Source organism: Harpegnathos saltator, unplaced genomic scaffold, assembly GCF_003227715.2.
Source record: "Harpegnathos saltator strain DR-91 unplaced genomic scaffold, Hsal_v8.6 scaffold77, whole genome shotgun sequence".
NCBI classification, from domain to species: Eukaryota; Metazoa; Arthropoda; class Insecta; order Hymenoptera; family Formicidae; genus Harpegnathos; species Harpegnathos saltator.
The window spans coordinates 94,018-163,952 of record NW_020230615.1 but is presented as its reverse complement, the minus strand read 5'-3'; the positions used below and the strand labels follow the sequence as shown (position 1 = coordinate 163,952).

Sequence of the window (69,935 nt, the reverse complement as noted above, 5' to 3'; positions counted from 1 at the left end):
CACGTAAGTAAATCTTCAAATTTTCAAATTTAATTAATCAAATATGAATTCTTTATCAAGATAGAAGCGCCTGCTGCGGTGCAGCGACGCTATTGTTTACATAAGCTCGCGCTAATAAATTTTTCATCCTGCTTGAAACAAAAGAGAAAAGAGGATACCCTATAATAAATGCCAGGGTGCGCCAGACAAGCGAGGAGGAATCGCGAGGAAGCAATAAGAGGGAGAGCAAGATGGGGAACGGGAATGAGAAAGGGGGCCCGAGCTGTAGACCCAATTATACCAAGAAAATACAGCCCATAAAGCCAGCCTTAACTGCTGCCAAACATCGGGATATGATAATGAGAACGTGGCTGCTGCTGCTGCTGCTGCTGCTCCTCCCCGCCTTCCCTCTAATTTCACCGTTGAATCTTGCGTATGTGAGGAAGACCTATCGAAGAAACTCACTTTTCATAGAGAATGTCAAATGTCAGGCTTGTTATACATCTCGCGCGTTTAATATGTATTTAGTTACGCTGAATCAACATCGTCTCTCCGCGGTGGTTTGTTTGGAGAAATAACAGTTTCTTCGCTTCGTTTGTAATGCATACGTCGGGTCGCGTTTACGTTTTCTTTAAGCGCATGGCTCTCTCTCTCTAGTCGTAAATTAATTATAGATTCGCTATTTAAAAACTGATCCAACGAGCATAGCATAGCATAGCAAATACAGGAGTTGAGTCGATCGAGCCGATCGGCGACACGAGGGGCACACACATACATGCGTATACACGCGCGCGCGCGCGCGAACGAGCACGAGACTAAAATCCTGAAGGGAAGGGAGAGGCCAGAATGCCTCTCCACGAAGAAGCGAACAAGAAGAGGGGGGATAAACAGACATCGTGCTGGGGCGCGATCAGGCGTTCAGAGTTTAGTCGCACGGAAACTTCAGTCGGCGGCGGAGCTCGCGCGTTCAGTTTGACCAGACCCATTAATTTTCGTTCGCGATGATCTTGTACGGTGCGATCGTCATGGTACACATGACAGTTTACCGCGATTGGACAATGCAGTGGCGGGCATGCGACATATCCGTGTAAAACCGCGAGTGATTATGCGGTCGTCTTTGTGATCGGATCTGTTGCTCTCCGCACGGTGGAGATCCGGACCTTGTGCTCCCGCGCTTATTTCGAACGTGAGCGCGCGTGTCACGTGCTTGTCTGTATATATCGCGGTTAATTTCGTTATTTCAATCACCGGTGCGTGCATGCATTGCGTACGTGCGTACGTGCGTGCCTGCGCGTGCGTGCGTTCGCGCAAATTCTCCGCAAACTGCACCTCTTGTATACGCGTGAACTTGCGAGAGAAATAACGTTTGATTCTTTTTCTGAGATTCTCTCTGGATGAGAAATTGAAATTGAACGTTGGATAAAAACAGAAAAAGGACGGAGAAAAGTTCGTGTTCTCAAGAGAATCTCTCTGATCTCTAGATAAGAGAAGAAGAAGAACAAAAGGACAAATCCTTCTGTGCAAAGACAACGAAATTTGGATTTATTGAAACAAAGTTTATCGTTCAATAGAATTATTTACCTAACCGAGTTGGTAGCTTCAGAGAAGTCGACGTATTATGTGCAATTTGTATTGTGTAAACAAGAGAGTGGAATTAAGTTATTGCGTCAATCTGTCTTTCGATCGTTGTATCTCGATTAAGTTAAAACCAAGCGGTCGCGGCTGCACCGGACACGAAGAAGCCAATTAAATTAATCTCGTTTAATGCACAAACGAGTTAATTAAAGTACTTCTTGAGTCGAGATCGGATTTGACGGCTCGTTAAATGAAGCCGCGACGGGACCGTAATTAAGAGAAGGAAGAAGTTCCGGTTTAATGAAAGGCAGAGTTAGATCTTCATTAATTTAAGAGGCATGTCTTTACACAATTCTCAATCGAATTTTGAATTTTTCAATTAACTCTGAGTTTTCTTTGATACATCGCTGTATTTTCGCACATACATGTTCTCCCTCTGCTGGATTTACAATTAAATTTAAATCACTTAAATGAATTTAGTAAAATATAAAATCATAATTTTAGATTTATATCTTATATATATATATTTGTATCTTTTTCTATACTTTGTTATTTTTTTCAGAGTTTTGAATTGAAGTCCCGCATAATGCGTGATCGATATCTCGATGATATGTCGATTCATCGATCGACCTGTAGGAATACACAGTACAAATTATGAAAATAGAGCGATAAAAACGATTTTGTAAAAGTCTTTTATGCGGAAAATATGTATTGGATTTTGTTATTGATGTTGGTGCGTACGATATGGTGCGCTCACGGTGCTTGCGAACCAATCAGGATCGAAATGTGCCGCGGTCTCGGCTACAACGTCACCGCTATGCCAAATCTAGTTGGCCACGAGATCCAAGGCGATGCTGATTTTACTTTGCAGACGTTCAGTCCACTCATTCAATACGGATGCAGGTAAATCATTCTTTTCTCATATTATTGTAAATAGTAATTATAATATTTCTACCTTATCACAAATAGATTTAACAATACAAAGTTCTTACGTGTACGCAACGTCAGAATTGTTTGGTTTATGTTTTTATTATGACGGGCTTTTAATGATGTGTGGCGCCAACTTCAGTTTGTATTTACTCAATTCGAGGTGTTCGGCTACATTTTATTGCTCTTAAAGATGAGAGTAAAAGCACGTTGTTTTATAACTTTCTGTTATAATGATCATGTGTTTTGTTTCCTAATTATTCATATTCTCACTGGATTAAATGGTAATATTGATCAATTATGGTGAAATTAGATTATTGTATATTTCAGTTACATGCTATGACATTTTGAGGTTAACTGTTTGCCCACTTTTCTAAAATCTCTAAAAATGAAAACTCCATGAGCAAAGTTAAAATTTTATATTTAAGATTCTTTCATGATCTAAGACAATTTATTAATTTTTACAACAAATTTAAGTAATAAATATTTTAAATGACTATAGATTATTTTTTAAGCATGTAATATGATTTGTAAGGCACAAAATATACTATTTCATTAAATATTTTCATCAATAAAATATTTGGTGAGAAACAAATTTGATATATCATACTTCTTTACTGATTTATATTTCCATTATGATTATTCAAAACAAAATTACACTGCTTTTAACGCTTATTGTTACCAATATTTCTAACTTATTGTAGTGCACAATTACATCTATTCCTGTGCTCGGTATATGCACCAATGTGTACCGACAAGGTTACTTCACCCATCGGACCTTGCAGAGGCCTATGCGAGCAAGTGAGAGTCCGATGCTTTCCAGTTCTTCAAGGATTTGGTTTTCCCTGGCCAGCTGCATTAAACTGTTCCAAGTTTCCACCAGAAAACAATCATCATCATATGTGCATGGAAGGACCTGGTGAACCTGGACCAGTTAGTCCTATTCAGGTACATAGTTTGTAATAATTAAATTAAATTAAATGATCTTTATAAATATATATAGTCTATGCAATTGATTTATTGACTAAATAAAATGTAGTTATTTTGTTTTGTTATTTTGTATTGACTAAATAAAATGTAGTTATTTTGTTTTGAATTATTACAAAATTTATTAAATGTTGAATTTTTGTTGAGCAATAAATCTTAACTCAGCTACCGAACGATAAAGCTAAACAGAATCAAAATAACTCAAGATAGATATACAAGTCACTTCTGATGTTAAGTCCATGAAGGAATTTTAAGGCTTCACTGAAATATCACATTCTTTTCCTCAAATCCGAATCCGCTGTTTTCAGGCAATAGGCGCAAGCAATGGACCTTGGGGTTGTTCATGGTATGCCAAGTCTGGGTTGTACATTTTCCTAAATCGTTCTGGAAGATGCGCTGCCGCTTGCGACGCTGATATCCTATGGTCCAAAAAGGACAAGAAACACACAGAGGCCTGGATGACTGTATTCACCACAGCATGCCTCGCCTCCGTCGCGGTTGCTATCCTGACTGTTTTGAAGCCGCGCAAACAACCGGTATTAACCACTACCGCAGGTGAGAATCTCTTTGCAAGGTAGAAACATCCTCACAAACAACATAAAAAAAAAATACTCTCTACTTGGGTCACGAGTTTTTGAGTTCTAATATTTTCTAGATTACTTTCGAGTATTATTATTCTTTCGATTCTTTGAGTGTCGTCTAGTGATTTTCTAAATATATCAAATCCAAGTTTTCGAGAATTTTATGTTAAATAATAAAGATAATCGTTTGTTCGCAGAACGTGCAATAATCTTCTTGACAATTTGCCATGCGGCGGTCGCCATCGGTTATGTGATTCGATTAGCGGCTGGCCGTTTGAATGTCGCCTGCACATCCGCAATTTCGCTACATTCACAAGATCAAGTAGCCTTGGCCCAACAACAGCAACAACAATATCTTACGCAAGATGGTCTGGCTAATCCTTACTGTGCTGTCGTGTTTCTGTTGCTCTATTACTTCGGAAATGCTGCGATTGTCTGGTAAGTTTTTATTTATCTCGTTCATTTGACATGAGCAATCATGAATTGTAAAGTATCGTTCGGATACTTTACTACTCTAAAGTCTTTCAGCTTATTGCACATGTATAAAAAATACAAGAGATTCTTTGCTCGCTGTTAATCTCGAATGGCCGTGAGAAATTTCAAGAGTTTTTCATGTTACTTTATTGTTTGACTTTAATTACATATGAGACGCGAGAACCGAAGGATACTCGCATGATGTTCGAAGTTGTCGGTTGTTGCAGAGCGCCTGGTTGCGCTCGCCTCGCTGTAGCGAGACTGCATCGTCGGAGGTAGGGATAACAATCTGGCAACAGTGTTGACTCCCCTCGTGCCGCTAACGAGCCTCTGACTCCCATCTCGTCCCATCCCATCCCATCCCGTTTATGCTGAGAAGCTCATCTTAACGCGTCTAACGGGTGGCATAAGCAAAAAATTGCCCGTTTGCGCGTTCGATGATACTACTACCGTATGATGTAAAATTGCCTTATGGCGTGTCGGATTTACGCCGACAAAGTAATCTTGGAATGTATTTTATGGGAAACTGTCTTCTTGATGCGATAGCAACACGTATCTCTAGATCGCAAATTACAGGAATCTAGAAGAATATTACAATTTCAAGTGTTCATGTTGCAGGAAGGAAGACTTATTGAGGATTGTTTTCTTTTTTTTTTTGATTTTTATGTCTCCATCGAACCATTGCTTTTTGCAAACTTATTTTGAGAAGTTTAAAGTCTCTCGCTATCTAGTTTCTTTGACATCTTTGATATTTTCAAACTCTGACCTTCGCAAATTTTAAATCTTAAACTCTTTTTCAACCTTCAGATCTTTACATCCACAGACCTTTTGATCCCTGATTAAACGAAGGTCACCCAGTATATGAGGTGGGTCGAGAGGAACCTTGTTGCCAGATATGCATGGAGTCAATGGCATTCCATCTTAGAGAAAGCAAACTGCTTCGTGAAGGAGGGAGAAAGGGCGAGAAAAGCAGAACGAGAGAGAGAGGCAAGGAGAAGGGAGATGAACACGGCGCTTCGGACCAAGTAAAGAACAAGATGATTCACAATGCATGGGCGCAATTTGCAATTGCAATTTTGCAAATAAATTTTGCAAATTTTTCAAACTTTGCCAATTCAGTGATCTCCGCGCCGTAGATCCTCAGATCTGCAAATAATTTAAATATAAGTCCAACTGTATAAGAATTCGGTAAGCTTGAAATTTGATTTCGCATTTTTCTTCACCTTCTTGATCGTCTCTCTCAATCTCAAGCCCGCATAATTTCGTGTTTATGCCCGCTTCGAGAAATCTGTTATACATCTCCCAATTCGCGTCTTTTATATGTAGAAGGACGGGAATTCGATACGCTATCCTCAGTTTAAGGCCAATTGCGAGGATCCGGCCCTGGAACTTCAGGTCCCAGGTACTTTTGCGCGTCGCGGTGTAGCGAACTGTGTGTAGCGTATGGCCATAATTTACATCGAAAGAGCCGATAAACATCGCGCCCTGCGGACACGAAGTCATGCACCATGGACCCATAGGGCCCTTACAGCCCTCGTCGTGCATTGTCCTGTCTCGCTTTTTACCACTCTCCTCCCTCTCTGGATCCCCTTCTAACGTATGGCAAGTTTACACGAAAAGATCCGACTGTAAACTCGCGATCTCTGCTCAGATAAAAGAAATCGCGCTCTTGGACTCTTTTTCGTGAACCCTGCTTTGGTCTCATTATCTGTGCAAATTAACACTGGCGAACTCTTCTCATCCGTATGTATCCTACCTTCTTTTGACTATAGATATACTCTTATATCTCGTGTATACATTTGTGCAAGAATTTGGAGAATAAGAGCAATTGGTGTATCAATAGATTTAAAAAATCCACAGATTCGACGAGGTTTAACGCGCCGAATTTTGAAATGTGGAGCACGACTGATAGGCCCTTCGTTAAATTCTCCCATGTCTAGAGAAACACGAATCGATAATCGGCGATGCTACGCCATTGACAGAGAGGATCGTACACAGGGCCCCATAGTGGTAGGTAGTCCGGCAGTTTCGCGTTTCCGTTTCTCTCTTTTTCTCTCCTTCCTTCGCTCCTACCTCCTGCCCTTCTTCTTCCGAAGAGTTTGACGGCCGTCTCAGGAACGAGGGAAAAAGGATAAGTTGAAAAAAGGGGCTCGAGGAAAGAGCTGATCCATCATTTCTCTCGCGGTGCCCAGCCAGGGCCTTAAGCTTAAGGACCCGGATCCGAGAATTTCTCGATAATTTATCCGAGATAAGAGCTCCACCGTCGATTGCGCGCCAGTGCAGAACAGGGAACCGGGGTCCTGTCAAGGCCGTCGGGGCCCCGATAACAAGCCGTCGGCATTATCCGAAGCATCCTGCCCTCCGTCTGCTCTTCCGAAGAAAACGGAAGATCGTTCGTCTCGTCACTCACGTACATCGTACATCGTTGTGCCTATATATTGTGCAATAAGATCAATCACGAGATCTCCGTATGAATCGAAGGACTCATGTGTGATCTCCTTTCTTCGCAGATACGTTTTGAGAAGCACACGGTACGTGGTTGAAGGGCCTCGTAATCTTAACAACTAGTCAGACTTGTTTGCGTCGTGCGTCCACGCAAGCTAGAGAACGGTGAAGTTCGGTATCGCCAATATACCAGCCAGAGAAACCTAAAATTTTTTGCACTCGCTTACATGAGTCGGTCCTGCCGATTGGGGCGAGGATTATTCGGCAGGAATAGGCTTGCGTGCATAATTTTAGCTTCTACCAGAAGCGAGAATGGTCGCATCCGCTGTGGCTTGTCAGCTTTTCCGAATTCGTCACGAAAGAGACAAGGACGGAGAAAGAGAGACAGGGACGAGCCGAAGTGTAGTCTGAACGGGAGGAGAAATGCGAGGAGGAGGCAACGTCGTGTATAGGGGGCCGCGGGGTATATAATCAGCGAGATGAGATGAGAGAGGCACTAGCTACCTCTTGTTTGTTTTGTTAGTTAGCGAGTCGTTAGGTAGTGTCTCCCTCTCTCCCTCTCTGCTCCCTCCGCATCGTCCGAGTTGCACGGAAACTGCAAGTGCTCCGATCACCGACCACCCAACTGTACCAGCGGTTATGGGAAGAGGGAGAGAAATCTCGTGTCATCACGAGAGACTAATCGGCCTTATTACGCATACTTCAGTGAGATTAAGCTTCTCGCAGTCGCATTTAAACCGTGCCGTGTCCGTGCCGCGATCGATTTTGCTAAGTGAGAAAACGTCGAACAATTTTACCTCTTCTCTTCTTTATACATATATGCATCTTCCCTCTTTCTTCTTCTCCTCCCAATCATAATTCTTGTCAAAACTCTTGACTTTCCTTCAATCCGGTGTTCTTGACTTACGAAGCGATCAGCAGCATCCCATGAAGTGTTAACATGTCCCTTTAAGAGTTTTTCTCTTCTCCCTTCTTTTTTCTTATCGGCGTTCCACCGGCGCAAAAAGTCAATCGCGCATCGTGCGTCACGCGTGCACCGCGTCACTCCATTCATCACACCGCAGGACCAGAATTCGTCGAGCAAGTTTTTGCTTTTCCAAAGGGACAACGCGAGAAGTAGAAGTGGAATTAGCGAACCGGCTGAATCTCTCTCGATTGCGTTAATCCCCCCCCCCCGTTTCCTCCTCTACGTCCCATAATTTCAAGCTTCTTTGTTGTTCCTTTCAATAAGGAATCCCTTAATAAAGACATGAAGCTCAAGGCTCCTGAAGTATTGTCCATTTGGTTTTTACAAGAAAAGAAGAGAGAGAGAGAGAGGAAATATACAACGGTATCTCCCAACATGGTACTTAAAAATATGTTTATAAAAAAAAGCAAGTAATCCTCGCTTTTTTCATTACGTTCTCAGATGCGTCACGGCGAACGTGTGAGAACTACATGTCGGTAGATCCGTAGACCGTGTAGATTCGCGCCGAGAGACATGGCTACCGTCGTCCACTCAGTAAATACCAGCGGCGGCAAACATTCGAAGAGGTTGGCTACCTCGTGTGTGAGACTGGTTTTCAGAAGTCCACAGTGAAGTCCGAAGTAAAGTCAATTTTGCATTATATTCAATTTATATATCACTGTATTAGAATAATATCAATCATCAGAAATTACTATCTACTATCGAAATTATCATAGAACCATCAGAAATAATATAAATTTAAATTTGCACATAGCACTCTGTATGTGTCTTTATCTTTTTATATCTCCAACTATATACAAAAAATATACTGTCATATTAATTGTTTGTTTATATCGATTTCTAGGTACTGTTTATCTTATTTGATTCCATAAAATGGACGCGTAAATACGAATTTATAATAAAAATCACTTCAAAGAGAGAGAAAGAGAGAAAGGGAGGGACGACGAATCGAAATTGGTCGATACGCTGAGAACCGTTTCATCTCGAAACTTGAACGAACAATGGTCCAAGAACGTGCGTGCACGTGTGCGTACGCTGCTGTGCGTATGCATTTGTGTGTTGGCCGCGTGAGAGACAGAACGCGTCTTCGCACCAGCATGCGTCGTTGCACACGCACGTGCAACTGCACACCGCAATAGCTCCCTGCCGACTATAATCCGTCCCCCCAGTGGGCAACCAGTCTGTCGAGAAAGCGAGTTGCAGTGAAAAGCCGACTAATTAATCACGCGAGTCTTCGACAAGATCGAAAAGCAGCGAACAGGTCAAACGAGGCGCAAACACTCTCGACCGCCTCGTCGTGTCATTCCGTCTCACTCTCATGCACGTTCTTACCACGTGTAGTCACCTTCGCTCCTCTCTACGCCCTTCCTTTCTTCTTTTATTCGAGCTGTGAGCTCTCGCAGGGCCGTATAACCGATTTAAAGAGTCTATTGTTGAGATTATGATTAAGGAGAAGAATTCGGACGGATGCCACGACGGCGTATTGAACTTTTTCATCTTTTCCTACATTTCAATTATTACATCCTCCTTGAAGTTCACTTCAACACTACTTATATTTTCGCTGCCAGGATGTATAGAGTAATCGACCGAATCGCTGCTGCGAATAACTTAAGAGTTTCTCCATGTTATTCGATACGATTTGCGATCGCAGGTGGGTCGTGATATGCGCGTGGTGGTGCATAATGGCCAGAAAATGGACGAGGACGGCCAGCAACTGCAAGGAGGATGGTTTCGGACCGCAACAGGGATTCTCAACCATAGCTGCGGTTGCGGCTTGGGGTCTGCCAGCCGCTCATACTATCGCCGTATTGGTCACGAGGGACGTCGACGCTGACGAGTTGACCGGTAGGTTATCCTGTCCAGATCCTTTGACTCCGGAGAGACGGAAAGAGGATCCTATCAAATCATAAGTCAGCTGCGGTCTTCTTTCTTTCTTTCTTTCTTTTTCTCTACGCTGCGTCTACATTTCTGATGCCCTCCAACCTCGCTCACGGATATTAATTCTTCGGCTGATGAATTCTTAGATTTTTGAGCTCGCTTGAGACCCAACATTTGCCCGAGCCAATAGCGCGCGCGCGCGATCTTAGAACTCGCGTTGGTCAGCCTCTAAAAAGAGTGCCCGGAGGGCTTTACGACTACGCCTCGTTATACCGTTTGTTTTATGAGGTTGCTCCATTGGCGTAGTTGGATCCGCGGAACTTGGTTGATTCGCAACGGATCTCTTCTTCTGATAATTGTTTTCTTTTTTATCTCCATTCACCCACATCGATCTGTTTGTCTATCTATATATCTACGTCTTTCTGTGTTCTCCTGCCTCCTTCTCTCCATCTATCTTAATTCGAGCGGTCCTGCTGAGGCTACTTTATGCTAATACCCGCCGCTCTCTCCGTGTTTATGTTCCCGATAAATTATGCTCGAAGGCAACCAGCCGAGATTAGCATCTTTGAATTAAACAACTGGCAACGGCGGCAAACGGCGGTAAGAGTAACCTTCGGTTACTCTTACAACCACTATACTTACTCCCGAGTGGGAGACGTAAGTAAATACAGTACGGTACAATGTAATGTTAATTATCGTTTTTTCGGGAATATTATTTCTAGCTTGTCAAATTATTATCTCATTATTGGTTATTAGAATTACATTGCGCAATTGCTTCCTGCATCAGCTCCACTCTGAGTTATCGCACGTTTATACACGCACGCACGTGCACGATGCACTGCGTCAGCGCCGCGGTGTCTCTCAGCAGCAGGCAACGAAAGAAGAAAATAAAATTGGGTCGATTAGCTTGATTCGTGGATCGCGAAGGGAATGTCAGCGATGCCTTCCACCGACAGCACATTGGATCTACCGCATTCTTTCTCTCACTCGTCGGCTGAAAATTCTCACAACGTAGCGGAGAAGCAAAAACGCGAAATTCTCTCACGCACGTGCTCCTCCGATATATGTGTAGCGCGCGTTGTTATCCGGATATTCATATTGTAAATGATACCGTAAATTATTTTCACGAGATACAGTTATTCGGACGTTTAAGCGTTCTTGCGGCGATAACACGAAGTGGACGCGCAATATCCGTAAACGTCCAAGGGTCGCATCGCGCGCGGTACTCGCCGATGCAGAATTTGCATATTCTCGTACATGCAATCGAGTCAATTTGCTGGCGGCATTTCGAGAAGTTACGAAGCCATCCGCTCGCGAGCGTGTAGTAAGGGAACAAACCCGGTTAGTCGAGATCCTTTCTCTGTCTCTCTAGCGGGAAAGGCGACATTCAATGCAAATACCTTCAAACTTGCCCCGCAACTTGTCACTGTCCGCCGATAGGACCACAACCAGCCGGAGCTTTAAGGCTCGGACCTTCGCACAAGGGCTTTTTAGTCGGATTCGTTTAATGTTACAAGAATTCTGCATCCTGTACTTTGTACGATTTTATCAAGCAGACGACGGAATCCCGAATAATATTCTCCCACGCAATATCGCATCTCTGTTTATTCTTCTCATTAATGCTACATGCTTACATATTCATGGACACATAAATACGTATCTCAAAACTTATTTCGTGCTAACGTATGTTTTCTTTTTTTTCTATTACAGCTAGTTGCTTCGTCGGCCAGCAGAATACACATTCCCTGCTCGTGTTGGTGTTGGCGCCTCAATTCGTCTACTTGTCGTTTGGCACGACATTTCTGTTGGTCGGTCTGGCGTCGTTGCTGTTACCGCGACGTCCGGCAGTGACGCCTACCACGACATCGACGTCGTCGTCATCCTCCTCTTCGTCGGCAGCGGCGGCTCTGACCGCATTAGCAGCGTCTCACGCGAATCCGCTGATGCGTACGCATCAGCGCGAGATGTCCGGTAAATCGTCCCCAGCAGAGATTCACCGACGTCAAAAGCAACTATTGACGCGTGTCGGTATATTCGGCTGGCTCTACGCCGCCCTGATGATCTGTCTGGCCAGTACGAGTTTTTACGAATGGTGGGGAAGGGAGACGTGGCTGCGAGCGCCAGAACCATCAACGGCGCCGCGTATACCCTCCCGGCCTCTGCTGCAGGTTTTCGTACTGCGATTAGTGGTAACCCTCGGCGCTGGCGTCATGACCGCCGCGTGGATTTGGTGGCCCGAGGCGACGAGCTTGTGTCGCAGGATATCGCACTGCAAGCAACCGCCGCGCAAGTGCCATCCAGTGCCGGTCGTGCATTGTTACAACGCCGGAACCGCCGCCACTCCCGTGTCGCATCAGATTCATCATCTGACTCATCTGACGCCGCCGCAGCAGCATCCTCTGCTGCATCAGCACGCGATCACGAATCCGCAAATACCGCATAGAAATTACAAGAAGCATCGAAAACATAGGAAGCATCATTCCGGCAGCGAGACGCAAGTTTAAGCGAACGATACGCGCGCGAACGTACACGTCAACATTATATATATACACACAGCTCCTCGCTGTTCGACGAGTGCCTTACACGTTATCATATTATTATGTTCTACGATGTGGCACGGCAAACGATATGAACATCGTATCGTACGTATCCTTTGCCTCATACCGACCTCTCAAGCGCATGAAAGTTACTCAATGTAATTTAAGTTATTTAACATCTTTATCACATTGTTGAGTAATTTTTAATCGGATAAATTTCTTTTCGTTCGATGGTAGCTAATATAATATCTAAATTTGATGGAACTGCCTTTTTATGTAAGACAAAATCAAGTATTGAGAATTCAACACACACACACACACACACACATCCCCTCATTGCTGTGTATCGTGTTAGTTGACAGCGAGTGAAATTAATATTTCCCTTGTATTTTTATAAAGTCTAAAAAATTCACATATTTTACAATGTCATAATGATACGAATCGACGCCGTTGAATTTACCCACAGAAACGTTCATGTAAACGAGAGAACGGCGAATGCTAAATTTAAACGTCGAAGAATAATGGAACAACACGATCGGAAGGAAAGAGCGCACTCATTTCGGTCTCAACCTTATTTGTGCAGCAACGTTGTTATATAAATGCATGTGCCTACATAGTTGTAGAATAGTTATCGCATTGCAGTTCTGTGATGTGTAACATCCGGCAATGCGATTTTTGTTCAACTTTATCCACTGCCAGGAAATAATTTCTAATTCGTATACCGTGCCAATTCTATTCTCTACTGTATCAACGTATTCTCTTTTTTCGCCTTATTTTCGCAAAGAAATTTTGCGTGAAGTATTTTAAGTAGCCAATCATATGTGAATCAATATTGCCTTTCTTAACGACTTATCTCGTTGCTTTATTTTATTTTATTTTTATTATGGATTAGCCAAATAAAATCTGTTTGTTACATATAGTGACAATTAATCTAATTTTATTTCGATGTGTATACGAGAAAAGTGTAAGAAATATATACACAATTTGATGTGATAACAATGGAATTAAGTTATTTAGTGGTCGCTATAATGTACAATGTATAATATAAATATTTTATATATAGAATTGTATATATTTTTTAGTAAAATATAATTAATCCCCTCTATATATATATATATATATAGAGATATATCAATAGTTTCTTTTTGATTCCTTTCCTCCCTGACAAGGTTAGATTAGGTTAGTATTAGGTTATGTCGCCATAGATATTCCAGAAAGAGAGGGAGTAAGTATGTTTCGTAAAAGCAGATGCTAAATGTAACAAGAATATATATATAGATGAGTAATATCTAACACAATTTTGACAAACTTTAATTCTGTTATGTAAATAATTCTCTTAAAATACAGTATAATATATAAGCATTTATCGAAGCAGAAACATTGATTTTAACATCTTCTGAGATTTGAGGTTACGTTATGAAATAAATCTAAGATAAGAAAATGTATAATACTTAGAGAGAATTTCCATTAATGTATATTATCCACAGGAAGATATCGTTTTACAGAGATACATTTGTAAAAGCGACAACATGAGTGTTGATTTGGAAGAACTTTCAAATGACACAAACTTAATTAATAAATTGCAACAATTCAGTGATGCTGCTTTTAAAATACAGGATATGGTGGAATTAGTTAATAATCCAGCATTATATGACAAGCTTTCGAGACCAGATAAAATTAAATATAATTTGTTGCTATCCTTCAGCCTTAACAGTTTATTCTGGATGTATCTACGTGCTGAAGGTAAATATATAAGAATTAAAATTTTTAAATCTTCTAAAGAAGTTTCAAATCATTTGCATTCATTGTTAAATGACTTTCATTTATTCTAGGAATTGATCCATCAAAGCATCCAATTAAATTACAAAACGAGCGACTGAAGAAAGCGATGCTACGAGCAAAACAAATTGAAGATAGAAATACACTTATGCCACATATAAACAAAGAAGCTGCTAAGAGATTTGTTAGGAGTGGCCTATGGGAACCAAAACAGAAGAGGCTCAAAAAAAATGATGAGAAGCAACCTGAACAGTCGTAGAATTACTTACATAAGTTGCTACGTATATAAATAAGTTCTAGTTGCTACCTATGTAAATAAGTTCTGTTATATATTTTTGCATTTATGGAATAAAGAATTTAGGTGTTTTCTACATCTATTTTATAACTTCTGTTATATACAAATTCTATAACTATATATATAGAAGAATATAATTTTTGTTTTTATAATATGTATCAGTTTTGTAGTTTAAAAGATACAACCAAATATTTGGGTATCACTTTGAAATTATCTATTTAATAGTACTTTTAAAGTGAATGCAAGCAAGATTTATTCAAAATTTGGGATTAGCTTACCAAATTATATATACACATATAGTTTTGTACGCATTGGCGTACAATATACATGTATACATAATATATATGTTTGGGATCTTTTGGAAACAAAAAATTGTGACAATCAAATCAAACTGAGAATAAAATTCATATATCATTTTGCAAAAATCATAATATTATTATTAAGTTATTATTAAGTTATTAATGATTGAAAATGACTACATCTGAAAGTTCTTTTAAGTGATAATTTGAAAATTTGCATACTTATTTGCAAAATGGTAAAGAACTTTTTTTGTTCAAGATGACCTAGTCTACAATTATATGATTTTGTATCTAGCGATAGATTCAGGGTTCAAAGTTCAATATACTTATATCTATCGCTAGGCACAATAGCTGTCATATAATTGTAAATTAGGTCATTCTGAACAAAAAAGTCCTTTACCATTTTGCAAATAAGTATACAAATTTTCAAGTTATCAATTAAAAGAGCCTCTAGATGTAGTCATTTTCAATCATTAATAACTTAATAACTATTGCAATTTTTGCAAAATGATATATGACTTTCTTTTCAAATTGATCTGATTAATTTTCACAATTTTTCGTTTCCAAAAGATCTCGGACACCCTATATATCTTTTAGATGCGCGTATACTTTAGTAATTTTATTATTAGCTATTAAAAACAACATGAAACGGTATTAATGCACAATCTATGTTGCTTGTCTAAGCGTTCTTGAGCCGAATTGCGAAAGGTCTTCATAAATTTGTATAATTGCGCCAAACGTAACACCACAGCATAGTGCCGTGACGTGGCGCTCACAACAGCGCGACGCCGCAATCACGACGAAAAGAGGGAGCGTCCGTGCCGTCAATGTTGTAGACCCCTATTACGATCCCGTGGCGCGCAGGCGCAGCAAGATCTTCTGGTTAGAGTATCCATTTTGATCACATGTGAGTATCTTGAGCTTCTTGCTTTCGACGTCGACTAATGGTGCTAATTGCCCGTACGAACGGCGGAACATTGAAAATACGTGGGTGAATGTCGAGCCGGTTCGTATCCACGTAGCTACGACACGCCAGCACGCGCCAGAACGATCCGTAACACGGCTAAAGATCACCAGCGGTCCGCGCTGGCAATGTGGCTCGCTCGCGTTCACCTGTCCGTATGCGTTTTCCCGACCGCGTGGAAATACGCCTTAGATGACGACGACGGCAAGCCGAGAGCGTTGCGATGCCCATTGTGAACGTATTCATCACAGGCATTAATGTGGTTTCACGTTCTCGCGGTTTTTCCGTCCTCGTCGTACGCTAGGCATCTTTGGTTAGTCGCGTTTCGGTCCGTTCCGACATCTCTCGCTCGAACTCCCTACGATGACGCGCCACGTGGTCATCCTATTCGTCCGGGTGCCGGCAACCACGTTGCGATATCTCCGTAGCTCTTAAATGATTCGTGTATCGTGTGCTACCGACGATAACGAAAATGTTACAATATTCACAAATGTGCACGATATGCAAATATCTTGTAAAAACGAGAATGTCTAGGCCGGTCGACGTGATTTTTTTGTAGCTAATATGAACGCCAATGTTCTTTTATTGGCTAGAAAGCTATCGACTAATATAATTTAAAATTCATTTTATTCATAGTAATTTTACACATTATCTTGAATATAGCAAAGTACTAACAAAAATGAAAATAAGTTCTAACAAAATCATTGTCACTGTGCCATTAGCATTAGTGCAAGTCACTTTAGATATTGCTATAACTCTGGATTGTAGTTATCTTGAAGAAGTTATAACTTGTAACATTTAAAACTATTGCAAATTCGTGTCTTTACTTTGCGCAGACAATCTTAACTCACAACAATGGCAGACATTGAGGATACTCACTTTGAGACTGGAGACTCTGGTGCCTCCGTGACCTATCCCATGCAATGTTCAGCATTGCGTAAAAATGGGTTTGTTATGTTAAAATCTCGTCCTTGCAAGATAGTAGAAATGTCTACTTCTAAGACTGGCAAACACGGTCATGCCAAGGTCCATTTAGTGGGTATTGATATATTTACTTCAAAGAAATACGAAGATATCTGTCCTTCTACACACAATATGGATGTGCCGTTTGTCAAGCGGGAAGACTATCAGGTAAAGTAACTTTTGGTATAGATTTCTTGCAGGAGATATTTCTATTGCTACAAATAATTTAATTGCTGATGTTCAATTTATATATATAATCTATCCAGTCTAAAATTTTGCCTCTTGATTATTTTTATCCTTTGTTCAGTTATAAATTTATTTAAGTAACCTTTTTTTCATATCATATATGTTTCAAACACATACATACTTAATGTAAAAGATAATATTTTATAAAAGAGTTGAAATTTAGATCAAATAGTTTTATTTAATTGGATATTTGATCATATATCCTTATAATATTGAAATATTGCAATTGTTTTGTGTTCAGTTGACAGATATATCTGACGACGGCTATCTCTGCCTGATGGCTGATAATGGAGAACTACGTGAGGATCTCAAAATACCTGATGGTGAATTGGGAACACAATTGCGTGCTGATTATGAGGCTGGAAAAGAGTTACTTGTAAGTAAATTTTTATTTACTTCGGTAGCAGTATGTGTGTGCATGTGTGTGCGCGTGTGTGTGTGTGTATGTGTGTGCATATACAAGATATTTATTAGTATTGTTGCATTTAGTATTATTGCATGTATAACATTGTACATTTAAGTTGAAAATTCCATTGCAAATATTAAAATGTACAGAATTATACAATGTATATATGTATGTACATGTATGTATGTGTGTGCATACGCATGTGTGTGTGTGTGCGTGTGTGTGTGTGTGTGCGTGCGTGCGTGTGTGTGTGTGTGTGTGTGTATGTGTAACACTTGTTACTTCAAAATTTATTAAAAATATTTTAATATTAAAACTATAATAAGAAAACTTATGCTTCAATAACATATGTGATATTGGTATAGTTTTGAAAAATTTTTAAGTAAAACTATACTTTTATCATATATTTGATCAACTTAAATTGACTTTAAAACTGCTTTTAAAATTTTTCTTCTAAAAAATTAATATTTGTTTCCATTACGATTTTTTACACAATATTGATTACTTTGCTCATCTTCTAAAAAATCTCATTTTGCACTCTTGTATATATATTTGGATGCGTGCCAATAAGTCCATATTGTGTTTTTTTAGTGCACTGTACTGAAGGCGTGCGGCGAGGAGGTAGTAATCGCCATCAAAAACAACACCTCCCTCGACAAATAATTGTGTTCAGCCCGACGATTAACGACGACAAAAAGCCCAACACACATTCGAGCAAATACCACCCGCTTAGTCAATCAATCGACACCTTTACCATTGGTCAACCAGGATAAACAACAATAATAACAACCAAAAAATATAGAGGAAGATGATGAAGAGAGTGGAAGAGTGTAAGAGAGCAAGAGAGAGAGAGAGAGAGAGAGAGAGAGAGAGAGAGAGAGAGAGAGAGAGAGAGAGAGAGAGAGAGAGCGAACGAGCGATTGTGAGAGAAAGAAAGAGAGGAAAGTGGAGAAAGCAAAACGGGCTAGCAGTTCCACATATAACAACAGCAACGCGCAGATGCGAGAAGCGACTTTTATCGAAGTATAACATCCGCTTACTTAATTATTATTCAACAATAATTAAAATAAATCCGGAAAAGCGAAAACTATAGCAAAAACTATAGGTAACACGCACACTCAGTTACATATACCTACTTACTCTTATCTACCCATACATGACACATAAAAAAAATAGACGTGCGTGTGCGTTTGTGCGCACAGTTGCATAACACATACATATACATACACTCACACATACAAACACACATTCACATACGCGTTGTTTGTTATACAAGAAAGTGGTGACAACTTTTCAAATAGAAAGTTGATTGAGAAATAAAAACTGAGAAAGCCTTGACACATCCTGGATCTTTTTTTTTTTTAAGAATAGAGAGAGAGAAAGAAATTATTTACAACAGCTTTGTAACTTATTACACTTATATGTATGAATGAGAGAGTACGTGAAAGAATGAAAGATATAGAGAGAAAGAAAGAGAATGAGAGAAAATTGTTGGAGACCAATACGAAGAGGTCGTGGGAAAAGGACTGCGAAATGTCCTTTACGCGCGCGCGGAACAATTTTTTCATGGGATGCTAGCGATGCCCGACACGAAGCAGCTCACTTCAAGCATCTTTCCCATATAACAATCGATTCATAAAGATTAGACAAGACTGGAGTTTCACTACACAAAATTTCTACAGAATACCAGAAGATTTTTTCTTTTCTTTTAAAGAGATCTCGAGTTCTCGAGATTTGTAGGTCTAATGATTTTATTTGCGCAAATATTTAAGTTCAAGGATTGTGAGGTTTAAAGATCTAAAGATTTTGAATTTAAAGAACAATAAGAAATTTAACAAGAATGATTCGTAATATTAAAAAAAAAGAAACGTGACTTTTAGATACCTAAAAACTCGAAAATATCGAAATCTTTAAGAATGTAGCATTAATTTATCTAATTCTAGAAAATCTAAATGTGAAATCGGGGAAGACCGACAAGTCCGAGAGATCTTCGATATCTATCGAAACAACTCAAAGGCTTTGAGATCCTGGTATCTAAAAGTTGTTGACTGCGAAATTAAGATTTAAAGTACGCAAGGATCTTTATATTTCTCTATATTCAAAAATTGAACAATGCAAAGGCTTTGGGATTGAAGAATCTAATAGTTCGTGTGTTGGACTCGAAGCATAAATATTTAAAGAACACAATAAAAGAGCTCATAGGTTCTTATATATATTTAAAGATTCAAGTACAATTTTTCGATATCCGCGGATATCGGGGTGCAAAAACCGAACGTTTTAGACCTCTAAATCCAAGGACGTCGAGATCTTAAGGATATCATACAGGATGACATTTCGCGCGCTTGATGATGGCCAATGCGACGCGATCGCGTTACGTTCAGTCTGTAATTGGCTTGCGAATGCTCAGACCTTATTACATTTTGTTGTAATATCTCGTTTTAATAAACATTTTTCAGAACAGGTTACATGAGCCGCCTTCAATCAACAAAATAACTTCGACGATGTAACATGTTAGAATAGATATAATAATTTACAAAAAAAGAGGAGGGCCGCGAGTGGAAGATCCTTGTGTAAACTTGCAAGAATGCGTACAGAATTTTTCCCTCACATCCTTTCCGTCTTGTGTCCTTCGTGTCATCGTTTGTATAAAAAGAAAATTGTTCCGAAAGTGCAGTCTGAATGATTAGGAATAATTATAAGCAGATAATTAATTACGAGAGTGTAATCACAGTTATCATTGGAAGGTATACGTTCTTTCTCCCTCAAAAATTCGCAAACCTTGAATTTATTTGATTTGGTGTCCTTGCGATATATTCATATACTCTGCATTTCCGCTAAAACCTCGTTTATTTTTAGTACAACAGAGCATTGTAGGTTTTTTTTTCATTTGAGTTCTAATTTTTCTACAGTGAAACATTCAGATTGTTTTTATGTGATTTCCTAATCTCTGATTCCAGCTCTTTTGAGAATCCTTGTATCTCTGAATCCGGAAATCAGGGATTGTCGCTTCGGATATGTTCCTAGCGATTAAAAGTCATTAAAGTTCCTTTAATTAACAGTTGAATACGAAGGCTCCAAATCATCAAATATATGTGTATGTGAATTTCGATATATATCTATGACAATTATTATCCTTACACATCTCCCATTTCCGAAAATCTGATGTATATCTTATTATAAAATCGAGTTCTTAAATCCCTTTATCAAACATAAAGGGACCCGAAATAACGCGCCTTCCTTGATGACTTTGATCTTTTGCGATGACGATTAAAATCGAAAACTCATCTATTATAATCTAAATGAAATATCGACTAATTAATTAATACGAGAAATAAATCAGCGTCTGTATTCTATGTGTGCTATGTTGGACCAGGCTCATAATTCTTTCGATTGTTAATCACAACTGAAAGGAAAGGCACACATACACACATCAGTATAAAAGAAATATAGAAATAGTAGAAAGAGAATATTCACACACAAGCGTTTCACGGTGACGTCCTTCTTTCAGCCCTTTCTTAGACTGACTTGCCCACACACTGCCATCATTCAGATTTGCAAAACTTGAGTTACATTACGTCATTAAGTTGATCCGTGTAATTAATAGAGACTCATGAAAGAGATAAGTTATAAGTAATGATCAGTAATTCAAGTATGACAAAAGGCACTAACGTAAAGAGAAAATAAAAGAGAATCGCTTTTCTTCGTTCATGTACTTATGAATTCTGTGCTCCGTATACTTTTGCGTCTCTATTATTACGAGAAGTAATCTAAGCGCCCATGGATCCTAGGATATGTAAGATTCTCGATGTGTATATGGTTATGCAGACGCGCTTAAAGGCTCCAAGGATTTATAGTACCAAAAGAGTATCAACGTCATCTTGCGTACAGAGAATTAGACTCTAAAAAATGGATGAGGATGAAAAGGAAATCCTCAACATCTTTCGCTTCAGAGGCGCAAAATTTATGGTACTGGCGATCATTGGGGTCAACTTACCAGTCCAAGGATTTGTAATATCAAAGATCTCCGTGGCATTATATGCCATGCATAATCTTGTGAGAGAAGTTCCGATAATAAAGAGAACCGTGATACCCAGGATCTGTGGTTTCGTGAAGATCCATGGTACTAACAGATTTTTGTACTTATGAAAAAGTTTAATACACGAACGAATAAACTTTAATTTTAAAATTTTTATTTGCGCACTATATATGAATTCATTATTATAACAAATGCAAAATGCAATGCTCTTCTTTTGGACTTTTTACGTAAATAAAAGTCGCGTTTTATACTGCTTCTCAGAATTAGCTATGTGGCTGAAGTCAATACTAAACAATATAAACAGGTTGTTCTTTAATTAAATGCGTTACTTCACAAAATCTCAATAGTTTACCGCAAAAGTTATATCGATTTCATATATTTAACGGATGTTGATATAAATGATGAGAATTTTCGTATACACGAAACTTTTAAAGTTCTCACATTTATATGAAGTGTAAATTTCTCATTACAACAATTGCGATGCGTTATCCGTTTTACAATTTTACATTTCGGCGCTTAATTGCGCGCTTTCAAATTTAATCCTAAACAGTATAAGAGGAATATTAATATTTCCCAAAATAATTCGTAATTTCCGTCAAATTACGAAAAGTTATAGATTATCATAATTGTTTTCCATAATTGTTACATTTAATATAAACTGAAAGAGGATTAATTGCTAGATGTGCTCTTTAAGGTATCCTCACGTAATAAACGTTAGACTACAATATTACAACTCACTTTTGCACTTTACACCTTTTTTTTTATTTAATTTATCATTCTAAAACGCGTTGCACCTTTCCCACATATTTACAATAAACTCTATTTCATTCGAAATTAAACAAAAAAGAATATTTCATACTGTTTAGGTTTAATCAACGCGTCTGTATTATTCATATTTCTGGGCAACAAAGCGCAGGAAGTAATAAGTGTCACGTTTCATTCGTGAAGATCGACCACAATAATTCCAAGAATTCGCAAGTTCTGTGGATGCAATCCGGCCTTAAGACCCAGATGGCAGCATTTAAGATTCTCAAAAACCCGAGAAGATCTTGAAGCCTTCCTGGGAAAGGGGTTCTCGAAAAAAGTCGCCGCAAAAAATCCAGGATCTCCAAGAGAATCCAAAGATTCCACAGATTTCAAGAATATAAAGATGTCTGTGAAAATACAAAGATCCCAAGCAAGGTTGAGGAGGATCCAAAAATACCATGAAGTCTATTCGCAATCATAATCGAAGCTCTCTTGTTGCTGGTGTTGCTGATCGCAAGATCAATTATTGGCGTTTCGCCTTTGCAATGCAGCCGCGAGATCCTGTCTAAGTGCAGCCTGCTGTCTCTGATCGGCCAATGACTGCACTGATCGCAATCCGTTCACGATATCTTTCGTCTTGCCAAAGTAAATCTCATTCAGCGTGTTGCGAATCTTATTTTCCATATCTTCAACCATTCTACCGATGTTAGCAATATGTGGGGACGTCTCACTGATCTGAGCATCTTGTTCCACCTGCAATTACATATATAAATAAATCAACAGATAATAATATAGAAGATATTTGGAAGAATAGAAGATACGACAATTACACACATGGTTCTAAGATCTTACCTGGCGTGTTAGACTACCACCTAAATTCATTGTGCCAGAACCGTGTTTGTTAGTCTGCAACCACAACATAGCTGTCGATGTGAGTTTATAATGAGCTGTACGACCAGTAGACTTTTCCTGCACCTCCACAACATGTATTGAATCCCAACAGCCTTTGATCTTCTTGGAACCATCACCAGCTTTTTTAATTAGAATGACCGCTGCAAAACCATGATCTAAATCCCATAAATATACCGAGGAGACTCCACCTTCAAAATAGAGCTCTCGGTATTGATCAAAGGCATGGTTGGCATCTATCTCAAGTTTTCTCAATCGCTCAGAAGGCATCGAGCCATCTTCTAATGGTGGATCATAAGTGTTGCTCCAGGGAGACCTACAAGATATTATGTTATGTTTATATCAAGATAGATTACTTTTCCTTTCCTATTGTCAAGTATTCTAAATGCTTATTTGGAGCAAACCTGTATGAATCTCCATCTCTATTATAGTCGCAAAGAAGATAATCCTTGCCGGATTCCTTATCCTTGGCAATTTTTAATGGTTGGTCTACTGAAGATAATAAATCCTCGCACAGGGAAGGAACCAAGTCAATCAAATCACTGAGGTTCTTCTCAATTTGTTGCGGTGGCAATCTCCGCATCAGATCCAGTGCACAATCCATCTGCTGTTCTGTCTAAAATAATATATAGAGGAGGTATATATATATATATATATATATAGCAAAAAAAATAAAACGTATGATCTATGACTATCCTATTTTTCTTATAAAATACTTTTAACATTCATAATAATGAGTGTAAAAAGAAAGGAGATTATAATAGATAGACAAAAAAATGACACTTGTCAAATACATTAACTGTAAAATATGAATTGTGTGTCTTATAAAATATGACTTATTTATAAGATACATAATGCACAAGAGAGAAAAGATAAAAGTAGGATATTCGAGATGCCTCACCATAGTGCTCCGATGTGAATTGGTTATAGGCCGACAAACATGAAAACCTTATTAGCCGATGTTGACAATGTGAAAATAAACGAGAGACGCGTTTAATAGCCACTACCTTACTGGGATTTTCACGAAAATAAGCGAAACGGGCATTTAAAGGGTGTGTCGTGGTGCGAGTGGCGATTGGCTCATCGCTGGCTATGCCTCCAAGAAGAGCGAGGTTAACTGTCCGCGTCGCAATATAGCCAAATTGACGTGTAAGTTCAAGCTGACGTTGTCGAACGCGCGGATTGGTTGTTGAAATGGGGAAGTCGCTGAGTAGTGCGAAAAAATCTCTGGATACGTTCGCTCAGCTGCACCCTCTGCATTCGGTTATTCTTCGTTCTCTCTTCTCGCAAGGCGCAAAACATAAGTCCACTCTTCTTGATCATTTTATGCTACCTCAAAAGTGTCAATAGCGAGTGCAGTTAGAACGAACAAGTCTTTTATCTATGGTTTTCTTTCGAACGAACGTATCTCGTGTCTAGACGTTGGCGCGCATCATGACTCAGAGCTCAGAGAATCTGAGAGTGTAATATTTGTAATAGTATGACGTAAGTGTGAAAGGTTAAATGTTGTGTCAGTTGATAAATGACAAATTATAGAATGAAAATAAATTAAAGAAGAAAAAATTAATTCCAGACATTTTGCAATTAATGATTATAATATACAAATCTTTAGGCACGATACTTTTATTCTGAAATACATCAAGTAACGGAAGTGAAGGCATTTATGACGTTTACTGTACCGCAATATCTTTCTCTTTCTCGCATTCTTCTCTTTGACATAACGTTACCTGTAAAGAGCTTACTCTTTTCGTATTCTACACTCGTGTGCTAGGAACTTTTGTGACAAGCAAATATACACACATGATCTTCGTTGGAGAGATCTCTTAATTGTGGAAATGCATCTCTCAATGTGGACTCATTATTATTGAATCATCACCACTCAACTTCAATATGCTAAAGTGTTGGAGTACGAAATTAGTTTATAATATTAAAGAGTATTGAGCAAGATATAAAAAGCAGTATATAAAACAGTATTAAACAGTGTTTTAGTATATATATATATATATATATATACACACACACAGAGATTGTATATCTAATCAGTTTCAGGCTATTTTAAAGTTGTATATCTATTTAGTTTTAAGCTATTTGGATTCATTGTATCTCAATAATGTCAAATGTATGCGAATTTGTGCAAATAATCCCACAGTGAGATGATAGTGAATGTGCACTTTATCGCGAGTGATCAAAGGTGACAACGATTTTACGAACGAATCTGGCCTTTCTTCATTATCATATTCATGACCTTTGAATTTTCATAAACAAACGAGAATGGGTGTTGGCCTTAAACCATTGGAGTTTACGGATTGTTTAACGGACAGTCCATATTTTCGCGAAAATCTTCATTATCATGAGCGCGAATTGGAAAAGACCAGTCAGCAAATTAAACGTCTCGTTAAAGAGGTCAAAGATTTATTGTTAGCTGCTAAAAGTAAGTCCTACAATATTGCTTTTTTATTTTTATCATCCTTAACAAGATACAAACCTGTTGCATATATGTTTATATTTGTCAAATTGCTAAGTAATATAAATATGTTCTATCAGATTTGTCTAGAGCTCAAAGAGCTTTTTCCAAAACATTACAAAACTTTAGTTTTGAATGTATTGGCGAGAGCCAAACTGAAGATGAAACTCATATATCTCAAAGCTTGAAAGAATTTGGCAAACTTATTGCATCTATAGAAGATGAAAGAGATCGTATGGTGTGTAATATTTTAAATGATTATATAACTGAATGATACAACTTCTATATACTATATTACTTTTATAATTATTAATATATTATTTTATATTTATTAATGACATCTTTATACAGCTGGGACGAGCACATGATCAGATTATATTGCCTCTGGAAAATTTTAGGAAAGAACATATTGGAGGAGTCAAGGTTATTATTATTTATATATATTATATATTATTATTATTATTCATATATATATATTATTTATTTATTATCTTATTATGTCTTATATAATTTTTCTAGCTATACTTTACCATATATATGTCCTGTGCCAAATGTAACTAACAAAATATTTTAAATTCCATTTTTAGTAGTTTGAATTTTTTTCAGGATGGTAAAAAGAAATTTGAGAAACAGACAATCAAATTTTGTCAAAGTCAGGAACGTTACTTAAATTTATCTACTAAAAAACAAGACAATGTTCTACAAGAGGTATATTTCAAAATAAAAAACTTAGTGTTATACTGTTGAAAACAATTTTATTAGAGTTATGTGAAAGATTAGAATTATGCATTATTAAATAGTTGATATTGTATATGCATGTGCGTACGTAGGCTGATGCAACATTGGAGATGGCTGAAAGACACTTTTCTCGAGCTAGCCTAGAATATGTATTTCTATTGCAAGAAGTACAAGAGCGGAAGAAATTTGAATTTGTTGAAACGGTAATAAAGAATAGTTTAATTAAGTTCTATAAATGCATATGCAGATTATAAGTTATAACATGATACAACTTAAAATGTTCTAGTTATTGGGATTTATGTTTGGGTGGCTGACATTTTATCATCAAGGCCATGAAGTTGCAAAAGATTTTAAACCTTATATGACAGAGTTACAGTTAAAGATACAGAAGGTTGGTGGTCAGTCTTTTCATGATGTTTTTAACTGCTTAAACACGTATATATGTTGAATAATGTTGAGAAGTTTTATCTGGCTGGTATACTTATTTAAAGTTAATACATGTGATAATTATGGAGAATTATTCTTTTAATACGTGTTATTGTTGTGTGTTTGAAGAAAATCGTGTCAAGCATCACTAACGTGTAAATATATGTTTGCTCTACTACAGTATTTCTAATATTGCTGAGATTTCTTCGTATTCTGGCTTCTAGTTAGCCAATATCGCACGTTATAAGAAAAATAAGTTAATAACTTACAAATTTGGTAATTAATTAGAAGTTAGTTTTGTAGTGTATTCAAAAAGCAATGACATGGATTTCTGCGTGCGCACACAATCACTATAATATAACTCTAACTTACAATTATATCTTATATCGAAAAGCAATATTTGGATAATAAAGTATGTATCATTAAACATTTAATAACTCTGCTTGATCTAATTTTCGAATTGATGCTATGTCTTTCATGGATTTATGCTTGATATTTCATAAATATTCCAATTTACTTTAGAAAAAAAAGCAACCTGAAGCAATTTCAGATTATACCTGTTCCTGAAGAAGTAAATTGGAATGTTCATGAAACATCAAAAACAAATTCACGAAAGATCTACCAATCTGAAGACCAGATAAAGCATTTATTTATATTGCAAAAGCTTAAAACATCAGATGTAATAATTTTCTTGAGTTACGAAATTGTAACTCCTTATGTACAACGTATAATATTTTCAACTAAAAATTATCGTGTAATGTAAATATCACGATAGAAACAGTAACAGCATGGATAAGAGCTTACTAATTACGATTTTTTATCTGTGTGTGTGTGTGTTTCGCAAGACTAGAGAGAATTTCCTTGCTACCCGGGCTAAAACTGAATCACTTATGAATAAAATGAAGGACATGAAAAAGGTACGTTTCTCTTATAGATATTTTTGTATATTTTTTTACTTAATTAATTACTTAGTCGTTTCTCGTCTTAATTTTCTCAAGATATAAATGTTCTTAGAAATCGCGAACGATGTAGTTACTTAGAATTATATATATTGTCTCATAATAAATAATGGTTTATTACATAGACTACTAGAGAATTATTTGCATACTATAAGAGAAAAATGTATATTAAACGTACAAATAGTTATTTCCATAAAGTCTAGTATAAAATAATTGATACAACTTGCTAATTACTACATAAAGCATTTTATATTTATTTATAATCGTCTTTTTTTTCTTAGTCTGCTGTAGAAAGTGGTCTCAATAAACTGCATTCGCGTGAAGGCTATTTATTCCTGATGGAAAAAAGTAAGTTTTTCTTCTTTTATAATATAAATATCGTTCATAGTAAAAACTAATCACATGTGTCGCAGATGTTTTATAATAATATTAACATAAAATAAAAATTTTTATGTGCTATATTATAATTTTGTATTGTTAAAAAAATGACACATTATTTGTAGAAGCCTTTGGTACAACCTGGACAAAACAGTATTGCACATATCAAAAGGACAAGAAAGAGTTTACTATGATTCCTTACAATCAACTCACAGGAAAATTTGTAAGTATATGAAAGTGGAAAAATAATTATTAATATATATCACACAAACAGGAAGACAAAGGATATTAATTATTTTTTTTTAATAGAGTAACAAGGAAACCTTCACGTTAGCATCTTGTATACGTAGAACATCGGACACTATAGAAAAAAGATTTTGCTTCGACGTTACAGCTATCGATAAGTGAGTTTAATTCTATTATTTTTTCCATAGTATATGTATCCTGCAAAAAGAATAGCTAAAATTGTCTGCAACATCTTGTCAACAATTGCCTTTTCTTCCAGTATACAATTATTTAATATATTTCTTATTATATATATCTTCTTCTTATTATATAATATCTTATTCTCCAAATTGAAAAGTTGACGAAAAATAACGATCATATCATATATAGAAACTTCATTTGTTCATCTTCAATCTTCAATCTTTTCCAGGCCTAATATAACGTATACATTCCAAGCGCTCTCGGAAGAAGATAGAAAGTTATGGACGGATGCCATGGATGGAAAAGAACCTGTAAGTATTATTCCGTTTCAGCTTTAATATAGAATCGCACATAATCGTTGAAATATTTGTAACTTTCCTTTTTTACTGCTTTTCAGACTTGCCCACTTTTGGGTTCTTCCGCAAAATCCGAAGATACAACATTGGACGAAATTGGTTTTACATTTGTATCCAAATGTATAACGGCACTCGAAGATAGAGGTGAGCGACAATTGTAACGTTGCGATTATTGCATGAATTCGTTGAACTTAAATCATCTAATATTTGTCGATTATAGGGCTCGAAGAACAGGGTCTATATAGAGTTGTCGGTGTTGCCTCGAAAGTGAACAAACTTCTAACGATGGGACTTGATAAGAGGAAAGTAGATAAGATCAATCTAAACGATCGTTTCGAATGGGAAAGCAAAACTATTACCAGCGCACTTAAGACATACTTAAGAACATTATCAGAGCCGTTGATGACTTTCCGATACTACAATAGCTTCATTACAGCTGCGAGTGCGTATAGGTATTCTCCATAACATATTGTTTTATTTGCGCTATTACATCCACTTTATATCTTTACATCCACGAAAAAATTAGAAAGTTCGATATGCTCGACAATTAGATTTTCTCTTGTTCCTGTTTTGTAGAAAAAATGTTCGCTTTTCTTTTTTTTCCTATTTAATTATCATCAATAATCCTCGTATAAAAAGATCAAGCAATGAATTAAAGTTTAATCTAAATTTTTTACTGTGTTATTTAAACAGAACAGGAAACAAAGGAAACTAGGATAAATGATATACACAACCTTGTTTATCGACTACCCAAGGCCAACTTCAATATGCTGATTCTCCTTATCACACATCTTTGCACGTAAGAAATAAATTATTATTATTAATTATTACTTATTGTCGTTTTAGTTCTATCTTCTATGTTTAGTTCTATCTAAATATTATTTATCTAAAACCATTTAATCGCTATTCAACTTGCTTTTTTACATTATTACATATTTGTCTACTATAATATATATATAATGTACTATAGTAAAATATTAACTTGTCGATAAACTTACTCACAAAACTCGAAATTTCAGTGTAGCCAAAAAAAGTGATAAAAATCTAATGACCGTGGGAAACTTGGCAGTATGTTTCGGTCCAACTCTACTACGACCAGAAGAAGAAACTGTGGCTTCCATAATAGATATTAAATTTCACAATATTGTAGTAGAGATATTGATCGAGAATTGTGAAAGAATCGTAGCTGGATCCCCGCAAGAATCTTTGCGCACAGTGGGGGCACAGCCGCCGATTCAAACCACTGTTGTTATTCCAAGTAAATCGCAACGTGTCAAAGTTCAAGAGGATATTCCGACTTCTTCTTCCGGTAATGGCACGGCATTTTTGAGATATCCGCTACATACGGCAATATCACTCACACCTACGTCGTCCCAAACGCATGTGAGTTTCATTCGTTTCTATAAACTCAGTTAATTTCATATTATGTAAAGGCTTTTACATACACCTATTGTATATACACCTATGTTTTTAGCTTGTTACAAAATCCTACTATGATGGGCAGCCATTAACGGTGGTTAACAAGACACCCATCATCGACGAAAGAAGCAACGGAGATTACGAAGACCTCGAGAACACAAGCCATCGTATGCCATTATATGTGGATAGTCGTAGCGGCGGTGGCGGTGGTAGTGGCAGTCGCATAAAATTGACTAATGCGAACCTAATGTATCATTCAGCCGACAAAGGTTCAGTTCTTTATGCACCTGCATATTTATTTTGCAACAATGTGTGCAGTACCGTCTTTAAACATGTAAAAGAATATGTTTAAACGAATTTTGTTATTTTTGTAGTTTTGAGCGGTGGCAATACAAGTAGTTCGAGTGAATCGATCGCGTCGGATCCTCATCCATTTACAGGCGAATTACCAGTGAAGCAGAAGCGCAGCGGCATGATGTCCGTACATTATCCCACCGCTTACTCTCAGCGCAGTAACTCGTCGTCATGTCCGTGAGTCACTTTAATTTTTTACTAACGACAAAAAAAGGAACTATATTTTATATATTTCCAATTGCACTTTTATTTTTGTTTTTATATTGATATCTTAATTATAGTGTTAATACTTCGCCTGGTAATGGACGTTCGAGTCCCAGTCAAACACCTGGGATTTGGTGAGTGTTTCCCACACTCACATGTGATGTAAATTAAGTGATTGTGATTTCATACTGACACAAATTCCTTTCCAGGAGAGTACGAACTTTATACGCGTGTATGGCGGAAAACGACGGCGAATTATCATTTGAACCAAATCAAATTATTACAAATGGTTTGTACGACATGCAAATATTAATTTGATATGTGTACGAAAGAACCTTATAATATGTATTATTATTACAGTTAAGGACTCTTGGGAGCCAGGTTGGCTGGAAGGTACGTTAAATGGCAAAACGGGATTGGTACCGAAAAATTATGTCGAACAACTGCCCTAAAAATTAGCCAAAGAACGGGAGAATATGGTGACTTCATCATTACGTTATCATGAAACTTTCTTCTGAACATCGTTTTTAATATTATTAAAATAGGCAATTATATGACGCATTATAAATTCGATTTGTACCAATTTTATTTTTGTCTATACACTGCTTAGTCAATTATATAAATATATAATTTATATAATATATACTACAATATATATATATTATATATTATATAAATATGTAATATATAATATATGTAAATAAATATATCAGTATTTATATAAACACACACACACACACACACACACACACACACACACATATATATATATGTGTGTGTGTGTGTGCGTATATATTAGAAACACACTCCCGATATTTACATACTGAGATATTGTATATATAATCATTTAGTAGGAAAAATGATATATATATATATGCATAAGGACCATATAGAAATACTATATCTGATGTATTTGGATACATTTGTACTAAAAAAACATTCCAGGTGTATGTATATGGTCATAGGAGATTTTAAAGGCAATAATCTCGTTCGTTTATACAATTGTATTATAATATAATAAAATATATAACACACAAAGTATTAAAAAAATATCAAATACATATCATAGGGAGTTTTAAGTAAGTTTATCAGAAGATATACAGCAAACGCTTATTTAATGTTATATTCTTTATTAATGTTGATATCGAAATACAAAGCGTCATTTGTACAAAACAGTACGCGATAGTATGAAAGACTGGACGAAACTTCGACTTCCCCGATATATTAAGCGTATATATGTAAATATAAATATCTTTACCGCAATATATGTATATCGACAGGTGCGAAATGATATGCGCAGTTCCTGTGAATTGGTCGATCGGTAATACTGTCTTATTATATCTATCTCTAAGTCCAGTTAAACGTTATATCTTTGTTAAAAATGAGCGACTTGAAGGAGATATTGGATACCATCAATATGATTAACTTAGGCTTTAGTATCCACATTTCTCTTTTTTAATACAAAGTTCAATTTTTCGTAATTATGAACTATATTCATTTAACAAAATCATATATGTTATGTAGAATATTTAAATGCAATACATAAATGCAAAATTGCAGGAAGATTATTTCTTTAAAATTCAAATGAAACTTTATATATGTTTATATAAAATAAACATGTAAACTATATCAGATATATATCAAAGAAAAATACGCAAATAATTTTTTCTTTTTCTTAATAACAGAGATATTGTCTGAGCCCGATTAAGTTTAAATATTAACACTGTTATTCTAACTTTCGTTTAGGAAACATCTGCCTTGTCGCACAAATTTGGCATTTAATTTCGATCGTGATTCAATTTCGTCAAATAGATTTTTATAGCTAAACATCCCGCTTTCAAAGCATTTTTCTCCACGCTATTCCATATCGAACTCATAAACAATATGTAGCATAACATTGCGGTTAAAAGAATACGTAGTATATTCAAACCAATGTCTATACTTAAAGATGTGTTCATGCAATTGAACTCGATGGACCAAATTAAAGGGATAAGCAATATAAAACCCCATAATAAATACCAGAAACGTTGGCGTTGCACACTTCTCAATGCGGTTTCACAGATCCCTACTGCTTCTTTCAAAGAGTCTGTTACATCAAAATGCTTTGTGCTATGTTCACCTGCAAATAAACATATACTATACATCGATACTATAGATGTATATATACTATAGATTCATTTTACTAAATATTTATAAAGTAGAGAAATATATAATGTATGTTCTATATACATATATTCAAAAATATATTACCACAAGTGAATTTGAGCGTAGCTGTAACAGCCTCATGGTCCGAATAACTGAAGTTCTTATATGGCACTCTATTTGGCAAAGGCAATTTGTAATTTGTGATTTCAGCCTGCAAATTGTTACAATGCTGATATTTTCGTATGATATATATCAGTAAGTAGAGCTGACATCGGTACATTATAGTTTGCTTACTTTAATAACATCTGAATCTAAATACAAAATATAATCTATACGTTTTCCCTCTGGTCTAGTACGGACGAGCTTCGAAGCAGTATAACTGTTATTGGCACACTCGTTGGTCCCTATATAACTTGCGCTATTCGGACACGCGTCCGTTAAACCAGCAACACCACATATAATTCTATATGCTAAATCTTGCGGCTCGGTATTAAGATCGCCGGCTAATATTACAGCGTCCGCGCCGCCGCTGGTCATTCTTACGAATTGGGCAGTGTCAAATGCCTGCAACACTCTGTGAGCCATGTATTCATCATTCTTCCTATTATATTCTGCATGTAACTGCAAAGTGAAGAATGATGAATATTTGATGGATTTATCTTTTAAACTATAAGTTTCCATCAATACTTTAAATTAATTGTAGTTTGCATAGATAATTTAAATTGTCTATGTTACATAAATGGATAATACTATGTACATAATTATATATTAATTATGACAAAAAAGTACGTTAGATAAACATACATGTGCAATATACACATTAACATTCATATTGCAAATTTTGATCTTACAAAGGCCAACACCTTTGCCACCAAACCAGTCACCATGATGTATCTTATGAACATATCCATTCAAAGGCCATTTGTGAAACATAACTTCATGAATAGGATAACACGATAATATACATATTCCTGATCCGACAACACCACTATATGGGAAAAAACATAGGATCTTAGTGAATATTATACCACCTAAACATATATTTAATAATATAAGTTAAATAATGCACCTATAAAAGTAATGTGAATACGGCAATACTTCCTGTACTTTTGTTTTTATTATCTTAAAATCATCGACAGACCATACCTCTTGTAAGCAAATTATGTCATATTCTCTGCTAGTACATTTTTCTGCAATAGCAGATATACGTGCTACTCTATTTTTTGAAACATATGGTATGCCCCTAAATGAAACAGAAAGCTCAGATTATTCTCATAGAATATATTTAAGTTTCTGTGATCAGTTTATATGTAATTTCCTATTATTGCATATTATTGTGAATATAAAATATAAAAATGGTAATTAAAATCATTATTCTAATGTATATTATTTTTTTATAATATTTGTGATCTCAATATGATATTTCTTAATTTTGTAAATTTTATATTTATAGATTAATCATATATGCAAAAATAATGTAATAATAGTAAATAGTAGAATTAGTTATATGATTATTCAAAGCAATAATAGGTAACAAATTAAATAAGTGACACCTCCTAACTTTGAAGAAGTTACATTATCCTTTTTAAGTATCAAGCAATAATTTTCATTTTTGTATTCTTGTTCTACACACTAAACGTATATAAATAAAATTTTAGTAACAGATATGTTTCCTAAGTAATTATTGTATACAAATCAAAGATCATCATGATTAATATAAATTTTGTAAAATAATTTTAAATTTTCTACCACAGCAAATATATCACTTACCAACAATTTAACGTTAGGATATTTGTTGAAACTTCACTCGTCATTATTCCAGCGTATCACTCCTATTAATAATTATTACAAAATTAAACGAGAAATTGGTTAATATTACGCTCAGCTTCAACAATTGCACGTTTTCTATCAATAGCTGTTAAATAGTATCAAACAGCTTGTGGATGGCGATTACTAAGAAAAACAGCGGCATTGATAACTTATCTTCTCGATATACATTTCACATTTTTCTTCTAATCAAATATAATCTTTACTTAAAATGTTTATGACATGTAATTGGATTTTCAATCGAACCAAACAGTGGTACTCAGTGGATACGTTCACGACACTCAACGATTGTGCAACTGTGAGTGATTTCGTCCTGGGGCCGCGTTCCGTTCACGCATATGCGTGCATTTATATATAGTTCATGTTATGTATACTGTAGAAAATGCGCGCATAATGCGTGAAACGGAACGTAGTCCTGAACGCTACTGAGCGATGCGCTCACTCGCAACATGTTGAGTGAACGGTCACCCTTTTTCTCATCATAAATATCCGTCGCTACCTCTACTGATCAGTCTCCGATCCAACATGGCGCAGCCTATAAAGAAAATACTAAAGAAAACAGTCATAAATCCAAATATATATATAGCGGGGAATGTCAAGGATGGTGTAAAATACATTATAACAGACACATATGAATTATATTTATAAAAATATTTATAAAGACACACAAGCGTGTAGACGGGCCGTAATATTTAATACGTTTATCTGATATTTCTTCCGCGCAACAAAATCGCGCAGATCAGGGTCCCTATTCTTGAACTACTTGCAAGTAGTTCAACCCTTGCCACTTGCGTATAGTAGAACTATACGCAAGTGGCAAGTTTCGACTAATCGCAATGGAAAATCCCTAGAACCGTATTCTTGACAGTCACAAGTGAAACGTATACGCAAATTATTATTCGCAATGCAACGAATGGGTAATACCATCCGTTTCTCTCGAAATGTATGTGATACGTTATGCAAAGTATAGAAAGTGGAGTATAAGAGTACACATAGAAACACATTGTTATTAAGAAGAAGAATAATTCGATGATAAGACGGCTAAAAGAGTGGAAAATAATAGCTGACTTTACATATCCGTAAGGGAAATAATAGATATGAAATTTAAGAGAAAATAGCATATAAATTTCATTGCATTTTAATTATAGAGTAAAACTGTGACAATAATGGATTTAGACGATATAATAGTAAACATACAAGTCATAAATGCGTTAGAACATGCTGAAATAATGGAAGAACCAAGAAAATTTTTCCATATTAGTTCCATATTTTCCATTTTGTTCTGCTGAACGCAGTCAATTAAAGTTCGTTGTATCGTATTTTTGGTCGATATTTGCGGAAAGTACATATGTTTTCCAATGTTGTTAAACGTAATTGAACGCAACGGAAAGCGTATACGTTTCTAGTTGCGAATACTACACAATTAAGTTCAAGAATACCGTGTCAGAAATGTATGCGCATTTTTACTATTCGCAACGTGCGTATACGTAAAGTTGCGTATAGATTCAAGAATAGGGCCCCAGCTCTGCGATTCTGTAACTCGTTATTGGAGTTAACGACACTTTCGTTATTGTTGCGTTATTGTAGCTTTTCTACGGTATACAAAAGCTGCGCAACGATAACGAAAGTGTTGTTAACTCCAATAACGAGTTACAGAATCGCAGTACAGTACCGCGATTCTGTAACTTGTTATTGGAGTTAACGACACTTTCGTTATCGTTGCGCAGCTTTTGTATACCGTAGAAAAGCTGCGCAACAGTAACGAAACTGTCGTTAACTCCAATAACGAGTTACAGAATCGCAGCACAGTTGCGTTCAGTGTACGATCCTGAACATAAAGGTTATCACTTTTTTTTTAATAACTTTCGGGACACATTCCGACTCGAGAAGAATGAGAGCTGCTGTTCCGTCTGCGGAGCACCCTTGCGTAGTGACTCACAACTTCTTCTTCTTCTTCAATAGATGGCTCTGTGCATACAATAGATGCTCCAACGCCACTCACACGTAGTGACTCACAACGAAAGGCGAGAAATGAAATATACATGGTATGACATAAGTATGTAAACAATTCTTACATTTTGCTTGTAATATCTATCCTTAATTCTTTTCCGTTATAGATAAATATGAAAACAATTTCCAATATAATTAATATGTTTCAACATTAATTATCGTTTCAACATTAAATATCAACATTATAAGTCACGAAGTATGATGGTAGTAGATGGTTGTACCTATACGTATGTTTTATTCCTAGGAAACTTAACTCTAACCAGGTTATCAGAGGCACCCATTTTCATCTAGCAAGCAATCTAGCACGAAAACAAGCACCATGTGCCGCTGGCTTAGATTAAATTTAAGTAATATTATTGGTTGTATCCAATCGTAACGTGGCAAACTAGATCCCACTCACAAGAGATTTGTTTTCTATTGCTGAACTGGCTGCACTAACTTGCACTTATTCTCTTCTTCCCTCCCTTTCACTAACTCCTAGATGTATATCTATTTCTTTTTATGTTCCCTGAACGTACATTAGTTCAGCGATAAAAAACAGACCTATAGAATGGCCGCGAATTGCAAAATAGATTTCTGGACGAGTTATAGCTTGTTCGATAGGTTGAATATAGGAGATGAAAACCCTAAAAGCATTTGTGTGAATAGGCCTTTGTTTAAGAGAAATTGTACAACAAAATTAAGCCAGCAGCACACGGTGCTTGTTTTTGTGCTGAATTGCTTGCTGGATAAAAATAATCTATCTTCGGAAATGTACCAATCAGAACGCAGTATTTTTATCCAGCAAGCAATCCTATAGTATAACTAGACTGCTAAGGCCCAGTTCCACAATTTGCTTTAAACTCCGTTTAAAGCAAGTTGTGGAACTGGGCCTTACTCTGACTCAATACATGATCCCGAAAAGTATGTACCGTCCTGGTGTCCGACATTCACGTCTGATTGGTTGAATCAAAACACATTTCTTCTAATTGGATGGGCCATATTGCTTATATACCCCCTCTTCTTATGGACTTCAATTCACGCATGCGCAGATATTTGATTCCCTCATGTATGTACATACTTTTTGGGGTCAATTTTGTGCTACAGTATATAAGGAAATTAGCAGTCTAGTTATACTATACATAGTCGTATTCATAGTCAGGCCTTATATTTAAGACTTCCTTAAATTTATCTTCAGATGGTCTATAGCCAATAAAATAATCCGTACAGCATCCATCTAAAGATGGATATAAGGAAGCTTCAAATATAAGGCCTGACTATGAATACGAGTAATAGAAGTCTGTGATGAATCGACCTTATATTTGGTCTGTTCTTTGTAATTGCACTGCTGAACTGGTGCAATAAGCTGGAGTGAGAAAACCTATATTTGTCTCCTTTAACTTATTGCGCCAGTTCAACAGTGCAGCTACAAAGAACAAACCATTTGACATATGTGGTCTGTTCTTTTTAGCTGCACTACTGAACTGGTGCAATAAGTTAAAGTGAGAAAAAATATAGTTGTCTCATTCTAAAGCCAGCGGCACACGGTGCTTGTTTTAGTGCTGGATTGCTTGCTGGGTGAAAATACTGCGTTCTGATTGGTGCGTTTCCATCCATCTTCGGAAATGTACCAATCAGAACGCAGTATTTTCATTTAGCAAACAATCCAGCACGAAAACAAGCACCGTGTGCCGCTGGCTTAACTTATCGCACTAGTTTCGCAATGCAGCTAAAAAGAACAGACCAATAGGCGTGTCTCAACGTGAACATCGATGTCAACATCGACTTCAATGATAACCGATTATCGACTGAACTGACTGCGATTCTCCTTCGATACCTATCATCCGGGTAATATTTTCTTCCTCCTTTAGCCGATATTGAGAGAGAGAGAGAGAAATAGAGATAGAGTGATGCTTCCTTCCTCTGCATATTTCATTGATTTCATCCTGTTGTCTTCTTATACAGTGCATACGCTATGTTCCTGATTTTTGATACTTGAAGAAGGAATATCGGATCGCATGACGATTAAAAGTTCGCCACGATCGTAGCAGAACATCCGTTATTTCCAAATGTTTCTTAATCATTTGGTGTTTGGAACTTCTCTTTCGATCTTATACGATCTTGCTCGTAATTTACAAACGTCAAGTTCGACAATCCCGATTTCGGGATACACTGCGATGTTTATTCACGATACATAATTAGTGTATATGTGGAAACGTATATCTGGCTAATTGTTCGGCATACTTAACCTCCTGGGGTTCGGTGTGTTTTCTACCGGAAGACAGTTTCACAAATCAGTGACGAAATGACTACCGATAAAGTTACCTTAGGAGACGCCCTGTCGAACGTTGATGTATTGGATGAATTTACACTACCGGACGAGCAACCTTGTATAGAAGCTCAACCATGTTCTGTAGTATATCAAGCTAACTTTGACACTAACTTTGAGGACAGAAATGGTTTTGTAACAGGTATTGCCAAGTACATAGAAGAAGCAACTGTGCATGCCAGCCTGGTAAGCTTATATTGTATATATAACATTCTATACATATATTTATTGATCTAATTAATGAAATGTTATCTTAAAAATCCAGAATGAATTATTAGAAGAAGGTTTAGAACATGCTGTTATGTTATATACATGGAGATGTTGTTCACGTGCAATTCCTCAACCAAAATCTAATGAACAGCCAAATAGAGTAGAGATTTATGAAAAAACAGTAGAAGTATTAGCACCTGAAGTAAATAAGTTATTAAATTTTATGTATTTTCAAGTAAGTAAAAATTGTACTATATTATTATTATTTTGGCTTTATTCTGTATATTGTTTATATTAACATATATTTGTATTTTAGAGGAAAGCAATTGAACGATTCTCAGGAGAAGTTAAGCGATTATGTCATCATGAAAAGAGAAAAGATTTTGTATCTGAAGCTTATTTGTTAACCTTGGGAAAATTCATTAATATGTTTGCTGTGTTGGATGAATTGAAAAACATGAAATCTAGTGTAAAAAATGATTATTCGACATATAGGAGGTAATTTGTAAAAAAAAAAAAAAATGTTTAATTTTTTCTTCAATTGTATATTTATTGCTCTATAAATATATTTTTCTCAATTTCACAGAGCTGCACAATTTTTAAAGGTGATGTCTGACTCTCAAACATTACAGGAGTCACAAAATTTATCAATGTTTCTAGCAACGCAAAACAAAATTCGTGACACAGTAAAAGAGAATCTAGAGAAAATTGCAGGATATGAGGAATTACTTGCGGATGTTGTCAACATTTGTGTTCATATGTTTGAAGCCAAAATGTACCTCACACCCAATGAGAAGCATATGTTGGTAAAGGTGATGGGCTTTGGTTTATTCTTAATGGATAGCGAATTGTGTAACATCAATAAACTCGATCAGAAGAAAAAGTTAAAGCTAGACAGAATCGATAGAATCTTTAAGAATTTGGAAGTGGTACCATTGTTCGGGGACATGCAGATTGCACCATTTAATTATATCAAGCGTTCTAAACACTTCGACGCGTCGAGATGGCCTTTATCCTCTTCATCAAATAATATAAGTCCACAAGCCGATCTTATGGTTCATCTTCCTCAAATTAGAGAGGATCACGTGAAATACATCAGTGAATTGGCAAGGTAACATTCTTTTTACATGTCCTAATCTTATTATTATTATTTTATTTACAACTCTTAATAAAATTATGTAACATATATATAGGTATAGCAATGAAGTCACCACTACATATAAGGAGTGCCGAAGCGACACGGAAAATCGTGACACTGCAGAGCTGGCATTACGTGGATTGCAATTGCTGTCGCAATGGACTAGTGTCGTGACGGAATTGTATAGTTGGAAGCTACTGCATCCCACTGACCATCATATGAACAAGGAATGTCCACAAGAGGCTGAAGAATATGAGAGAGTAAGTTTTTATATGATATTGTATTGTCAAATAAATATTTAATCATATAAGCATATTTCTAGTAAGCTTGCTTATTTTCTATATTTTTTTATGTAGGCTACACGTTACAATTATTCTGACGAAGAGAAGTTTGCCCTCATAGAAGTTATAGCAATGATTAAAGGTCTGCAAGTACTGATGGCGCGTATGGAGACTGTTTTTATCGATGCAATACGTAGAAATATATATGCCGAATTACAAGACTTTGTACAACTCGCATTGCGAGAACCCTTAAGAAAGGCGATTAAAAACAAGAAGGATCTGATTAGAAGGTTAGTGAAAACTTTGTTTTAGTTACATTTCTACAAATTTTATTTCTCTTCCATATTCACACAAGTTAGTTTGACAAATTTAATTTCTGTTAACGTGGACATACATCCAAATGCGCTTAAATTATAGAAATCTTTTTCATTCTTTGCAGTATAATAGTTTCCGTGAGAGAAACTTGTGCCGATTGGCACTTCGGAGTAGAACCACTAGGAGATCCCGCTTTGAAAGGCAAAAAAGACCCGGATAATGGTTTTGGTATTAAAGTTCCACGTAGAAACGTTGGTGAGCCCTAACATACTGCGATAAATAATTGTACAATGTATCCACATTTTGTTCTCAAGTTCATTATCGAGTTTTAAAATTGATTGTGATAAAACATGAAATAGGTCCGTCTTCCACGCAACTTTACATGGTGCGAACCATGCTGGAATCGCTGATCGCTGATAAAAGTGGTGGGAAACGCACCTTGAGGAAGGACATCGACGGCCAGTATCTCGTGCAAATCGATCAATTCCATAAAACTAGTTTCTACTGGAGTTATCTTCTGAATTTCAGTGGTGAGTAAATATTTGGTTACTCTCAAATACATAGTCATAGAACTTAACGATGTTCTTATTTTCCTTTCGCCACAGAATCTCTACAGAATTGTTGTGACTTGTCGCAACTGTGGTATAGAGAATTTTATCTGGAAATGACCATGGGTAGAAAAATACAGGTAAGCAATGACGTTCGTTTACTCTTGATTAGACACACCATCGCGCAGCGTAAATTTTAGGATAATTTCATTGCGTATAACTTCTCCATTGAACAAATTAATACATAAAAAAGTGCACACAACATTTGTCGATCTCACATATCGCACGAACATACACGTACACGTATACAAACAGCAGAAATGTAAGTTTTACCTTATTGTCGATACGATTTCCGTTTCGCTACATACCGAAGCTACTATTACGAAAATAGCATTCTTTGTAATCTATTCCATGACTAGAAATGCCAAGTACGTCACCAGCATAACGAAGAATGCAGCGACCTGATCACCATGGAGAAACGCATTCAGGTACTTCTCGTTTGCTGCCGCGTAAACTGATGAAAGATGAAACGATGGTGTTTTGTGTTTGCAACATGTTGGAAATTAATTGAATCTTTTTCTCTCAGGCCATAATGTGTCTAGCAAGAAAGCTACCACGTAGAAATTCAGTGTTTGCATATATATATATATATAGGGTATCTCTCCTTTTGTGTGCTTTCTTTGAACTACGGATTCTGATGTTCGAAGGAAGTAACGCTTAGCGAGAGGCATCCGAAATTTCAAGTTTAATCAATAAAAATGTTTCAGTTTCCGATTGAAATGTCGATGCCATGGATATTGACCGACCACATATTGAGAAGTAAGGAACCATCGATGATGGAGTAAGTTATATTATTATATATTATTATTATTATTATTATCTATTGTTATATTATTAATTATTCGTACTATTATTTTAATTTTTTACAGATATGTATTGTATCCTCTGGATTTGTATAACGATAGCGCGCTGTACGCGCTCACGATATTCCGCAAGCAATTTCTGTACGACGAGGTGGAAGCCGAAGTGAATCTGTGCTTCGATCAGTTTGTGTACAAACTCAGTGAGCAGATCTTCGCGCATTACAAACAGTTGGCGGCCAGTATCTTGTTGGACAAACGCTTCAGAGTGGAGTGTGTGGCCCTCGGAGCATATCTACTGCCGTATCCACGTGCCAACAGATATGAGACCTTGTTGAAGCAGAGGCACGTTCAACTGCTAGGGAGAAGCATCGATCTGAACAAACTTATAACGCAACGTATCAACGCGGATATGCAAAAGTCTCTAGATTTGGCGATCAGTAAATTCGAATCCGGCGATATCACTGGAGTTGTGGTGAGCACCTTTTACGATTATCGTGGCAAATATTGGGTGAGTGCAAAAGTTCGTGCGGAGTTTGTGAGTAAAAGTCACACAGTGATTAGGCAAACAAAAATCTTTATTCAATCAATGATATATTCTCCATCGTTTTCTATAATCTTTTCCCAACGTTCTGGCAGCATACGGATGCCTCGATCATAAAAACTGCGCGGTTTAGATTCGAAGAACGAAGAGACGCCGTTTTTTAAGGCCTCCAAAGAGTCAAAGTTTTTTCCATTTAAATAATTTTGCAATGACCGGAACAAGTGATAGTCAGATAGTGCGATATCAGGAGAATACGGTGGATGTGTTAAGACATCCCATTTCAGGTTCTTCAGTTTGCGCAGCGTCTTTTTCGAAACGTGTGGTCTGGCGTTGTCGTGATGAAAGACGACTCCCTTGCGATTTGACAAAATCGGACGTTTCTCTTTTATTTCTCGATTCAGATTGGTTAATTGACGACAGTACTTGTCCGAATCAATCGTTTCGCCAGCGGGGAGAAGCTCGAAATAGATTATGCCCTTGCAATCCCACCAAACAGAGAGCATCACCTTCATCGGGTGCAAACTGGCCTTTGGCATTGCGTCACCATGCTCACCTGATTGTTTCCATGTCCGTTTGCGCTGAACATTGTTGTAGAGGACCCATTTTTCATCGCCCGTCACTAGTCGATCCAAAAACGACTCGTTATTGAGCCGCCCGAGTAAAGAAACGGCTGCAGAAATTTGCTTGATTTTGTTCTTCTCGGTCACCAAATGGGGCACCCATATATCGAGCTTCGAATCGAATCCCATCTCTTTTAAACGCCGAAAAGTGGTTGATCGGTCAACGTTTAGTGCTGTAGCAACTTCTGTTGAAATTCGCGGATTATTGAGCACTAAAGTACGCAAAACATCGTCGTCAATGTCAGAAGATCGACCAAAGCGTGGCTCGTCTTCAAGGTTAAATTCTCCGCGCCGAAATTTAGCAAACCATTTTTCCACAGTTCGTTTAGCTGGTGCTTCATCCTGATAAACATCCTGAATGTTTTTTACGGCTGCGGCAACGTTTATTCTCTTCCGAATCTCGTAAAGCATAACATGCCGTAAATGCACCTTATCGATACTCATTTTTAAAGTGATATTTCTCGAAGCAGTTTGTATGAAAACAAATGATTTTTTTTTTAATAACAGCTGAAGACGTCACCTTTCCAACGTTATATAATATGTAGATGGAAGTATTAATGACAACACTTTACGACGCTTATAACTCCATCTATTGAAACTCCGCACGAACTTTTGCACTCACCCAATACTTGGACGTTCTTCACAACTGTTCTCGCTGATTATCCCTCGCTTTGTAACACTCTACAGGAACTGGATGGCTTGTTACAAGTGAATCGTCTGACTCACAAGCTTCTGAGCAAATGGCTAGCGTTGGACGAATACGACGCCATGTTCAGGGAAGCAAATCACAACGTTCTAGCTCCTTACGGTAGGATCACTCTTCATGTATTTTGGGAACTAAATTATGATTTTCTGCCGAATTATTGTTACAACGCTGCCACGAACAGGTATGTATAATCGTATAATCTAAATGCATGCCCTTGCTTGTCCTTATTAGGAATTTATATTATCACCGTTATTAAATATATATCATACTAATCACATCTCATGCATTTTACAGATTTGTCAGATGTCGTGGCATACAATTCGTGCAACCCGTTCACAGAGACAAGCCTCCGCAAATGTCGCATCACTATCTGTGGGGTAGCAAGCAGTTGAATCTGGCTTACAGCACTCAATACGGCCAGTACTCAGGATTCGTCGGTCCGTATCACTTCCGCACTATATGTAAGCTTCTTGGATACCAAGGAATAGCCGTGGTGATGGAAGAACTTTTAAAGATCGTCAAGACATTGATCCAAGGCAGTCTACATCAATTCACCAAGACTCTAATGGAAGCCATGCCGAAAGTGTGCAAGCTTCCACGATATGATTATGGATCCCCAGGTGTCTTAGGTTATTACCATGCTCAGTTGAATGATATCGTGCAATATCCGGACGCTAAGACCGAGCTGTTTCACAATTTCCGCGAATTCGGTAATACGATCCTGTTTTGTCTCTTGATGGAGCAGGCCTTGTCGCAGGAGGAAGTGTGCGACTTGCTGCATGCCGCACCTTTCCAGAACATTCTTCCTAGACCATACTGTAAAGGTGAGTGTGAATCGTACTTGACAAAGATATGGATAAATAATTAAAAAAAAAAGAACTACATGGAGCGAGAGACAGATCAACTTTTATCGTTTACGTTTAACATTTTCAGAGGGGGAGAAACCTGAGACTAAGCAGAAACGACTGGAAGCGAAATACGCAGCTTTACAAATCGTACCTAACGTGGAGAAGTTGGGCACTGCTAAAGTAAGGAATAATACAACTTATCCTCTGAATATAAGAGCTATGTGTTTTTCTTGGATGTGAATTATGCATCATTTGCCCGTCATTCCCGCAGCAAGCGATGATCGCCAGGGAAGGAGATTTATTAACACGCGAACGGTTGTGCTGCGGTTTGTCGATATTTGAGGTTGTGCTCAGCAGATTACGAAGCTTTCTGGACGATCCTATTTGGGTTGGTCCACCGCCAGCGAACGGCGTAATGAACGTGGACGAGTGCACGGAGTTTCACAGGCTATGGAGCGCACTTCAATTTGTGTACTGCATTCCCGTTGGCGAAACCGAATTTACTGTCGAGTTAGTACAACAATTCACATTATATGCGATACTCATATACAGTAGATAAAAAAGTACTTGCACGTGTTATCTTTTTCGGATAAATTTGTATGAGAAGAAAAACAAAGAGTAATGTTTTCAACGAAATGTTCTTATCAAAAAATTTATTTCTATTCATGTTTTGCATGATTCTTCCTTCCAATGTAAAGTTTTCTCAAAAAAAAAATAAATAGACCGTGCTTTTGCTTGTTTATTTGTTTTATACTTCCTCTTTATAATGCATATCAGAGTATCGTTGTTACTGTAGTTTTTCTCTTGCAGGGAATTGTTCGGCGAGGGTCTGCATTGGGCTGGATGTGCTATGATCGTTCTCCTAGGTCAACAACGTCGATTTGAAGCGCTCGACTTTTGTTACCACATTCTCAGAGTACAACGTGTAGACGGTAAAGACGAAAATGTGAAAGGAATAGTAAGTATATTGTATGTGTGTACTTGAAGAAGCTTATACAGTCTATATTGTTTGATCTAATGACATGTTTATTCTTACAGCACCTGAAAAGGATGGTGGATCGAATAAGACGATTCCAGGTTTTAAATTCACAAATATTCGCCGTGTTGAATAAGTATTTAAAGAGCGGCGACAGCGACGCGGCTAGTGTGGAACACGTACGATGCTTTCAGCCGCCGATACACCCTTCCTTGGCACATGCACAACAACAGCAGCATTACCACGCGCCGGAATATTTACGCCAAATTAATCACCAATGAGTTAAGTGATCATAAAAGAAAAAAGAAAAAGACTGCAGTCAATACGACTAGAACGTAACGGGACGGCGTTAATATGAGCGAAATCAGTCCTTGTTTTTATGAGGAGATGTTTCTAGCTAAAGAAATATAATTTATATTTTATATCGTCTTTTACGTCGCGAGGTATCGTTTGTACTACCTATCCGTTAATTCAGTCACTACGAATTAACAGATTGTGCGACATCTTTTTTAACGCGATAAACGCGAATTTATAGGAGCATGAGAAAGAGACAAAGAGGAGCAACGGATCTGTGAGTGTTCAGTTTATTGCGTCGAAATGCACTATTGCGGCTTCAATCGATCTACATTTCATTGATGACATACAGCGAGTATTTATAAATAGACAGGTTTATTATGTGTAATAGTATTGCTTCATCTAAACGCGCGCGCGATTTATAGGTAACAGAATTGATAATGTACGACCATACTTTGTATGGTCGCAGATATGGCGGTCCATCGATGTAACAGTTATTACGAGTCTATCTTGTAAGATATTCCATGTTTGATTTGAAACATAAGGTATCGCGCATGAGTATTATTCATATCATACGTAAGTTTATGTAGTACCGCTCATGTACTGGTAATAACTGTATAAAAATGTACGTGTTTTATAACACTATCTATTCATCTGTTCATTTCTGTACGTTACTTGACGTATACTTGGTCTTCGAACGCGAACGGTACTATAAAATTATAATTTTATTTAGATCTCCTTCAGAGTGGCATTTAGAGGGAATATATCGCAACATTTTGATGACTGAATACAGCGTACAAATTGCATACTTTTATTTCATAAAACTGTTATTATATTACAATTCTGCGAAAAAATCAGATGGGTTGCTAACTTGACTACTCGGCAGATTGTGCACAAGACGTTTCTGCTTGCCACCTTTCACGGGTTCGGTAACGTTCAGTGTCTCGAAATATTGCACATTCCAGAATTTGATATCGTTATTGTGCGAGGATGTGGATGCTATTAAAGTTCCGTCATTACAAATATCAAGCGCCTCAACAGAAAAGTCATGTTGTCCCACTATACCAAGTTGGCGATGAGGAAATAGACTGGTTGCCCTGAGTGCATTATATAGGGATTATATATCACATAATTATAAACGATATGAAGTATCGTACTCGATTTTTAATAATTCACTCACCGAATGATTCCATCCTCTCCTCCAGTTATCACTACATTTTCCGTAATCGGAACTATACAATTTATGGCCTTCTTCGTAATACTTGGAAATTCATCTGAGTGCAGTCCAAATTCACCCCAATTGAATATATATATTTTTCCTTTGCTACTAGGTGCTAACAATTTACTCTCTGATTTAAATAAACCAAGACACATCAATTCCTCGTCGTATTCTTCGGACTATAAACAAAATGAAATTAAATACTATACTATAATGTGACTGTCATTGTCCACAATACCTGTATATATAATTTCCTCTCTGGTATGTTTAGAGTAGTCAGACAGCCATCACCACTAGTATATGCCAAGTACTTGGAGTCTGTTTTGGTTATTATTGCATTAATGTACTCTTCTACTTCTTTTAAAGAAAATATTGGTTTACTTCCCTTCTGTCTAAGGTCCCATACTGAAAATATTATTTGTTATACAATTCTCTTTGATTCAAGATTTGAAACCTACCAAGTATGAGTTATTATTACGTCTTATTACACCATCGTCATCGCCCGTCGCAAATGTGTGCTCGCTAATAACTGTCATTGTATATATAGGATGTCTAGAATTACATTAAGAAAAGAAGCTTATTAATATGTGTCATAATTATCAATGAATCTATAAGGATTATACATTGATATATATGTTATACTTACTCATGAGCTTTTTCATATATTCTAATTAATTTTTCAGTGTTCACATCAGTTATTGCTATACATCGATCCTTTCCAGCTGAGAATAACATCTGTCCATCCTCACTGAATTCAATATCCCGGCAAGCTTTGAGATGCAATTCTAATGTCGAAACAAGACTAGTTTCCTCATTGTTATATTTATACCTAATGCAAAAATTAAAATAAAGTGCTTGTCCTGATAAATATATATAATTAAACGTACATAAAGATATCTCCTGTAATACTAGCTACCCCTATCCTATCTGCTGCAGGATGGAAACATATATCTGTTATCATATCCTCTAATGTAACAGGTGGTGGGTGATTTCTGAGTAATTCTTTTTCACCGAACACAGTTTTAACAGGAACATCCATCATAAAATCGAGTCAAGCAAAAAGAGGTGTCCACACTACGAACTGTTGAAGTTAGAGATAAATTAAACTAGATTAAATAAGGTTAGAGCTATAACATATGATACGTTTCCTTCTATATGTTGCATGAACATAGTAGTGTATGTAAAATGTTAACATTAGTAGATAAATTATTTATTTTAAAAAAATTTAATATTTACGTAAAATAGATTTATTGAAATAATTATATAAATGCTATACTATGAATAAGTAAGTAAACAAAAATCTGTTCTTTTTAATTGCACTGCTAAGGTCTGTTCTTTTTCTCTGTACCGCTGCACTAGTGCAATAAGTTCGAGTGAGACAAGTATATATTTGTCTTACTTTAACTTATTGCACCAGTGCAGCGGTGCAGAAGAAAAGAACAGACCACTAAACTGATGCAAGAAGTTAGAAAGAGAAAAAATATAGTAGTCTCATCAGGCCTGTTCGTTTGTCTGCACTGCTGAACTGGTGCAACAAGTTGAAGTGAGAAAACCTACGTTTGTCTCACTTTAACTCTAAGGCCCAGTTCAGCAGTGCAGACAAAACGAACAGGCCTATTCTCTTATTGCACTAGTTCAGCAGTGCAACTACAGGGTTTTTCAATTGGTGCGGGTCGATGTTGGCAGCCTGTGGCGGCCATGTTGTCTTGGCGGCGTCTGTTTAACCTGTTGTTTATTATTCAGTCACTGATGCCAAATCACCATGACAAGTTACACGATTGAGCAGCACGTCCAAATCATAAAACTTTATTATGAAAATGAGTGTTCGTTAGTGCAAACGTTGCGCGCGTTGCGCCCATTTTACGGCAGACGCGGTGGTCCTTCAAAGTCGACTCTCCAACGTTTGGTGGCCAAATTCGAGACGACCGGTTCGGTAAACGATCAGCCAACATCCGTACGTCAAAGGAACGCCAGATCGGCCGAGAACATCGCCGCTGTAAGTGAAAGTGTGCAGAAGAACCCGAGGCAGTCAATTCCTCGCCGTGCACAAGACCTCGGCCTTTCGCAGACTTCAACTTGGCGAATTTTGCGTCGGGACTTGGGCCTGCACCCGTATAAGATCCAACTCCCAGGAGCTCAAAGTTAATGACCATAGACAACTCCCAGGAGCTCAAAGTTAATGACCATAGACAACGCCGTTTGTTCGCTGACTGGGCTTCGGAGCATTTGGAAGAGGACCCCAATTTTGGCCGAAAAATCATCTTTAGCGACGAGGCACATTTTTGGATGAATGGCTATGTTAACAAGCATAATTGCCGTATATTGCACGACACCAACCCACACGAGGTTCAACAGGTAGAAATGCATCCACAAAAAGTTACTGTTTGGTGCGGATTTTGGGCCGGCGGCGTCATTGGTCCGTACTTTTTTGAAAACGACGTTGGTGAGGCAATCACCGTCAATGACGAACGTTACAGAACGATGATAACCAATTTCTTTTGGCCCAAATTGAACGATATGGACGTGGACGACATGTGGTTCCAGCAGGACGACGCTACGTGCCACACAGCGGACGGCACAATGGACATTCTGCATGAACGATTGAGGGTATAGTTATCTCTCGCAGAGGTGACGTGAATTGGCCACCAAGATCGTGCGATTTGACCCCGCTAGACTTTTTCTTGTGGGGTTTTCTGAAGTCGCAGGTCTATGCCAATAAGCCGCAATCGACCGATGCCCTTAAAGTCAACATAACCCAGACCATCGCTCAAATTCAGCCGGATCTATGCGGCAAAATCATTGAAAATTGGACCACTCGAATCCGTGCCACCGTGAGAAGCCGCGGCGGACATTTGAACGATGTTATATTCCACACATAATGGCATACATGGGCCTTTCAAATAAAAAAAGAATTTCGTTAATACCTCATACACAGCTTGTTTTATTCCATTGCAACATCAACCCGCCCTTATTGAAAAACCCTTTAAAAAGACCAGACCACAATTGTTGATTGAACAGGTATAAAGCGAGGTCTACAATAGAAGTTGTAAAGTTCTAAATCATAAAGTCGTAAAAAAACAGGTCAATCACAATTGTTTATTCTTCGACTACAAAGAGAATAATCGACTGACTAATCAATTTTCTTAGGATTTTATAACTTCTATTGTAGACTCTGCTTAAAGCTTCTGTGTGTAAGATTTTAGTTTCAAAGTCTCCACTATGAGCTGCCACTATACTTACAAAAAATCGAGGTGGTATGATTTAAACAAATCGACCGTACTTTTTCTTAATTTATAGACAAAATTCAAGAGACTTTGATAAAAATGACGATAATAAAATAGTTAAAAGCATTTGAAAGCTTAAAGTCTGTGCTTTTCAGGAATTTTTAATTTATATTATTGTTTATTGTTAATTATACTGAGTTAAATTATACTGAGCTAAATACAAAATGAAGATTGTTTAATTTTTAACTTTATTTTCAGTTAAGTTTTTATAAAGAAAATTAATTTTTATTAAAAATATTGTATATGTTTTAAAAAGACATTGAGAAAAACACCTCTTCTTTGCCTTCAAAAATTTTCTTTGCAAACGAAGTAAATATACGTTAAAACTAGATTTTTTTATTAACATTGAACTTGAATAAATAAAATAGGATAATTATCGTCTCTATAGAGAAATAATAAATGTTATATCATTATTGTGTATATATTACGTTATAATTTGCCAAAAATGTAACAGCAATTCGTACATTCAATAACTTTGTATATATGTTATACATGTTTTTCCTTTTCCGCAAATTATTTTGCAAATCACAGTGATAATAAAAGTGTTACAAGTGGTGAATTATATAGCTGAATACTTTGGAATTAATTTTTTTTATAATATATATATTTTTGTTACAATCTTATAGTAAATTATCTCACTTATATGAAGCTTAATAAATAACGATAGAAATATCTTGCACGTGTGTACATATCTTTTACAACGCTGAGACATCTATATTCTTTTTCATTTTCTTCTTCATGTAAAAACGTGTTCATCTTTCCTCTGTTGTATTATTTTCTCTTTTGCTTTGCAATATATCGTCGATATTTATGACTTACAATAAGAATCGAAACTGAAAAAAAATGTCAAAATTAGAGCCCTACTGCAATTATTAACACATAATTTTCATATATTGCACAATAAATAACTAATCGTTGTGGTCTTTGTTAGGTGACTCTTATTATAAAATTGTATCTGAAATATAGGATATTACGTAATTAATGAATCAATATATAAAATAACATTGAATTATTAGTCAAATGTTATGACTTATTTTATAACATATTATATTTTTCACAATAAAAATAAGCTGCGTTTGTTTATTCTGATATATGCTATATATATTTTGCACAAATTTTTCACGTGCTGCTGTCAAAATATGAATAGCTGTTTGCGATATGTAACAATTTATTAAGTGTCTCAGAATTTAACACATTAGTTATTATAATCGGTGTTATTTATTATCTCCCATCAATGAATTTATTTATGCATTAATAAGTACCAAATATATCAAATTTCACTTGATGCTACGAATTTAGATTTCATTAATGAGAGTCACTAACTAATTGAACGTTTTTAATATCATTTATTTTACAATATATGCAAAAATTGCGGCAGGGCTTCTTATTTGCTATCCCGCGTTGAATTCGTTTTCCAAAGAATCGTGTTTCACTATTTAAAATATCGCATAGTATGTACAGGAGGTTGAGATAATACTTTTTTTTTTTTAACAATTAAACCTCCTGTATAAGAAGTAATCACAACGCAGTTATAGATAATCGCAATCATCAAAATATATCAATGCTATATTATGTCGTCTACTAATCTCAGTTGGACTAGATTGAAAAAACAAAATTACGCAAAGTCACATGGATCCGCTCATCCGATTCACGCGAGGAAAACCTTTTGATGAGTAAACGCAAAAATTACATCTAATGTAAAATCGATATTACAATATAATCGATTTCATCTCTTTTATATTACTATATTTATATTATATTTATACACGTATCTCTTTGCTCTAACAACATTGACATGGAATATTCACTTTTGTGTTTCACTTTTCCTTTTTTTTTTCTTTTTGCGATTGTAATTGTTAGGTGTATCCATATTAAAACTATCTGTATGTTTCAACATTTTGTACACGAGTGTCTCTCATTCGTTCTGTACATGAATTTGTCAAGTATGAAATTATATCAATTATGAATGAAATACAAGTGACAAATCGAACCTAAAGTAAAATGCATATAAATTTGACGATTAATTTCGAAGACAATTGGTTGAATCATATAAGATCCTTAAGTTAAATTCGACGTTGAATTAAAGCTGATACACACATAACTATTTATAGAGGAATAAGATACATATGTAGCGTTTACAATATATAATAATCGAAGCACGAATTTATCGTTATTAGGAGAGATAAAAGTTCTTAAACAATGCTTGAAATTAGATATATCAATCAAAATGCAGATTTAATATACAAAAATATGCATTTTGACAGCACATTCTATCTCATCGAATGAAATGACATGTCCTTTTATTGGAAAATTATATTACTTTCAAAAAGTAATATAATTGTTCCTGCATAGAAAAACTGATAAATTAAATATATATATATTTACACGTACATATTAACCACATAAAACGAAACCGAACACGCGCAAATACTCAATTTTTTTATCGACTGACATCTGTGTATACAGAAATTACAGTGTTATAAAAATTGAGATTAAAGTATCAAGATAAAACAATCGAGCGGAAATGCGCGAATATTCAAAATCATAGAAGAAATTGTTGAGATGTACGAAGATATTCGAGATACAAGAATTGACGTTCTATATTCTCGTTATAAAATGTTATTATTAATTCTGGAATGTAAAAGCGGCAAATTCCATCGCGATAATTTGTACACACAATTTGGAAAATTATTAGAAGTTTAAAGTTAAGTATCAGATATAATATAAACAAAGCGCTACACTTGTTACAATTTGTGACGTTAAATAATTTTTCTGTTACTTCAACGATATTCTAGATTTACTCTTTGCTTAACATATAAAAAGCAATATTTTTGTGATCTAAATGTTCTCGACGAGATATGCATGATACATTATAAGCTATAACGATCCTTAATAATATTACAAATAATTTGCAATATCACTTTATGATCACATTATATGACGAATATTAAATGTTACAGTAACCGATAGAGATAGTAGTTGATCTTTAACAGAAGTCTACAAAGTCGAGTACGCGTAAATGCATTTCAAGAAGCACAACATGGTACTTAAATCAGGTAAAGTCTCTTAAAAATACGAACAATGGAATAAATAGCGTAAATAACTATTATGCAGTTTTTCTTTTTACTTTTACTTGTAATTCTCTACCGCGCAGCGTTCGATTTTCTTATACGTTCTAATTCGTATAGTTTATACATTTATAGCAATATCATGTAGGCCACATTATTCTTATTTATCTCATTTGCACTTTATATACGAACTGTGATCTTTGCATTATTCATATTTAATTACTTGCTTCATGCTGCGTGTTAAAGGAACTTCAATTATTCCTCTGCATTTTTTAATACGTTAATTTATTTACTTATACGCTTTACCATCACGAATTGCAAGGATTTTTCCGAGAATAAGCATATCGTCAATATTTCTCGAATGTTTGCACAAATGAGAATAGACAAATTTCTGATTATGCGATGTAACAATGGCAAAATAATTTACAATGGTAATCTTGTAGGCTGAGTTACATGTAATTAGTATGTACGCGCGCATGTGTATGCGTGTATATGTATGTGTGTTATATCAGCTTTAGTTTATAAATTCATTCACTGAATAATATATACTTTCAGGCTCTAAGTGCATTTACTTCTTGAATGTATTCGACTTCAAATAGTCATCCATAGATCGTAATATTGAAATCAAACATAAAATGATCAGTGATGAATCAAAACAAATTATTACCACAATTATTTATAATATGCTATTATCTCTTGGGTTTTCAACCACCTTAATTAATAATGTCAGAAGTCAAAAATGCAGCTCAAAATTCATGCAAAATATGTTGAAATAAAAAAATTTGTAAAAGGTTTCAAAAACTTTTTTCTTGTTCTAATATGATCATTAAGTAGCCGTAAAATTAATAACAAAATGTAATCAAAAAGTACGTACACATCATATTAATTTTTATCAATTATCAAATCTGTTCAATTGGTAGCAAGTGCTATTTAAAGGATATATCTTTTTTACTATATCTTGCAAAAATTTTCAGCCATATTTTCTCGTCTATAACGTCACTAATAAAAGTGGTAACAATAAAAAAAGCAGGAGCTTTAAGAAATGAAGAATTATCATTTGCCAACAATATTTTAAATTTTACTCGTTTTAAACAAATCTTAATACTACAAATACAAAAAAAATTATATGCAATCGAAATGATAAACCTGATGAATTATATCTTCATTTATAAATTGATTCAAGACATATTGTAGTAGAAGTAGGTTCTTTGAACGAAATACTTGTGCGAATTGTTCGGTCGCTCGTCGATATTTTTAAGGATTAAAGTACAGGAGGGATATGCACATTCGCGAGATATAACGGTATTCCAAGACATACGAGTTGAAAAATCTAGCGACTGTTATAGTAGAGTTACTTAGAGAATATGCGAGCGAAATCTTTGTATATGCATTAATTACTACCGTACACGCACGAGTCACTTATATATTCGCGGCGACTCTTTGGTGGCCCAAGAAAGTACATCAGGCATAAGTGATATGCTGTATTTGCGCGTGTAGATGTGTGTGTGTTGTATATATGTGTACATTAGCTTCTCACGGCTGGCGATAAGTAATATATTCACGATAGTTTATTCTTTACAAAACTCTAAACATACTGAAAGTTATCTTTTTGCGCGAGCAAAGGTAACTTTTCGATACTCTGTTTGAGATCAAAGCTGTGCAGCCAGTCCGAGCTTGGTTTTGCTTTCACACCACAGAAACTGAAGTTACAAAAGTCAGCGGCATTTTGCAGCGCGCCACGATGGAACGGGTTTCCTTGTTTGAAGTGTTTGTAACGGCCGGCGTTCATACGTTCGTTCGTAGTCATACCCAATACCATAATCTGTAAATATAACAAATAATTACATTCTGCGCAATCATGTAATCACATAATTGTAATCCTACATAATTATTACAGTTTATAAGATATTATTGTTGCTCCACGTTGTAACTTTGACCTTCCAAAGAGACTCTAAATATATTATAACTGTGTTAGAGTTATAATGTATTATTAAAATTGTATTATTAAAATGTATTATTAAAATTGTCTCTACAGTTTATTTCGACAACATATATATTACTTCATAATTATGATTTTCCCGATTAACAAACAATATCCCTCGCCGTAAACATCCATATTTAAAGCTTGAAGTACGATTAATTTGCGAAAGAGATTTCGGGTTTCGGCGGTATATACAATACATATACTGGAGGGAAAGATGAGAACGATCGCAATATGTACAAAATTATTCCGCAAGTAAAAGAATTCTTCGTTTGTCCATAATAATTTATGAAATATACAATATTATAAAATTATCGTACCTGATAGCATTGGCACGCTAATAAAGTTCCTACCCAAAAGGAATGGAGAGACGTGTTAGCCACCACCCACATTACCCACGCGTCGCACGTAGCCGCTGCTACCAAATAGTTGTCCGCGCTATGCCCATTCGTCAAGTTTGACCAACACTCGAACTGCCAATACTGTACACTAGCGGATAAAATAACGATACACAATCCTAGCAAAGATGCCAGGAATCCAAGGAAATATTTGTGATTATGCGCACCTGAAAATAGCATATTAAAAACTGGTGTCTATCTTTTCGATTTTGTAAAAATTATAGTCTTTTTGAAAAATTATTGTGACGTTTAATAAACACCTACCGATACAATTATTAACCCACGGACAATGATGATCGAATCGTGCTACACAACAGTCACATGTGGAGCAATGTTTAGATCTCATAGGTCGCCTGACTAAACAACTGCTGCAGAACCATTGTGGTTCGAAACCACCAGTCTCTGCTAACTCGATAATCGTCTGCAAAATAAAGATGTAATTATTTTTGTATATATTTTTACACCCTGATGGGTTTACTATGAATATACATCCACAGCTCTAAATATACAAAGCTAAGTATTGTATGCCATGGAAATAACAAAAAATACATTTAATTTGTCTTCATGTGTAGCCGTGATAACTCCGGGATCACCCCGCCAAGACTGCAAGAAACATATCCAGAGTGGAACGGATCCGCCAACTAATAATAACCATAAATACCAAGCTGCATGGATTCCCAGCCAGAATATCCACGTGACGTATATCCACATCTGGAAGGGACATATAATTTATTGTTAATATCTTCGAGAGCGTAATTATGTCTCTAGTAAAACCTGTGTGTGTTGCGTGTCTCACATTTGTATGTAAAATTATTTGTATTCCGCGATTGTGCGACAAATTTTCCCACGACAATTTGGCGGCAAGTTTTCTTTCTTGTGCCAAATACTAAAATACTTTATGCAATATAAGTATTTAGTAACTTATGGACATATTCGCGAGTATATTCTATTTACTGCTCTCCAGGTATATTTATAACAATACTGACAAAGCTATACTTCTCATTATAGCTTATCTTATTCGAAGATATATTTGTCGATAATAATTAATACGCATGCGAATAATATTTATTCGCATTTATTTAAAAATATTAATATCACTATATTGCAACAGATATGCAAGTATCAATTGTAAATCGAAGTCATAAATCTTATATTGATATTACATAATATCAATTATAAGAATTATATTTTATGTCCACTGTATTGTACACCTGAAACTAGAGTCTTTTGAGCTTATCGTTTTATCGACAGTATTACTTATCTCGTACACAACAGCTTATCGTAAAACTAATTATACAAGTGCGAGCACGTTCTTGATTATCTGAAATGAATCTCTCGGAATCGATCCTCACCTTAGTTGCCAAATAAATCGACATTGGTAGAATGTGAAACAGCCGCTCGTCGAACACGAAATGGTTCATTAGATACACCGCTACGTAAAGGGTGATGAAGGCACCTAGTTTTATTAAATAATCCCATCCACTCTGTAGTACCATACCGATCACATAAAACGCTATAAATGGTGTACTGACCATGCAGTACCAACGGATTCTCTGCAACAGAAAGAAATGTATAGAGAAAGAATTAAGAGTTAAATTTATATTAATCGCATTTTTAATTGTCGAAGAAGTATGTCAATTAGCAAGAAAGTAAAGTAGTTTCTTAACTATTTTATTGGTTGTTATTACACTCCTCAATATATATGTCAGAGTGAAATGAATTTTTCAATACAAGTTCAATACAAGTTTAAGCCATCGAAAGAAATATAACTGTAGTATAGAAAAGTTTTGCTAATCATAATTATCTCCTCCCCTCTTTTCAGCAATATTACTTTCATTCCGATCTAACTCGTGATATAAACACATACATATAGCGTAATATAGTTACCTTATCTCTACACCATGTTCTTGTACGACCTTGCTTTTCTTTGATCTCCTGACTGATTTTGTAACCCAACCATGCGGCACCGATGTGCGGACCCAGCAGCGTCATCGGCGTTTCGTTTTGGAAATTGGGCAAGTCCAACGATGCTCCATGTTGCACTAAGATAGATATCGCCGTGTTGTTTTTCGCTATGATAGCCCAGTGTAAAGCCGTATTACCGTGCAAGTTGTCGGTGAGCGAATGCGACGCACCTAAAGTCAACAACAGTCGCGTTGGATCTAGACTGTAAAAAGAAAGACTTTAAAGTAACCAATATATGCCATTCTAATAAAAGGAACCGCGTGTGTAGCACAATAGTAATTCGGTGCACTTTATATACCTATTGACTTTGTAAGCGCTCCACATAAGCGGTGTCATGGCACTTCTATCCGGCATATTCGGATTCACGCCTTTCGCTACTAAGTAGGCTACGATGGCCGTATGGCCGAACTGTGCCGCGAGGTGTATACATGAGAAACCTTCCGAGTCCCTCAGAGTTGGATCAGCACCGGCTCTCATCAATATCACAACCGTGGAAAGATGACCCTGCCTACAAACATCACTGAAGAGTTAAATCTTCGAGTCATCTTAAATCTATATCTGAGAGAAACTCAAATGTCAATTTAAGACAGTTTAGAAATTGATTCTGTTTAATTTTCTTCAATGAAATTATTAGGTTTATTAAATAACAGTGGTTTAATATTTATTTAATAACTATTTAAATCACTGACCTTGTTGCCCAATGCAAAGGTGTAGAAGCTAATTCGCCACCGATCGCATCGACAACAGCTCCCTTCGCAATGAGATATTTAACGATGTCCTTGCGATTATTTATCGCAGCCCAGTGCAACAGTGTCACAGTCTCGGAATCCGGCTGGTTCACATCGGCGCCGGCTTCCACCAATTCAGTCACTCGATCCAATGCACCATACTGCAAACACGTCGTTCTATTCAGTCTTGAAGTACCAAGATAGATTATAGAGATTTCTTCAAATATTCAACTCAGTCACTGATTTTACCTGCGTGGCTCTGACGATGTCAAAGGAACTACAGTCCTGTGTTGCAGGTCGTGCTGGTTCCTGATGAAGGCTGCTGGGGTCATCAGGCTCACCAGTACCTTCGCCTTGGCAGGCAGTCTGCATCTGCAGCGCGTACATACTGCAATCAGTGGATGTGTGTAAGTTGAAAATTTGCATCAACAAAAGAACCATTATTTTGATGTAACCAAAAAAAGTTTGTCGTATCATACGAGTAAAATTGAAAGCAAAACACAAGAGTAGCCTCTGAGTGATTTTTATTAAGATTGTCTCAGTCTACATTGAAACTTTAATTTGATCTTGTAAATGCTGGATTCATGTGAATCTCAAAATTTTTTAGTCATCTTAAAAGGTCCTGTTTAATATGCATGTATATGTAAAAAAATATATCTATGCATATACATCGCATACACGCTATGTAATCTCAATTGTATGATGCCAAAGGCGAGGTTCAATTTCGTATTCGAGTCATATGCCGACGTTGTACGCTGCAATGTGTATAAATCACGTTAAATAGTACCACCATCGGTTCAGCATGTTGTCAAGGGTACAATAAATTTGTCGAGAGTCCTTCACATATCTTTTATACTTGATGATGAATACCGAAAGAATATTATCTTCCATTATTTTTAGGTCTTTTGCCTCCAATCCAATCCAATCCAATCCAAAAATCCAAAATAACTTTTTTCTTTCCATTTTCTTTTATATGGACATATATTTCCATGCTTCATTTTTAAGACTGAAAGCTTAAGAGCATGTAATTGGAAAAAATAATCCAGATAAAGATATTTTGTGTGAGATAAGATATGCAGCTGTAATTATTTACAGTATATATAAATTAAAATTATTTAGGTACAAAGCTTGTGCATATTTATGGATTGTTTTTATCAACACTAAATAAAGTTAACTTAGATGGCTTAAGTGACTCTTAATTGTAGAAATAAATTAATTTATATTTAAGATGCATATATTTAATTCTTTTATATCTACGAATTAAATAAATAAAAAGATCCCTAAGAAATATCGCATTCAAATTTTCCATTAAACTTCGAAATTTATTATACTTTTCAACTTTGCAAGAACCAACTTTCTTAAGAGTCATTATTCTTTTTTTCAAGATATATACTTAAGTGATACGCATTATAGTTTTGTTTAACTCACTATGCTATTCATACATAACATGTCAATTATAAATACCAGAATAGTAGTATACTCTTCAATCATCAATTGCTAATTTTTTCTCGAAATGCAAATTAAGCATACAGTATATTAGAAAGTTTAGTGACAAATGATCATTAATTCTTTCTTATTATCGACTTGTACAGTACACAGCTATAAAAAACAATGCCTTCCTCTCATTATAAAAAGTATTTCTCATTATAAAAAAATCCCTTCTCGTTATAAAAAAATCCTTTCTTCTCATTCTCAAGACTAGGGGGATCGACTCAATGCGAGCCTCACCCTCGGAGTTCGTCCTTGGCGCACTCCTTTTTCTCTCGAGACGGAGAAACTGACCGTTTGTCTTCCACGTCGCTGATCGATCTCTGGAGCAACGCGCACCGAAAATAAATTGCTTCGTATATATATACACATGCATACGAAAAAAAAAAAGAGATCCGCTCACCTTACTACTTATTGACGGCGTGGTGCGCTGTCAATGCGTGTACATAGTAGCGGACGACAACGACGACGACACGACACAACGCGACGACGACGATGACAACGGCAGCGTGCTGGACTTCACCCACGGGGCCAGAGGCAGAGGGTTAATTTCAAAGGGTGAACAGCGCTGTTGTGCACTGGGGGGTGGGGCGCCGGCATATCACACGCACACACGCACACACACGCGACGATCAAGTCGCCGGGGTTGACCTTTCGCACGACACCCTCGTGATGCCTCTATCGAGAAGCGTGAAATCACAACTCGCTTTAGTCTTCGTCCACTTCCTCTGTCTACTCCTTCTTCTCCGGTACGTGGAACTCAACAGACGAGTTGACTCTTGGATCCACTTGTCTCTCACTGACGAGGAACGCCGCTTAGTCATCAGCACGAGAACACGAGTACTTTTTGCTTCAGGTGGCCATGGCAAATACCCTCTCCGTCATCGTACCCGTATTTATTGCGTTTACACGCCGACGGCCGACGGCGCGTATCGACCAAACGTAATGCCGCTCGTTCGCTCAGTTAATACGCCCGGAAAATTTTTGACACGAAACCGGCGCTACAAAATGTTATCGTAGCGACATCTCACGGAGTTAGCGGGCACCTGACATTCTTCATTGAGCATCAAGAGACCGGTTTGTTTCACAGTTGCACTTTTTACACTCTGGTACTCCACCTTGCTCTGCCTCACCGAGAAGCTGCCTGAAAAGAACGAATTCGTCTCAGTCTCTATAATTGGGCATTTTTCTATGGAACGCATCGTGCCTAGGCATTTGTGCGTTCTAACGATCGGTTACAAGATACAAAACTCTTCACTCACTCACTCGCCACTTCAACATTGTGCGTGTTGTTTACGTTTAACCTCATACGTGATCTTACGCACATGTTAAGTACAATTGTCGGATTGTCAACACGACTCCGGATCGCGACACACGAATATCAAAGATATACATGTTCGACATAAAGACGCTTAATTATAAAAAGCAAGGTATTTATCTGCATCGAAACTGCATATATATATATATATATATATATATACATATTTAACAGAACTGGCCTTGCTACACAAAGTTACGTACATTTATAAGTAAATATGTATACACACACACACACACACACACCCACACACACACACACACGCACACACACACACACACATACACACACATATAACGGCACGTGCCAGCAGAGAGAAGAATGAGAGCGGCCACCGGCCGTATTTCAGGGGATACGGCTAGGCGCATTTTAAATACGCCATCTGACCAAAATGCGCCTAAACTACGTCCGCTAGGCGCACTTTCACGGTGATAAAAGTAAAATGCGCCTAGGTTCGTGTCCGTACTACTTCCATGCAATGGATAGTAGATTAGAAAAAGACAGACAATTGTTCCGTCTTTGTCTCACTACTGAGCGGCTCGCGGCAGTAAACACGAGGCGAGGTAGCAGCGATCTTATCGCTAAGCGAACATCTCTCCGCTTTTCTTTCATCTTTCACGCTCCAGAGACATCAAAAGACGCGGTAGCGTCTCGTGTCAAGGGAACGTGCGAAGCGAGGAATTATTTTTCACGCACGCGAGGTAGCACATGGGAGACTAGACGAGCGTCGATATATTATCTGTTTCTTTCCCGCTCGTCTAGCTTATTGACTGCGTGAGATTGACTGCGAGATTTTTCTCGCTACTCCTATACCTCGCTCTTTCTCTCTCTCTCTCGCTCGTTCTTCCTCTCTCTCGCGCACTTGCTCGCTCTTTCTCTCTTCTCGTGTTCTTACGGCTTAGTTAAATATATTAATTACATGCCAATATATATATATAAATAAATGACACATATATAGTGTATATGTATATAAAGAATATTTAGTATTAATGCACAAATAAAGAAGAGAGAATTATAATGAGAGACGAAAAGTTAATAGAAATCCACTCTTAGCCAATATATACATCTTTTAAAAATGATTTGTTATTAAAGTATATGACAGAATAATTTATTTATGCTAATAAATTTAAATTAAAAATTAAATGAAATGTTATTTGTTTTGTAAAAGATATTCCATTGTTACATTTTTCTTTTCGTAGCAAAAATAAATTTAGTCTAGTAAAAGAAGAAATTAGTTTTATCATATTTCAATTACGACTTTATTATTTAATTTTACGAATAGATAACGTGCATATTGTTGCTCAACGGAAACCGCGAGAAAATGGTGATCTCCGTCAAATATAAATACAAACTTTTTAATAATATAATAATCTTTTTACGTAAGTGTTTGTTTTTATAGTATAACCTGTTGAATTTTATTAATTATTAATTCAGCATGTTATAGTATAAAAAATATATTTTAATATAAAAATTAATGTAATATTCATTGTTTGCATCTGCAAGAAATATGGATAGAACAGGATAGGTTGCAATGATACATAGGAAGAAAAAAGATAGATGGATAAATAGATAGATAGATAGATATAGAGATAGATATAGAGATAGATATAGATGGATAAATAGATAGACAGATAGATGGATAGATAGATAAATAGATAGATGGATAGATAGATATAGAGAAATAGATAGATAGATAGTTAGATAGTATAGAAAAAAAGATAAATAGAAATATAATTATCATTATTATTATTATTAATGTTTTCAGTTTCAAGAGAACATTCGCTTAAGCGTAAGTCTTACTTAGGTCCAGTTTCACGACTTATATTAACCGGAATATATTGGGTGAGTGCAAAAGTTCGTGCGGAGTTTCAATAGATGGAGTTATAAGCGTCGTAAAGTGTTGTCATTAATACTTCCATCTACATATTATATAACGTTGGAAAGGTGACGTCTTCAGCTGTTATTAAAAAAAAAATAATTTGTTTTCATACAAACTGCTTCGAGAAATATCACTTTAAAAATGAGTATCGATAAAGTGCATTTACGGCATGCTATGCTTTACGAGTTTCGGAAGGGAATAAACGTTGCCGCAGCCGTAAAAAACATTCAGGATGTTTATCAGGATGAAGCACCAGCTAAACGAACTGTGGAAAAATGGTTTGCTAAATTTCGGCGCGGAGAATTTAACCTTGAAGATGAGCCACGCTCTGGTCGACCTTCTGACATTGATGACGATGACGATGTTTTGCGTACTTTAGTGCTCAATAATCCGCGAATTTCAACAGAAGAAGTTGCTACAGCACTAAACGTTGACCGATCAACCGCTTTTCGACGTTTAAAAAAGATGGGATTCGATTTGAAGCTCGATATATGGGTGCCCCATTTGCTGACCGAGAAGAACAAAATCAAGCAAATTTCTGCAGCCGTTTCTTTACTCGGGCGGCTCAATAACGAGTCGTTTTTGGATCGACTAGTGACGGGCGATGAGAAATGGGTCCTCTACAACAATGTTCAGCGCAAACGGACATGGAAACAATCAGGTGAGCATGGTGACGCAATGCCAAAGGCCAGTTTGCACCCGATGAAGGTGATGCTCTCTGTTTGGTGGGATTACAAGGGCATAATCTATTTCGAGCTTCTCCCCGCTGGCGAAACGATTGATTCGGACAAGTACTGTCGCCAATTAACCAATCTGAATCGAGAAATAAAAGAGAAACGTCCGATTTTGTCAAATCGCAAGGGAGTCGTCTTTCATCACGACAACGCCAGACCACACGTTTCGAAAAAGACGCTGCGCAAACTGAAGAGCCTGAAATGGGATGTCTTAACGCATCCACCGTATTCTCCTGATATCGCACCATCTGACTATCACTTGTTCCGGTCATTGCAAAATTATTTAAATGGAAAAAACTTTGACTCTTTGGAGGCCTTAAAAAATGGCGTCTCTTCGTTCTTCGAATCTAAACCGCGCAGTTTTTATGATCGAGGCATCCGTATGCTGCCAGAACGTTGGGAAAAGATTATAGAAAATGATGAAGAATATATCATTGATTGAATAAAGATTTTTGTTTGCCTAATCACTGTGTGACTTTTACTCACAAACTCCGCACGAACTTTTGTACTCACCCAATATATTTTTTACAATAAAAGTAAAATTAATTACAAGAAAGTTTAATGCATCATATTTTTCCCGTCCCACTTGCAGACTGCGGACTGTCAAATACATTTTTGCTATGTATCTGGTGTGGTTAAAAAAATTTGATGCATAAAACTACCATATATCATACACATACAGCTTATACATGCACAGACACAATGACACATATATATACATAAATACTTAAGTAAATGTCAATATTATGATTATGAATATATGCCACACGCTCTTTGTCCTTCGTTGGTCCTTCTTTCTTCCTATATAACACTGAAATACTCTTTTTTGGGCACTTAAATATACAAAACACTGCAAAACACCTTTTCAAGTCACTGATAAACAGAAACTGTTCAATATGACGACTAACAGATGATGATGCCGAGTCGACTGCACTACCACCTGCCTTTGTACCCAATCCGAGACGAACTAAAGTCACTTCTGTCACCAGTAAAATGCAGGGAGCAGAGAGTAACCTGAGAGCGGCCACTACGACATTTTCTGCGACACCGACTTTCCGCACTGAGAAAGGACGCCATCTGCATCCATTTTGAGAGGGGAACTACGATAGTACATCCACTTTTAAGTCTCGGTGGTAAAATCTGCATATGGTGGAAGTCCATGCTACATCCACTTTCAGGCGGTTTATGTCCGTGCTGCAATGACAGTTGCCATCTCTATGCCAGACTATGCCCGGTGGTCTAAAAAGAGCGGGGGAGAGGGGGGAGGAGCAGAAAAAATAAAAGTACGTATTAAATGTTAAATCTTCGAATATATATTGCCGTATCAAAGTCTCTTCTATAATAAACAATTTAACATGTATGGAGACGCATGATGTATCGTTGTCCGCGTCCCGTTCACTTCGTCTTGTTTTTTAATTCAGCATCCCGTCCGCTCCGGATATTCGCTCGTGGCACTGACAGTGGCCGTCGGTGAGCATTCGATCCGCTCGGAGGAGCACGTGTTATTCACGTAATTAACGTGACGAGACTCCGATTATAAATATCCCGCGAGTAGACGAAATATTTGAACTTTTAAAAACAGCATCAAAGAAAATCACGTTAATGTTGTCATGGGTAAAATCTCACCCCGGTATATATTTTCTTATTTTCGAAATAAAAACAGCCAAACGAATGCAATTAAATGTTATTTATCATCATTGAATATTAAATGAAAAGTAGAAGAGTTATTGTCCGCAGCGGATAATCTCCCTGTATAAAATGTCGAACTGAAACATATTAAAAAGTATTGACATTTTGAATACGTCTGAATTCTGCTTTCTGATCCGAAGAAAGGGAAAATAAAAAGTATTAGTTCCCATTAAATTTCATCGCGCTAAATGCGAGATGGCAGTAGTGAATGCTTCGCATTAACAAGGATTCAATTCGTTTCAAATATGCCTTGTATTCAATCGCAATCGATAATTTTTAAATGCGAACTTTCGTATCGAAAAATATTCACTTCTTCTCCTAATCGTTTTCGGATTCAGAGGCATACAAGATTTTCACGTTCTATTCCCCGTCGCATTAAAAAGTATTCACCCGCGATCCAATCTGAGAGCAGAATTCACGACAAAATCTCGTGAATGCGAAACAATACTTTTAAATACGACATTTTATACAGGACTAATATTTAATAAGAGCGCGACTAAATTCGCATAGGATGAAATTCCATTCTTTAACGCTACCATGACCTTTAATTATTCTCTGAAAACGGCGTCACAACAACTTACACTCTATACAATTAGTTGCTAACACATTTTCTAATCGTATACATTCCTCTTTAATTAACATAAAGCTAACAAATGTCCGATGCTTCGACAGAGTAATTTTCTTTATTTTCAGTAATCAATAAATAGAGTGCATCAATGTCGCGTACAGTTGAAAGGCCTCCTCGCATTCCCCTCGTCGTTCCGAAACCTTCGAGAAAACAAGAGACGCTCAAAGGCAAGTCTCTCTTGCTTCAACCGCCGCCGAGGCCCGCAATGTTTACATCGCGCCGATTGTGTTAATCAGCTCGCGAGCGACGACACTTTTTGCCCTTCGTATTATAATACTTGCGCACCTCATGTATTCGACCTCATTCCATCAGCAGCAGCCGTGCGCGACGCTCTCGTCACTTCCGTCTCGTGTAATTAAAAGAAATATATCTCGTCGGTCCTCGAGATACTCAATCGGCATCGCGTCGGCATCTCATTCATTAACTGCACGGTCGAATCGCGAGTATCAGCATTAAAAGCGTGAGCGAGTGAAATCCGGAGGACTTCAGCAGTCGAGAAGCAGAACGCCGGCAGCGATACGTCACGTTTCCAGGTATGTGGAATTATTTATTACGCGGGAGGTCTCCGATAACGAGAGCGTACGTTTGACGAATTTTCCGGGAATAAGAAGTCGGAATTTCGCGCTCGGCATTCACAATCCGTCATCATCCGACTAGTAATCATCACTTTATGAATTTGCAATTACTCTCGTCAATCTCTGTCTGTCTGTCTATTTATTGCGTTGTTGTATACAAAAGATATTGATCCAGACAGAGACGGATAACGGTCCATGGACGTGGATCTCGAATTCATCATGTTCTCAATCAAACATTCTGAATCATTCCCAATTCCTGTGTGAGAATATTGGTCTTGTGTAGAATATTCAACGTGATATCGCTTCTTAGACGGCGACCTTTTTTGTTTTCGGTCAGCGCTTCTTTCAAGTTTGTTTACTCTTGTTACGGGATCTGAATTTAAATGTCCATCCGTAAAAGAATATTTTCGAGAGCACACAACTGTTGTCTCCGCTTCTTATTGTCATTTTCTTTCGTCAGCTCTTTCAAGAGCTCCTATCTAGACATTCAATGTCAATAAAGAAAAAAAATCGTAGCGAATATTCTCCACTCATCCCGACCAACCATTTTTTCTCTACCGCAGCTTACCAACCAAGAACGCTAAATTTTTGTTCCAGACGTTGCGGGAAGCAAGTCCGGCGGACGCGGATGCCGCACCGGAGGATCCGGTTCGGGCAGAGCAGGGTCGGCCGGAAGGTAAAGTTTACAAGTTTCTTACACATCTGTGTTCAACTCTTTACGATCTTTGCCTTTGAAACTTGTTCCTCATCAGCTCTTTTGAAAGCTTCAAGTCCCATTTAAATTTTCATTGTTGGAACAAAAATATAAAGATAAAAATTCCGTATCAAAATATATCCGTATTTTCGATTGGTCCCGATCAAAGATATTCTCTCTCTACCGCAGGTTATCAACCGGGAAAATTATTTTTCTGTTTCAGTTGTTGCGGAAAGCAACAGCAGTCCGGTGGACGCGGATGCCGCACCGGAAGATCCGGTTCGGGCGAAGCAGAGTCGGCTTGAAGGTAAGTTTACAAGTTTACTATAGTCCTCTGTTTGACTTGGCGATCTAGAGCTGGGATATAATTTCCGGCTCGACTTGAATTACGATCGCAGAGGATAAACTACTCTTTTACTCGCCCGCACTCGTCGGTCAAATCTGATAAGCAAATGTGAATTTTTTGTTACAGAGTTGAAGCGGAACGTGGCCGGCTCTGACTGCAAGTCGTTTCGGTGAGTCAAAATGAAAAGAGAAACAATATTCTGCACGACGGATGTGGGACTAAAAAATATCGTTCGAGTCAATGCGAATTGCAAATAGATACTTGCATGTGTGTATTTGTGACGTTGAATAAAATACATTGCTCGAAACAATCAGGGGATTACTTGATCGGTAGCCTGCATTACATGCAAGATTTAAAATACTGAATGATTCTCTTTTGATGTTCAGTCATCTGAATAAGAGAATATTCATATGTACAAACGCGACACCGACATCAGCTGCTTTATTTTTATTTTTCAAGCGGGCCGCAGAATTACTTAACGATTTAATTATTTGACAATATACAATTGTCCGTATAAAATATATTCATAAATAAATGCCGATATCGTTAGCTACTTTTCTTTTATTTGCAAAACAGGCTGTAGAATTATTTGGCAATATTGTCCATTCATCACAATCCCTATTGTCTCGAGTAGCGTATAATGCGCGTAGAAATTGAGGTATCCTCGCTCGCGTGCCTTTGAATATCGCGACCGCGGTTATCAATATACGCGTTTTTACTCACGTTGCTAACAAAGAAAACTTAAATTCTCATTTCGCCAAAGTTTCGCGAACGTAAGCTTCGTCGTGACAGTGCTATAATGCGTGAAAACTTTGCGCCTCTCTCTTTGCGCTCCCTAAGGGGGACCGGTTTCTGATTGTCTAATCTTTCCTCGCGTGCATTCGCGTCGCGAATATTTCACTCGTAGATATCGATAATCCTACATTTTCGCGACTTTTCAGACGCAATCGCGAAAAGCACCGTAAAAATCAGTTGAACGAGTTAATAAATTTTCACACGGTTCTTACTCCTCGCCGATCGAGTTTATAGTCCGTTTCGCAGCGCGCAAAAAGTTTCCACCGATGGCGAGTAAAACGTTCGTTAATTGATATAAATATCGCCGTTCTAATACCGCGTATCGACCGCGTCGCGGAAGTGTGATGAAAGTGTAGCGATCACCGTGGGACGAGCTGCAAGATGGATGTTGCGCGACATGGAGAGCGGCAGCGGACATGGGCGGACATTGGTGGATCTGGTTGGATGCAACAGGACATCATCAATATCATCATTGGTGAGTGTCTGACTCAAAGCTCGCAGAAAGAACTTTTACTATTACTTTATTATTACTTTTATTATTACATTGTGCATGCCGCAAATTTGCATTGACTCTTGTAACGAAAAATATATTCCATGAATTATTGTCCTATATTATTGCCATATATTGTTGCCATATATTGTTGCCATATATTGTTGCCATATATTGTTGCCATATATTGTTGCCGTATATTATTGCCATATATTATTCCCATATATTGCCATGTATTCTCGCCACATATTATGGCCACTTGAAATCGCGCGAGCAAACAAGAAAACTGAATTTATTGGTAATCGCAA

At 36.8% G+C, this 69,935-nt stretch overlaps 9 protein-coding genes across 14 annotated transcripts; 5 read left to right on the top strand and 4 right to left on the bottom strand.

Moving 5' to 3' along the window:
* Positions 1-903: 903 nt before the first annotated feature.
* Positions 904-13,386, top strand: LOC105186245 (frizzled-4). 2 transcript variants are annotated; one of them, XM_019842841.2, is made up of 7 exons: positions 904-1,890; positions 2,117-2,457; positions 3,186-3,429; positions 3,777-4,023; positions 4,247-4,487; positions 9,587-9,780; positions 11,524-13,386. In XM_019842841.2, the coding sequence occupies exons 2-7, from the start codon at positions 2,261-2,263 to the stop codon at positions 12,315-12,317; spliced, it is 1,917 nt and encodes a 638-aa protein (XP_019698400.1). In that variant the 5' UTR covers positions 904-1,890; positions 2,117-2,260; the 3' UTR covers positions 12,318-13,386. The 2 variants fall into 2 exon arrangements, with proteins under 2 accessions (XP_019698400.1, XP_011144616.1); XM_011146314.3 differs by lacking the exons at positions 904-1,890; positions 2,117-2,457 and adding an exon at positions 2,635-2,765.
* Positions 13,387-13,550: 164 nt separating this feature from the next.
* Positions 13,551-14,502, top strand: LOC105186246 (nuclear nucleic acid-binding protein C1D). 2 transcript variants are annotated; one of them, XM_011146315.3, is made up of 3 exons: positions 13,551-13,575; positions 13,838-14,093; positions 14,183-14,502. In XM_011146315.3, exons 2-3 carry the CDS (start codon positions 13,880-13,882, stop codon positions 14,386-14,388), a joined length of 420 nt encoding a protein of 139 aa, XP_011144617.1. In that variant the 5' UTR covers positions 13,551-13,575; positions 13,838-13,879; the 3' UTR covers positions 14,389-14,502. The 2 variants fall into 2 exon arrangements, with proteins under 2 accessions (XP_011144617.1, XP_011144618.1); XM_011146316.3 differs by lacking the exon at positions 13,551-13,575 and adding an exon at positions 13,685-13,758.
* Positions 14,503-15,511: 1,009 nt separating this feature from the next.
* eEF5 (eukaryotic translation elongation factor 5) lies at positions 15,512-20,411 on the top strand. 2 transcript variants are annotated; one of them, XM_011146318.3, is made up of 4 exons: positions 15,512-15,630; positions 16,524-16,818; positions 17,138-17,272; positions 17,894-20,411. In XM_011146318.3, the coding sequence occupies exons 2-4, from the start codon at positions 16,543-16,545 to the stop codon at positions 17,963-17,965; spliced, it is 483 nt and encodes a 160-aa protein (XP_011144620.1). In that variant the 5' UTR covers positions 15,512-15,630; positions 16,524-16,542; the 3' UTR covers positions 17,966-20,411. The 2 variants fall into 2 exon arrangements, with proteins under 2 accessions (XP_011144620.1, XP_011144621.1); XM_011146319.3 differs by having other exon boundaries at positions 15,614-15,729.
* A 1,222-nt stretch (positions 20,412-21,633) lies between these two features.
* cpb (F-actin-capping protein subunit beta) lies at positions 21,634-24,138 on the bottom strand. Its single transcript, XM_011146320.3, has 4 exons — positions 23,896-24,138; positions 23,399-23,610; positions 22,938-23,310; positions 21,634-22,838 (listed from the first exon to the last, which is right to left on the bottom strand). The coding sequence occupies exons 1-4, from the start codon at positions 23,896-23,898 to the stop codon at positions 22,605-22,607; spliced, it is 822 nt and encodes a 273-aa protein (XP_011144622.1). The 5' UTR covers positions 23,899-24,138; the 3' UTR covers positions 21,634-22,604.
* Positions 24,139-24,604: 466 nt separating this feature from the next.
* On the top strand, positions 24,605-31,320 carry Graf (GTPase regulator associated with FAK). Of its 2 annotated transcripts, XM_011146321.2 has the most exons (20): positions 25,266-25,425; positions 25,539-25,696; positions 25,810-25,881; positions 26,065-26,166; positions 26,289-26,399; positions 26,483-26,587; positions 27,468-27,539; positions 27,863-27,929; positions 28,085-28,182; positions 28,269-28,363; positions 28,615-28,696; positions 28,783-28,885; positions 28,962-29,183; positions 29,435-29,540; positions 29,761-30,124; positions 30,216-30,429; positions 30,535-30,691; positions 30,796-30,852; positions 30,928-31,007; positions 31,079-31,320. In XM_011146321.2, the coding sequence occupies exons 1-20, from the start codon at positions 25,266-25,268 to the stop codon at positions 31,168-31,170; spliced, it is 2,517 nt and encodes an 838-aa protein (XP_011144623.1). In that variant the 3' UTR covers positions 31,171-31,320. The 2 variants fall into 2 exon arrangements, with proteins under 2 accessions (XP_011144624.1, XP_011144623.1); XM_011146322.3 differs by lacking the exon at positions 27,468-27,539 and having other exon boundaries at positions 24,605-25,425; positions 31,079-31,170.
* A 1,005-nt stretch (positions 31,321-32,325) lies between these two features.
* nSMase (neutral sphingomyelinase) lies at positions 32,326-35,205 on the bottom strand. The gene is made up of 7 exons (XM_011146324.3): positions 35,190-35,205; positions 34,634-34,695; positions 33,933-34,106; positions 33,668-33,851; positions 33,158-33,484; positions 32,969-33,074; positions 32,326-32,837 (listed from the first exon to the last, which is right to left on the bottom strand). Exons 2-7 carry the CDS (start codon positions 34,675-34,677, stop codon positions 32,497-32,499), a joined length of 1,176 nt encoding a protein of 391 aa, XP_011144626.1. The 5' UTR covers positions 34,678-34,695; positions 35,190-35,205; the 3' UTR covers positions 32,326-32,496.
* A 3,779-nt stretch (positions 35,206-38,984) lies between these two features.
* On the top strand, positions 38,985-46,993 carry Sra-1 (Cytoplasmic FMR1-interacting protein Sra-1). Its single transcript, XM_011146327.2, has 18 exons — positions 38,985-39,194; positions 39,274-39,453; positions 39,535-39,716; positions 39,805-40,329; positions 40,412-40,616; positions 40,713-40,927; positions 41,077-41,207; positions 41,312-41,482; positions 41,558-41,640; positions 41,920-41,988; positions 42,268-42,341; positions 42,430-42,835; positions 44,212-44,411; positions 44,525-45,054; positions 45,164-45,258; positions 45,350-45,588; positions 45,889-46,036; positions 46,117-46,993. Exons 1-18 carry the CDS (start codon positions 38,985-38,987, stop codon positions 46,333-46,335), a joined length of 3,882 nt encoding a protein of 1,293 aa, XP_011144629.1. The 3' UTR covers positions 46,336-46,993.
* A 190-nt stretch (positions 46,994-47,183) lies between these two features.
* On the bottom strand, positions 47,184-48,954 carry LOC105186251 (WD repeat-containing protein 55 homolog). Its single transcript, XM_011146325.3, has 7 exons — positions 48,804-48,954; positions 48,455-48,648; positions 48,214-48,396; positions 48,046-48,119; positions 47,806-47,972; positions 47,529-47,746; positions 47,184-47,445 (listed from the first exon to the last, which is right to left on the bottom strand). The coding sequence occupies exons 2-7, from the start codon at positions 48,607-48,609 to the stop codon at positions 47,184-47,186; spliced, it is 1,059 nt and encodes a 352-aa protein (XP_011144627.1). The 5' UTR covers positions 48,610-48,648; positions 48,804-48,954.
* Positions 48,955-55,472: 6,518 nt separating this feature from the next.
* On the bottom strand, positions 55,473-61,427 carry Hip14 (palmitoyltransferase Hip14). 2 transcript variants are annotated; one of them, XM_011146328.3, is made up of 10 exons: positions 60,883-61,427; positions 59,241-59,379; positions 58,953-59,152; positions 58,562-58,771; positions 58,186-58,480; positions 57,651-57,851; positions 56,848-57,009; positions 56,563-56,719; positions 56,221-56,465; positions 55,473-55,741 (listed from the first exon to the last, which is right to left on the bottom strand). In XM_011146328.3, the coding sequence occupies exons 2-10, from the start codon at positions 59,376-59,378 to the stop codon at positions 55,505-55,507; spliced, it is 1,845 nt and encodes a 614-aa protein (XP_011144630.1). In that variant the 5' UTR covers position 59,379; positions 60,883-61,427; the 3' UTR covers positions 55,473-55,504. The 2 variants fall into 2 exon arrangements, with proteins under 2 accessions (XP_011144630.1, XP_011144631.1); XM_011146329.3 differs by having other exon boundaries at positions 58,186-58,465; positions 60,883-61,424.
* Positions 61,428-69,935: the final 8,508 nt, after the last annotated feature.

Coding starts and splice junctions, on each gene's coding strand:
- LOC105186245 (XM_019842841.2), top strand. CDS start 2,261: ATGTATTGGATTTTGTTATTGATGTTGGTGCGTACGATATGGTGCGCT. Junction 3,430..3,776: donor GACCAGTTAGTCCTATTCAG/GTACATAGTTTG, acceptor CGCTGTTTTCAG/GCAATAGGCGCAAGCAATGG. Junction 9,781..11,523: donor CGACGCTGACGAGTTGACCG/GTAGGTTATCCT, acceptor TTTCTATTACAG/CTAGTTGCTTCGTCGGCCAG.
- LOC105186246 (XM_011146315.3), top strand. CDS start 13,880: ATGAGTGTTGATTTGGAAGAACTTTCAAATGACACAAACTTAATTAAT. Junction 14,094..14,182: donor GATGTATCTACGTGCTGAAG/GTAAATATATAA, acceptor CATTTATTCTAG/GAATTGATCCATCAAAGCAT.
- eEF5 (XM_011146318.3), top strand. CDS start 16,543: ATGGCAGACATTGAGGATACTCACTTTGAGACTGGAGACTCTGGTGCC. Junction 16,819..17,137: donor TCAAGCGGGAAGACTATCAG/GTAAAGTAACTT, acceptor TTTTGTGTTCAG/TTGACAGATATATCTGACGA. Junction 17,273..17,893: donor AGGCTGGAAAAGAGTTACTT/GTAAGTAAATTT, acceptor GTGTTTTTTTAG/TGCACTGTACTGAAGGCGTG.
- cpb (XM_011146320.3), bottom strand. Junction 23,311..23,398: donor AGAGATGGAGATTCATACAG/GTTTGCTCCAAA, acceptor AATATCTTGTAG/GTCTCCCTGGAGCAACACTT. Junction 22,839..22,937: donor GTGGTAGTCTAACACGCCAG/GTAAGATCTTAG, acceptor ATGTAATTGCAG/GTGGAACAAGATGCTCAGAT.
- Graf (XM_011146321.2), top strand. CDS start 25,266: ATGGGTGTTGGCCTTAAACCATTGGAGTTTACGGATTGTTTAACGGAC. Junction 27,540..27,862: donor AAATGAAGGACATGAAAAAG/GTACGTTTCTCT, acceptor TTTTTTTCTTAG/TCTGCTGTAGAAAGTGGTCT. Junction 28,886..28,961: donor AACGGCACTCGAAGATAGAG/GTGAGCGACAAT, acceptor TGTCGATTATAG/GGCTCGAAGAACAGGGTCTA.
- nSMase (XM_011146324.3), bottom strand. CDS start 34,677: ATGACGAGTGAAGTTTCAACAAATATCCTAACGTTAAATTGTTG. Junction 34,107..34,633: donor ATCCTAACGTTAAATTGTTG/GTAAGTGATATA, acceptor TGTTTCATTTAG/GGGCATACCATATGTTTCAA. Junction 33,485..33,667: donor TTAATGTGTATATTGCACAT/GTATGTTTATCT, acceptor TTCACTTTGCAG/TTACATGCAGAATATAATAG.
- Sra-1 (XM_011146327.2), top strand. CDS start 38,985: ATGACTACCGATAAAGTTACCTTAGGAGACGCCCTGTCGAACGTTGAT. Junction 39,454..39,534: donor TAAATTTTATGTATTTTCAA/GTAAGTAAAAAT, acceptor TTTGTATTTTAG/AGGAAAGCAATTGAACGATT. Junction 40,928..41,076: donor AAGAAGGATCTGATTAGAAG/GTTAGTGAAAAC, acceptor CATTCTTTGCAG/TATAATAGTTTCCGTGAGAG.
- LOC105186251 (XM_011146325.3), bottom strand. CDS start 48,609: ATGATGGATGTTCCTGTTAAAACTGTGTTCGGTGAAAAAGAATTACTC. Junction 48,120..48,213: donor ATATATGAAAAAGCTCATGA/GTAAGTATAACA, acceptor ATGTAATTCTAG/ACATCCTATATATACAATGA. Junction 47,973..48,045: donor TGACGATGGTGTAATAAGAC/GTAATAATAACT, acceptor TAATATTTTCAG/TATGGGACCTTAGACAGAAG.
- Hip14 (XM_011146328.3), bottom strand. CDS start 59,378: ATGTACGCGCTGCAGATGCAGACTGCCTGCCAAGGCGAAGGTACTGGT. Junction 58,772..58,952: donor CCTTTGCATTGGGCAACAAG/GTCAGTGATTTA, acceptor TGATGTTTGTAG/GCAGGGTCATCTTTCCACGG. Junction 58,481..58,561: donor AGCGCTTACAAAGTCAATAG/GTATATAAAGTG, acceptor GTTACTTTAAAG/TCTTTCTTTTTACAGTCTAG.